We start from the raw sequence: 72,089 nt of genomic DNA, 5'->3' as shown, positions 1-72,089 counted from the left end.
ACATTACCCATGATTCCTTATGACTACATTACCCACGATTCCTTGTCACTACATTTCCCATGATTCCTTATCACTACTTAACGTATGATTCCTTATGACTACATTACCCACGATTCCTTGTCACTACATTACCCATGATTCCTTGTCACTACATTACCCATGATTCCTTATGACTACATTACCCACGATTCCTTGTCACTACTTTACGTATGATTCCTTGTCACTACATTACCAGATAATCCTTGTCACTACATTACCAGGGAATCCTTGTCACTTTATTACCAGGGAATCCTTGTCACTTCATTACCAGGGAATCCTTGTCACTTCATTACCAGGTAATCCTTGTCACTTCATTACCAGGAAATCCTTGTCACTTCATTACCAGGGAATCCTTGTCACTTCATTACCAGGGAATCCTTGTCACTACATTACCAGGGAATCCTTGTCACTACATTACCAGGTAATCCTTGTCACTTCATTACCAGGGAATCCTTGTCACTTCATTACCAGGGAATCTTGTCACTTCATTACCAGGGAATCCTTGTCACTTCATTACCAGGAAATCCTTGTCACTTCATTACCAGGGAATCATTGTCACTTCATTACCAGGGAATCCTTGTCACTACATTACCAGGGAATCCTTGTCACTACATTACCAGGGAATCCTTGTCACTTCATTACCAGGTAATCCTTGTCACTTCATTACCAGGGAATCGTTGTCACTTCATTACCAGGGAATCGTTGTCACTTCATTACCCAGGGAATCATTGTCACTCCATTACCAGGGAATCTTGTCACTTCATTACCCAGGATTCCATGTCAGTACATCACCGGTACCCATGATTCATTGTCACTCCATTACCAGGTAATCCTTGTCACTTCATTACCAGGTAATCCTTGTCACTTCATTACCAGGGGATCCTTGTCAGTTCATTCATTGGGTAACATTGTCACTTCATTACCAGGGAATCATTGTCACTTCATTACCCATGATTCCTTGGCGCTATTTCCATAAGTAACTTGTAATTTCATTACCAGGAATCATCGTCACTTCATTACCAGGGAATCCTTGTCACTACATTACCAGGGAATCCTTGTCACTACATTACCAGGGAATCCTTGTCACTTCATTACCAGGAAATCCTTGTCACTTCATTACCAGGGAATCCTTGTCACTTCATTACCAGGGAATCCTTGTCACTACATTACCAGGTAATCCTTGTCACTTCATTACCAGGGTATCCTTGTCACTTCATTACCAGGTAATCCTTGTCACTTCATTACCAGGGAATCGTTGTCACTTCATTACCAGGGAATCGTTGTCACTTCATTACCCAGGGAATCATTGTCACTCCATTACCAGGGAATCTTGTCACTTCATTACCCAGGATTCCATGTCAGTACATCACCGGTACCCATGATTCATTGTCACTCCATTACCAGGTAATCCTTGTCACTTCATTACCAGGTAATCCTTGTCACTTCATTACCAGGGGATCCTTGTCAGTTCATTCATTGGGTAACATTGTCACTTCATTACCAGGGAATCATTGTCACTTCATTACCCATGATTCCTTGGCGCTATTTCCATAAGTAACTTGTAATTTCATTACCAGGAATCATCGTCACTTCATTACCCATGATTCCTTGTCACTACATTTTCAATAATTCCCTGTAATTACATTACCCATGATTCCCTGTAACTACATTACGCATGATTCCTTGTCACCACATTACCCACGATTTGTTGTCACTACATTACCCATGATTCCTTGTCAATACATTACCCATGATTCCTTGGCGCTATTTCCATAAGTAACTTGTAATTTCATTACCAGGAATCATCGTCACTTCATTACCCATGATTCCTTGTCACTACATTTTCAATAATTCCCTATAATTACATTACCCATGATTCCCTGTCACTACATTACCAATGATTCCTTGTCACCACATTACCCACGATTTGTTGTCATTACATTACCCATGATTCCCTGTCACTACATTACCCATGATTCCTTGTCGCTACATTACCCATAATTCCTTTTCACTACATTACCAATGATTTCTTGTCACTACATTACCCATGATTCCTTGTCACTACTTTACGTATGATTCCTGATGACTACATTACCCACGATTCCTTGTCACTACATTACCCATGATTCCTTATCACTACTTTACGTATGATTCCTTATGACTACATTACCCACGATTCCTTGTCACTACATTACCCATGATTCCTTGTCACTACATTACCCATGATTCCTTATGACTACATTACCCACGATTCCTTGTCACTACTTTACGTATGATTCCTTGTCACTACATTACCAGATAATCCTTGTCACTACATTACCAGGGAATCCTTGTCACTTCATTACCAGGGAATCCTTGTCACTTCATTACCAGGGAATCCTTGTCACTTCATTACCAGGTAATCCTTGTCACTTCATTACCAGGAAATCCTTGTCACCTCATTACCAGGGAATCCTTGTCACTTCATTACCAGGGAATCCTTGTCACTACATTACCAGGGAATCCTTGTCACTACATTACCAGGTAATCCTTGTCACTTCATTACCAGGGAATCCTTGTCACTTCATTACCAGGGAATCTTGTCACTTCATTACCAGGGAATCCTTGTCACTTCATTACCAGGAAATCCTTGTCACTTCATTACCAGGGAATCCTTGTCACTTCATTACCAGGGAATCCTTGTCACTACATTACCAGGGAATCCTTGTCACTACATTACCAGGGGATCCTTGTCACTTCATTACCAGGGGATCCTTGTCACTTCATTACCAGGGTAACATTGTCACTTCATTACCAGGGAATCATTGTCACTTCATTACCCATGATTCCTTGTCGCTATTTCCATAAGTAACTTGTAATTTCATTACCAGGGAATCATTGTCACTTCATTACCCATGATTCCTTGTCAATACATTACCCATGATTCCTTGGCGCTATTTCCATAAGTAACTTGTAATTTCATTACCAGGAATCATCGTCACTTCATTACCCATGATTCCTTGTCACTACATTTTCAATAATTCCCTGTAATTACATTACCCATGATTCCCTGTAACTACATTACGCATGATTCCTTGTCACCACATTATCCACGATTTGTTGTCACTACATTACCCATGATTCCTTGTCAATACATTACCCATGATTCCTTGGCGCTATTTCCATAAGTAACTTGTAATTTCATTACCAGGAATCATCGTCACTTCATTACCCATGATTCCTTGTCACTTCCATTTTCAATAATTCCCTATAATTACATTACCCATGATTCCCTGTCACTACATTACCAATGATTCCTTGTCACCACATTACCCACGATTTGTTGTCACTACATTACCCATGATTCCCTGTCACTACATTACCCATGATTCCTTGTCGCTACATTACCCATAATTCCTTTTCACTACATTACCAATGATTCCTTGTCACTACATGACCCATGATTCCTTATCACTACTTTACGTATGATTCCTTATGACTACATTACCCACGATTCCTTGTCACTACATTACCCATGATTCCTTATGACTACATTACCCACGATTCCTTGTCACTACTTTACGTATGATTCCTTGTCACTACATTACCAGATAATCCTTGTCACTACATTACCAGGGAATCCTTGTCACTTCATTACCAGGGAATCCTTGTCACTTCATTACCAGGGAATCCTTGTCACTTCATTACCAGGTAATCCTTGTCACTTCATTACCAGGAAATCCTTGTCACCTCATTACCAGGGAATCCTTGTCACTTCATTACCAGGGAATCCTTGTCACTACATTACCAGGGAATCCTTGTCACTACATTACCAGGTAATCCTTGTCACTTCATTACCAGGGAATCCTTGTCACTTCATTACCAGGGAATCCTTGTCACTTCATTACCAGGGAATCCTTGTCACTTCATTACCAGGAAATCCTTGTCACTTCATTACCAGGGAATCCTTGTCACTTCATTACCAGGGAATCCTTGTCACTACATTACCAGGGAATCCTTGTCACTACATTACCAGGGGATCCTTGTCACTTCATTACCAGGGGATCCTTGTCACTTCATTACCAGGGTAACATTGTCACTTCATTACCAGGGAATCATTGTCACTTCATTACCCATGATTCCTTGTCGCTATTTCCATAAGTAACTGGTAATTTCATTACCAGGGAATCATTGTCACTTCATTACCCATGATTCCTTGTCAATACATTACCCATGATTCCTTGGCGCTATTTCCATAAGTAACTTGTAATTTCATTACCAGGAATCATCGTCACTTCATTACCCATGATTCCTTGTCACTACATTTTCAATAATTCCCTGTAATTACATTACCCATGATTCCCTGTAACTACATTACCCATGATTCCTTGTCACCACATTACCCACGATTTGTTGTCACTACATTACCCATGATTCCTTGTCAATACATTACCCATGATTCCTTGGCGCTATTTCCATAAGTAACTTGTAATTTCATTACCAGGAATCATTGTCACTTCATTACCCATGATTCCTTGTCACTACATTTTCAATAATTCCCTATAATTACATTACCCATGATTCCCTGTCACTACATTACCAATGATTCCTTGTCACCACATTACCCACGATTTGTTGTCACTACATTACCCATGATTCCCTGTCACTACATTACCCATGATTCCTTGTCGCTACATTACCCATAATTCCTTTTCACTACATTACCAATGATTCCTTGTCACTACATTACCCATGATTCCTTGTCACTACTTTACGTATGATTCCTTATGACTACATTACCCACGATTCCTTGTCACTACATTACCCATGATTCCTTGTCACTACATTACCCATGATTCCTTATGACTACATTACCCACGATTCCTTGTCACTACTTTACGTATGATTCCTTGTCACTACATTACCCATAATTCCTTGTCGCTACATAACCCATGATTCCTTGCCACTACATTACCCATAATTCCTTGTCACTACATTACCCATGATTCCTTATGACTACATTACCCATGATTCCAATTGTCACTACATTACCCATGATTCTTTGTCACTACTTTACGTATGATTCCTTGTCACTACATTACCCATGATTCTTTGTCATTACATTACCCATGATTCCTTGTCACTACATTACCCATGATTCTTTGTCATTACATTACCCATGATTCCAGTTGTCACTGAATTACCCATGATTCATTGTAATTACATTACCCATGATTCCTTGTCATTACATTACCCATGATTCCTTGTAACTACATTACCCATGATTCCCTGTTACTATATTACCCATGATTCTTTGTCACTATACATTACCCATAATTCCTTGTCAATACATAACCCATGATTCCTTGTCACTACATTTTCAATAATTCCCTGTAATTACATTACCCATGATTCCCTGTAACTACATTACCCATGATTCCTTGTCACCACATTACCCACGATTTGTTGTCACTTCATTACCCACGATTCCTTGTCAATACATTACCCATGATTCCTTGGCGCTATTTCCATAAGTAACTTGTAATTTCATTGCCAGGAATCATTGTCACTTCATTACCCATGATTCCTTGTCACTACATTTTCAATAATTCCCTATAATTACATTACCCATGATTCCCTGTCACTACATTACCTATGATTCCTTGTCACCACATTACCCACGATTTGTTGTCACTACATTACCCATGATTCCCTGTCACTACATTACCCATGATTCCTTGTCGCTACATTACCCATAATTCCTTTTCACTACATAACCAATGATTCCTTGTCACTACATTACCCATGATTCCTTGTCACTACTTTACGTATGATTCCTTATGACTACATTACCCACGGTTCCTTGTCACTACATTACCCATGATTCCTTGTCACTACATTACCCATGATTCCTTATGACTACATTACCCACGATTCCTTGTCACTACTTTACGTATGATTCCTTGTCACTACATTACCCATAATTCCTTGTCGCTACATAACCCATGATTCCTTGCCACTACATTACCCATAATTCCTTGTCACTACATTACCCATGATTCCTTATGACTACATTACCCATGATTCCAATTGTCACTACATTACCCATGATTCTTTGTCACTACTTTACGTATGATTCCTTGTCACTACATTACCCATGATTCTTTGTCATTACATTACCCATGATTCCTTGTCACTACATTACCCATGATTCTTTGTCATTACATTACCCATGATTCCAGTTGTCATTTAATTACCCATGATTCCTTGTAATTACATTACCCATGATTCCTTGTCATTACATTACCCATGATTACTTGTAGCTACATTACCCATGATTCCCTGTTACTATATTACCCATGATTCTTTGTCACTATACATTACCCATGATTCCTTGTCACTACATAACCCATGATTCCTTGTCACTACATTACCCATGATTCTTTGTCACTACATTACCCATGAATCCTTGTCGCTATATTACCCATGATTCTTTGTCATTACATTAACCATGATTCCAGTTGTCACTGAATTACCCATGATTCCTTGTCATTACATTACCCATGATTCCTTGTAACTATATTACCCATGATTACTTGTCGCTACATTACCCATGATTCATTGTCACTACATTACCCATGATTCCTTGTCACTACATTACCCATGATTCCTTGTCACTACATTACCCATGATTCCTTGTCACATTATCCCAGATTCCTTATCACTACATTACCCATGATTCCTTATCACTACATTACCTATGATTCCTTGTCACATTACCCATGATCCTTTTCATTATATATTTCCCATGATACACGTTACACAATAATGCTCCCGATTATATTTCATTATTATTCATAGTTCTGTTTTCGCTACAAATTATTCCTCTTCCATTACTGCCAATCAGAGGTAATCTTATACGCCTTTATCATGCCTTTAATAGTTATACACTGAAGACTCATATATACTTGATGACACAAGCTCACACGGATTAATCTATTTACCTTGTGAAACCACCTCCATCATCAAAGGCTCAGTATCATTTAAACATAGTGGATGCGGTTGCTGTGATCGGTTCGTGTTTCATATACTTCACTGTAAATACAATTTGCATTCAAAGGAATGGAATAAATTCCATCATTGTATATTTTATCAGATTTAGAAAAAATACAGTTTATTCAGGACAAAACCATTGAGTGGCCTACATTAAAAACCTTTGAAGTATTCCTGTTAACGACAGTAATTAAACTCAGGCATGGGATATAAAAACATTACTGGCTACCTAATGTTACATTGTCTAATGCCATTTACATTTTTATCGTTTTTCAAACGTAGAATGAGATGGAATTAGTTTTCTGAATGATGGGGTTTGATTGGTTCTTTCATTCAGATGTAAGACTGAAAAGAAGTTGTAAAATTTTAATCATAATATATTGAGTTTTGTCGATTAAACAGAACACCTACGTTTACGTTGTTTTATATGTAGGTGATGGTTGGTTGTTGTTTTATATAGGTGATGGTTGTACGTTGTTTTATATGTAGGTGATGGTTGTATGTTGTTTTATATGGAGGTGATGGTTGTATATTGTTTTATATGTAGGTGATGGTTGCGTGTTATTTTATATGTAGGTGATGGTTGTATGTTGTTTTATATGTAGGTGATGGTTGTATGTTGTTTTATATGTAGGTGATGGTTGTATGTTGTTTTATATGTAGGTGATGGTTGCGTGTTATTTAATATGTAGGTGATGGTTGTATGTTGTTTTATATATAGGTGATGGTTGTACGTTGTTTTATATGTAGGTGATGGTTGTTTGTTGTTTTATATGTAGGTGATGGTTGTATGTTGTTTTATACATGTATGTAGGTGATGGTTGTACGTTGTTTTATATATAGGTGATGGTTGTACGTTATTTTATATGTAGATGATGGTTGTACGTTGTTTTATATGTAGGGGATGGTTGTTTGTTGTTTTATACATGTATGTAGGTGATGGTTGTAAGTTGTTTTATATGTAGGTGATGGTTGTTTGTTGTTTTATATGTAGGTGATGGTTGTATGTTGTTTTATATGTAGGTGATGGTTGTATGTTGTTTTATATGTAGGTGATGGTTGTACGTTGTTTTATATATAGGTGATGGTTGTACGTTGTTTTATATGTAGGTGATAGTTGTATGTTGTTTTATATGTAGGTGATGGTTGTACGTTGTTTTATATGTAGGTGATGGTTGTTTGTTGTTTTATATGTAGGTGATGGTTGTACGTTGTTTTATATATAGGTGATGGTTGTACGTTATTTTATATGTAGGTGATGGTTGTATGTTGTTTTATATGTAGGTGATGGTTGTATATTGTTTTATATATAGGTGATGGTTGTATGTTGTTTTATATGTAGGTGATGGTTGTACGTTGTTTTATATATAGGTGATGGTTGTATGTTGTTTTATATGTAGGTGATGGTTGTATGTTGTTTTATATATAGGTGATGGTTGTACGTTGTTTTATATATAGGTGATGGTTGTACGTTGTTTTATATGTAGGTGATAGTTGTATGTTGTTTTATATATAGGTGATGGTTGTATGTTGTTTTATATGTAGGTGATGGTTGTATGTTGTTTTATATGCAGGTGTTGCTTGTATGTTGTTTACATGTAGGTGATGGTTGTACGCTATTTTATATGTAGGTGATAGTTGTATGTTGTTTTATATGTAGGTGATGGTTGTATGTTGTTTTATATGTAGGTGATGGTTGTATGTTGTTTTATATGTAGGTGAAGGTTGCGTGTTATTTTATATGTAGGTGATGGTTGTATGTTGTTTTATATATAGGTGATGGTTGTTTGTTGTTTTATATGTAGGTGATGGTTGTATGTTGTTTTATACATGTATGTAGGTGATGGTTGTATGTTGTTTTATATGTAGGTGATGGTTGTATGTTTTTTTATATGTAGGTGATGATTGTACGTTGTTTTATATATAGGTGATGGTTGTATGTTGTTTTATATGTAGGTGATGGTTGTACGTTGTTTTATATGTAGGTGATGGTTGTATGTTGTTTTATATATAGGTGATGGTTGTATGTTGTTTTATATGTAGGTGATGGTTGTATGTTGTTTTATATGTAGGTGATGGTTGTATGTTGTTTTATATGTAGGTGATGGTTGCGTGTTATTTTATATGTAGGTGATGGTTGTATGTTGTTTTATATGTAGGTGATGGTTGTATGTTGTTTTATATGTAGGTGATGGTTGTATGTTGTTTTATATGTAGGTGATGGTTGCGTGTTATTTTATATGTAGGTGATGGTTGTATGTTGTTTTATACATATATGTAGGTGATGATTGTACGTTGTTTTATATATAGGTGATGGTTGTATATTGTTTTATATATAGGTGATGGTTGTATATTGTTTGATATATAGGTGATAGTTGTATGTTGTTTTATATGTAGGTGATGGTTGTACGTTGTTTTATATGTAGGTGATGGTTGTACGTTGTTTTATATGTAGGTGATGGTTGTATGTTGTTTTATATGTAGGTGATGGTTGTACGTTGTTTTATATGTAGGTGATGGTTGTATGTTGTTTTATATGTAGGTGATGGTTGTATGTTGTTTTATATGTAGGTGATGGTTGTACGTTGTTTTATATATAGGTGATGGTTGTATGTTGTTTTATATGTAGGTGATGGTTGTATGTTGTTTTATATATAGGTGATGGTTGTACGTTGTTTTATATATAGGTGATGGTTGTACGTTGTTTTATATGTAGGTGATAGTTGTATGTTGTTTTATATATAGGTGATGGTTGTATGTTGTTTTATATGTAGGTGATGGTTGTATGTTGTTTTATATGCAGGTGTTGCTTGTATGTTGTTTACATGTAGGTGATGGTTGTACGCTATTTTATATGTAGGTGATAGTTGTATGTTGTTTTATATGTAGGTGATGGTTGTATGTTGTTTTATATGTAGGTGATGGTTGTATGTTGTTTTATATGTAGGTGAAGGTTGCGTGTTATTTTATATGTAGGTGATGGTTGTATGTTGTTTTATATATAGGTGATGGTTGTTTGTTGTTTTATATGTAGGTGATGGTTGTATGTTGTTTTATACATGTATGTAGGTGATGGTTGTATGTTGTTTTATATGTAGGTGATGGTTGTATGTTTTTTTATATGTAGGTGATGATTGTACGTTGTTTTATATATAGGTGATGGTTGTATGTTGTTTTATATGTAGGTGATGGTTGTACGTTGTTTTATATGTAGGTGATGGTTGTATGTTGTTTTATATATAGGTGATGGTTGTATGTTGTTTTATATGTAGGTGATGGTTGTATGTTGTTTTATATGTAGGTGATGGTTGTATGTTGTTTTATATGTAGGTGATGGTTGCGTGTTATTTTATATGTAGGTGATGGTTGTATGTTGTTTTATATGTAGGTGATGGTTGTATGTTGTTTTATATGTAGGTGATGGTTGTATGTTGTTTTATATGTAGGTGATGGTTGCGTGTTATTTTATATGTAGGTGATGGTTGTATGTTGTTTTATACATATATGTAGGTGATGATTGTACGTTGTTTTATATATAGGTGATGGTTGTATATTGTTTTATATATAGGTGATGGTTGTATATTGTTTGATATATAGGTGATAGTTGTATGTTGTTTTATATGTAGGTGATGGTTGTACGTTGTTTTATATGTAGGTGATGGTTGTACGTTGTTTTATATGTAGGTGATGGTTGTATGTTGTTTTATATGTAGGTGATGGTTGTACGTTGTTTTATATGTAGGTGATGGTTGTATGTTGTTTTATATGTAGGTGATGGTTGTATGTTGTTTTATATGTAGGTGATGGTTGTACGTTGTTTTATATGTAGGTGATGGTTGTATGTTGTTTTATATATAGGTGATGGTTGTATGTTGTTTTATATATAGGTGATGGTTGTATGTTGTTTTATATATAGGTGATGGTTGTATGTTGTTTTATATGTAGGTGATGGTTGTATGTTGTTTTATATGCAGGTGTTGCTTGTATGTTGTTTACATGTAGGTGATGGTTGTACGCTATTTACATGTAGGTGATAGTTGTATGTTGTTTTATATGTAGGTGATGGTTGTATGTTGTTTTATATGTAGGTGATGGTTGTATGTTGTTTTATATGTAGGTGATGGTTGTATGTTGTTTTATATGTAGGTGAAGGTTGCGTGTTATTTTATATGTAGGTGATGGTTGTATGTTGTTTTATATATAGGTGATGGTTGTTTGTTGTTTTATATGTAGGGGATGGTTGTATGTTGTTTTATACATGTATGTAGGTGATGGTTGTATGTTGTTTTATATGTAGGTGATGGTTGTATGTTTTTTTATATGCAGGTGATGATTGTACGTTGTTTTATATATAGGTGATGGTTGTATGATGTTTTATATGTAGGTGATGGTTGCGTGTTATTTTATATGTAGGTGATGGTTGTATGTTGTTTATATCTAGGTGATGGTTGTATGTTGTTTTATATGTAGGTGATGGTTGTATGTTGTTTTATGTGTAGGTGATGGTTGTATGTTGTTTTATATGTAGGTGATGGTTGTACGTTGTTTTATATGTAGGTGATGGTTGTATGTTGTTTTATATATAGGTGATGGTTGTATGTTGTTTTATATGTAGGTGATGGTTGTATGTTGTTTTATATGCAGGTGTTGCTTGTATGTTGTTTACATGTAGGTGATGGTTGTACGTTATTTTATATGTAGGTGATAGTTGTTTGTTTTTTATATGTAGGTGATGGTTGTATATTGTTTTATATGTAGGTGATGGTTGTATGTTGTTTTATATGTAGGTGATGGTTGTATGTTGTTTTATATGTAGGTGATTGTTGTATGTTGTTTTATATGTAGGTGATGGTTGTATGTTGTTTTATATATAGGTGATGGTTGTATGTTGTTTTATATGTAGGTGATGGTTGTATGTTGTTTTATATGCAGGTGTTGCTTGTATGTTGTTTACATGTAGGTGATGGTTGTACGCTATTTTATATGTAGGTGATAGTTGTATGTTGTTTTATATGTAGGTGATGGTTGTATGTTGTTTTATATGTAGGTGATGGTTGTATGTTGTTTTATATGTAGGTGAAGGTTGCGTGTTATTTTATATGTAGGTGATGGTTGTATGTTGTTTTATATATAGGTGATGGTTGTTTGTTGTTTTATATGTAGGGGATGGTTGTATGTTGTTTTATACATGTATGTAGGTGATGGTTGTATGTTGTTTTATATGTAGGTGATGGTTGTATGTTTTTTTATATGCAGGTGATGATTGTACGTTGTTTTATATATAGGTGATGGTTGTATGTTGTTTTATATGTAGGTGATGGTTGTACGTTGTTTTATATGTAGGTGATGGTTGTATGTTGTTTTATATATAGGTGATGGTTGTATGTTGTTTTATATGTAGGTGATGGTTGTATGTTGTTTTATATGCAGGTGTTGCTTGTATGTTGTTTACATGTAGGTGATGGTTGTACGTTATTTTATATGTAGGTGATAGTTGTTTGTTTTTTATATGTAGGTGATGGTTGTATATTGTTTTATATGTAGGTGATGGTTGCGTGTTAATTTATATGTAGGTGATGGTTGTATGTTGTTTTATATGTAGGTGATGGTTGTACGTTGTTTTATATGTAGGTGATGGTTGTACGTTGTTTTATATGTAGGTGATGGTTGTATGTTGTTTTATATGTAGGTGATGGTTGTACGTTGTTTTATATGTAGGTGATGGTTGTATGTTGTTTTATATGTAGGTGATGGTTGTATGTTGTTTTATATGTAGGTGATGGTTGTATGTTGTTTTATATGTAGGTGATGGTTGTATGTTGTTTTATATGTAGGTGATGGTTGTATGTTGTTTTATATGTAGGTGATGGTTGTACGTTGTTTTATATGTAGGTGATGGTTGTATGTTGTTTTATATATAGGTGATGGTTGTATGTTGTTTTATATGTAGGTGATGGTTGTATGTTGTTTTATATGCAGGTGTTGCTTCTATGTTGTTTACATGTAGGTGATGGTTGTACGTTATTTTATATGTAGGTGATAGTTGTTTGTTGTTTTATATGTAGGTGATGGTTGTACGTTGTTTTATATGTAGGTGATGGCTGTATGTTGTTTTATATGTAGGTGATGGTTGTATGTTGTTTTATATGTAGGTGATGGTTGTACGTTGTTTACATGTAGGTGATGGTTGTACGTTATTTTATATGTAGGTGATAGTTGTATGTTGTTTTATATGTATATGATGGTTGTACGTTGTTTTATATATAGGTGATGGTTGTGTGTTGTTTTATATGTATATGATGGTTGTACGTTGTTTTATATGTAGGTGATGGTTGTATGTTGTTTTATATGTATATGATGGTTGTACGTTGTTTTATATGTAGGTGATGGTTGTATGTTGTTTTATATGTAGGTGATGTTTGGATGTTGGTTTATTTGTAAGTGGTGGTTGTATGTTGTTTGATATGTAGATGATGGTGTGTGTTGTTTTATATGTAGGTGATGGTGTTATGTTGTTTTATATGTTGGTGATGGTTGTACGTTGTTTTATATGTAGGTGTTGATTGTATATTGTTTTATATGTAGGTGATGGTTGTACGTTGTTTTATATGTAGGTGTTGATTGTATATTGTTTTATATATAGGTAATGGTTGTATGTTGTTTAATATTTTGGTGATGGTTTACGTTGTTTTATATGTAGGTGATGGTTGTATGTTGTTTTATATTGTAGATGATGGTTGTATGTTGTTTTATATGTAGGTGATGGTTGTATGTTGTTTTATATGTAGGTGATAGTTGTATGTTGTTTTATATATAGGTGATGGTTGTATGTTGTTTTATATGTAAGTGATAGTTGTATGTTGTTTTATATGTAGGTGATGGTTGTATGTTGTTTTATATGTAAGTGATAGTTGTATATTGTTTTATATATAGGTGATGGTTGTATGTTGTTTTATATGTAGGTGATGGTTGTATGTTGTTTTATGTGTAGGTGATGGTTGTATGTTGTTTTATATGTAGGTGATGGTTGTACGTTGTTTTATATGTAGGTGATGGTTGTATGTTGTTTTATATGTAGGTGATGGTTGTATGTTGTTTTATATGTATATGATGGTTGTACGTTGTTTTATATGTAGGTGATGGTTGTACGTTGTTTTATATGTAGGTGATGGTTGTATGTTGTTTGATATGTAGGTGATGGTTGTATGTTGTTTTATATATAAGTGATGGTTGTATGTTGTTTGATATGTAGGTGATGGTTGTATGTTGTTTTATATGTAGGTGATAGTTGTATGTTGTTTTATATGTTGGTGATGGCTGTATGTTGTTTTATATGTAGATGATGGTTGTACGTTGTTTTATATGTAGGTGATGGTTGTACGTTGTTTTATATGTAGGTGATGGTTGTACGTTGTTTTATATGTAGGTGATGGTTGTACGTTGTTTTATATGTAGGTGATGGTTGTACGTTGTTTTATATGTAGGTGATTGCTGTATGTTGTTTTATATGTAGATGATGGTTTACGTTGTTTTATATGTAGGTGATTGTTGTATGTTGTTTTATATATAGGTGATGGTTGTATGTTGTTTTATATGTAGGTGATGGTTGTACGTTGTTTTATATGTACGTGATGGTTGTATGTTGTTTTATATATAGGTGATGGTTGTACGTTGTTTTATATGTAGGTGATTGTTGTATGTTGTTTTATATGTAGGGGATGGTTGTACGTTGTTTTATATGTATATGATGGTTGTACGTTGTTTTATATGTAGGTGATGGTTGTACGTTGTTTTATATGTACGTGATGGTTGTATGTTGTTTTATATATAGGTGATGGTTGTATGTTGTTTTATATGTAGGTGATGATTGTACGTTGTTTTATATATAGGTGATGGTTGTACGTTGTTTTATATGTAGGTGATGGTTGTATGTTGTTTTATATATAGGTGATGGTTGTATGTTGTTTTATATGTAGGTGATGGTTGTATGTTGTTTTATATGCAGGTGTTGCTTGTATGTTGTTTACATGTAGGTGATGGTTGTACGTTATTTTATATGTAGGTGATAGTTGTATGTTGTTTTATGTGTAGGTGATGGTTGTATGTTGTTTTATATGTAGATGATGGTTTACGTTGTTTTATATGTAGGCGATGGTGTTATGTTGTTTTATATGTAGGTCATGGTTGTATGTTGTTTTATATGTACGTGATGGTTGTATGTTGATTTATATGTATATGATGGTTGTACGTTGTTTTATATATAGGTGATGGTTGTATGTTGTTTTATATGTAGGTGAAGGTTGTATGTTGTTTTATATGTAGATGATGGCTGTATGTTGTTTTATATGTAGATGATGGTTTACGTTGTTTTATATGAAAGTGATGGCTTATGTTGTTTATATGTAAGTGATGGTTGTATGTTGTTTTATATGTAGGTGATGGTTGTACGTTGTTTTATATGTAGGTGATGGTTGTATGTTGTTTTATATGTAGGTGATGGTTGTATGTTGTTTTATATGTAGGTGATGGTTGTATGTTGTTTTATATATAAGTGATGGTTGTATGTTGTTTGATATGTAGGTGATGGTTGTATGTTGTTTTATATGTAGGTGATAGTTGTATGTTGTTTTATATGTTGGTGATGGCTGTATGTTGTTTTATATGTAGATGATGGTTGTACGTTGTTTTATATGTAGGTGATGGTTGTACGTTGTTTTATATGTAGGTGATGGTTGTACGTTGTTTTATATGTAGGTGATGGTTGTACGTTGTTTTATATGTAGGTGATGGTTGTACGTTGTTTATATGTAGGTGATTGCTGTATGTTGTTTTATATGTAGATGATGGTTGTACGTTGTTTTATATGTAGGTGATGGTTGTATGTTGTTTTATATGTAGGTGATGGTTGTATGATGTTTTATATGTAGATGATGGTTGTACGTTGTTTTATATGTAGGTGATGGTTGTACGTTGTTTTATATGTAGGTGATGGTTGTACGTTGTTTTATATGTAGGTGATGGTTGTACGTTGTTTTATATGTAGGTGATGGTTGTACGTTGTTTTATATGTAGGTGATTGCTGTATGTTGTTTTATATGTAGATGATGGTTGTACGTTGTTTTATATGTAGGTGATGGTTGTATGTTGTTTTATATGTAGGTGATGGTTGTATGATGTTTTATATATAGGTGATGGTTGTATGTTGTTTTATATATAGGTGATGGTTGTATGTTGTTTTATATATAGGTGATGGTTGTATGTTGTTTTATATGTAGGTGATGGTTGTATGTTGTTTTATATGTAGGTGATGGTTGTATGTTGTTTTCTCTGTCGGTGCTGGTTGTCTGTTGGTTTTCTCTGTCGGTGCTGGTGGTCTGTTGTTTTCTCTGTCGGTGCTGGTTTGTCTGTTGGTTTTCTCTGTCGGTGCTGGTTGTCTGTTGTTTTCTCTGTCGGTCTGGTTGTCTGTTGTTTCTCTGTCGGTGCTGGTTGTCTGCTGTTTGCTCTCTCGGTGCTGGTTGTCTGTTGTTTTCTTGTCGGTGCTGGTTGTGTGTTGTTTTATGTGTCGGTGCTGGGTTGTACGCTCTTTTCTCTGTCGGTGCTGGTTGTCTGTTGTTTTCATGTGTACGGTGCTGGTTGTATGTTGTTTTATGTGTAGGTGATGGTTGTATGTTGTTTATATGTAGGTGATGGTTGTATGTTGTTTTATATGCAGTTGATGGTTGTGTTTTATATGTAGGTGATGGTTGTGTTTTATATTGTAGGTGATGGTTGTTTGTAGTTTTTTATGTAGGTGATGGTTGTATGTTGTTTTATATGTAGGTGATGGTTGTATGTTGTTTTATATGCAGTTGATGGTTGTATGTTGTTTTATATGTAAGTGTGGTTGTATGTTGTTTTATATGTAGGTGATGGTTGTACGTTGTTTTATATGTAGGTGATGGTTGTACGTTGTTTTATATGTAGGTGATGGTTGTATGTTGTTTTATATGTAGGTGATGGTTGTACGTTGTTTTATATGTACGTGATGGTTGTATGTTGTTTATATGTAGGTGATGGTTGTATGTTGTTTTATATGTAGGTGATGGTTGTACGTTGTTTTATATGTACGTGATGGTTGTATGTTGTTTTATATATAGGTGATGGTTGTACGTTGTTTTATATGTAGGTGATTGTTGTATGTTGTTTTATATGTAGGGGATGGTTGTACGTTGTTTTATATGTATATGATGGTTGTACGTTGTTTTATATGTAGGTGATGGTTGTACGTTGTTTTATATGTACGTGATGGTTGTATGTTGTTTTATATATAGGTGATGGTTGTATGTTGTTTGATATGTAGGTGATGATTGTACGTTGTTTTATATATAGGTGATGGTTGTACGTTGTTTTATATGTAGGTGATGGTTGTATGTTGTTTTATATATAGGTGATGGTTGTATGTTGTTTTATATGTAGGTGATGGTTGTATGTTGTTTTATATGCAGGTGTTGCTTGTATGTTGTTTATATGTAGGTGATGGTTGTACGTTATTTTATATGTAGGTGATAGTTGTATGTTGTTTTATGTGTAGGTGATGGTTGTATGTTGTTTTATATGTAGATGATGGTTTACGTTGTTTTATATGTAGGCGATGGTGTTATGTTGTTTTATATGTAGGTGATGGTTGTATGTTGTTTTATATGTACGTGATGGTTGTATGTTGATTTATATGTATATGATGGTTGTACGTTGTTTTATATATAGGTGATGGTTGTATGTTGTTTTATATGTAGGTGAAGGTTGTATGTTGTTTTATATGTAGATGATGGCTGTATGTTGTTTTATATGTAGATGATGGTTTACGTTGTTTTATATGAAAGTGATGGCTTATGTTGTTTATATGTAAGTGATGGTTGTATGTTGTTTTATATGTAGGTGATGGTTGTACGTTGTTTTATATGTAGGTGAAGGTTGTATGTTGTTTTATATGTAAGTGATGGTTGTATGTTGTTTTATATGTAGATGATGGTGTGTGTTGTTTTATATTGTAGGTGATGGTTGTACGTTGTTTATATGTAGGTGATGGTTGTGTGTTGTTTTATATGTAGGTGATGGTTGTACGTTGTTTTATATGTAGGTGATGGTTGTATGTTGTTTTATATGTAGGTGATAGTTGTATGTTGTTTTATATGTAGGTGATGGTTGTACGTTGTTTTATATGTAGGTGATGGTTGTACGTTGTTTTATATGTAGGTGATTGTTGTATGTTGTTTTATATTGTAGATGATGGTTGTACGTTGTTTATATGTAGGTGATTGTTGTATGTTGTTTTATATGTAGGTGATGGTTGTATGTTGTTTTATATGTAGATGATGGTTTACGTTGTTTTATATGTAGGTGATGGTTGTATGTTGTTTTATATGTAAGTGATGGTTGTATGTTGTTTGATATGTAGGTGATGGTTGTATGTTGTTTTATATGTAGGTGATGGTTGTATGTTGTTTTATATGTAGGTGATGGTTGTACGTGTGTTTATATGTAGGTGATGGTTGTATGTTGTTTTATATGTAAGTGATGGTTGTATGTTGTTTGATATGTAGGTGATGGTTGTATGTTGTTTTATATGTAGGTGATGGTTGTATGTTGTTTTATATGTAGGTGATGGTTGTACGTTGTTTTATATGTAGGTGATGGTTGTATGTTGTTTTATATGTAAGTGACGGTTGTGTGTTGTTTTATATGTACGTGATGGTTGTATGTTGTTTTATATGTAGATGATGGTTGTATGTTGTTTTATATGTAGGTGATGGTTGTATGTTGTTTTATATATAGGTGATGGTTGTATGTTGTTTTATATGTAGGTGATGGTTGTACGTTGTTTTATATGTAGGTGATGGTTGTATGTTGTTTTATATGTAAGTGACGGTTGTGTGTTGTTTTATATGTACGTGATGGTTGTACGTTGTTTTATATGTAGATGATGGTTGTATGTTGTTTTATATGTAGGTGATGGTTGTATGTTGTTTTATATATAGGTGATGGTTGTATGTTTTTTTATATGTAGATGATGGTTGTACGTTGTTTTATATGTAGGTGATTGTTGTATGTTGTTTTATATGTAGGTGATGGTTGTACGTTGTTTGATATATAGGTGATGGTTGTATGTTGTTTTATATGTAGGTGATAGTTGTATGTTGTTTTATATGTAGGTGATGGTTGTATGTTGTTTTATATGTAGGTGATTGTTGTATGTTGTTTTATATGTAAGTGTGGTTGTATGTTGTTTTATATGTAGGTGATGGTTGTACGTTGTTTTATATGTAGGTGATGGTTGTACGTTGTTTTATATGTAGGTGATGGTTGTATGTTGTTTTATATGTAAGTGATGGTTGTATGTTGTTTGATATGTAGGTGATGGTTGTATGTTGTTTTATATGTAGGTGATAGTTGTATGTTGTTTTATATGTAGGTGATGGTTGTATGTTGTTTTATATGTAGATGATGGTTGTATGTTGTTTTATATGTATATGATGGTTGTATGTTGTTTTATATGTATATGATGGTTGTATGTTGTTTTATATGTAAGTGATGGTTGTATGTTGTTTTATATGTAGATGATGGTTGTACGTTGTTTTATATGTAGTTGATTGTTGTATGTTGTTTTATATGTAGGTGATGGTTGTACGTTGTTTTATATGTAGGTGATGGTTGTACGTTGTTTTATATGTAGGTGATGGTTGTATGTTGTTTTATATGTAGGTGATGGTTGTACGTTGTTTTATATGTAGGTGATGGTTGTATGTTGTTTTATATGTAGGTGATGGTTGTACGTTGTTTTATATGTAGGTGATTGTTGTATGTTGTTTTATATGTAAGTGTGGTTGTATGTTGTTTTATATGTAGGTGATGGTTGTATGTTGTTTTATATGTAGGTGATAGTTGTATGTTGTTTTATATGTTGGTGATGGCTGTATGTTGTTTTATATGTAGATGATGGTTGTACGTTGTTTTATATGTAGGTGATGGTTGTACGTTGTTTTATATGTAGGTGATGGTTGTACGTTGTTTTATATGTAGGTGATGGTTGTATGTTGTTTTATATGTAGGTGATGGTTGTATGTTGTTTTATATGTAGGTGATGGTTGTATGTTGTTTTATATGTAGGTGATGGTTGTATGTTGTTTTATATGTAGGTGATGGTTGTACGTTGTTTTATATGTAGGTGATTGTTGTATTTTGTTTGATATGTAGGTGATGGTTGTATGCTGTTATATATGTAGATGATGGTTGTATGTTGTTATATATGTAGGTGATGGTTGTATGTTGTTTTATATGTAGGTGATGGTTGTACGTTGTTTTATATGTAGATGATGGTTGTATGTTGTTTTATATGTAAGTGACGGTTGTGTGTTGTTTTATATGTAGGTGATGGTTGTACGTTTTTTTATATGTAGATGATGGTTGTATGTTGTTTTATATGTAGGTGATGGTTGTACGTTGTTTTATATATAGGTGATGGTTGTATGTTGTTTTATATGTAGATGATGGTTGTACGTTGTTTTATATGTAGGTGATTGTTGTATGTTGTTTTATATGTAGGTGATGGTTGTACGTTGTTTGATATATAGGTGATGGTTGTATGTTGTTTTATATGTAGGTGATAGTTGTATGTTGTTTTATATGTAGGTGATGGTTGTATGTTGTTTTATATGTAGGTGATTGTTGTATGTTGTTTTATATGTAAGTGTGGTTGTATGTTGTTTTATATGTAGGTGATGGTTGTACGTTGTTTTATATGTAGGTGATGGTTGTATGTTGTTTTATATGTAAGTGATGGTTGTATGTTGTTTGATATGTAGGTGATGGTTGTATGTTGTTTTATATGTAGGTGATAGTTGTATGTTGTTTTATATGTTGGTGATGGCTGTATGTTGTTTTATATGTAGATGATGGTTGTACGTTGTTTTATATGTAGGTGATGGTTGTATGTTGTTTTATATGTAGGTGATGGTGTATGTTGTTTTATATGTAGATGCTGGTTGTATGTTGTTTTATATTAGGTGATGGTTGTATGTTGTTTTATATGTAGGTGATGGTTGTATGTTGTTTTATATGTAGGTGATGGTTGTATGTTGTTTTATATGTAGGTGATGGTTGTACGTTGTTTTTTATATGTAGGTGATGGTTGTACGTTGTTTATATGTAGGTGATGGTTGTATGTTGTTTTATATGTAGGTGATGGTTGTATGTTGTTTTATATGTAGGTGATGGTTGTATGTTGTTTTATATGTAGGTGATGGTTGTATGTTGTTTTATATGTAGGTGATGGTTGTACGTTGTTTTTTATGTAGGTGATGGTTGTATTTTGTTTGATATGTAGGTGATGGTTGTACGTTGTTTTATATATAGGTGATGGTTGTATGTTATTTTATATGTATGTAGGTGATGGTTTACGTTGTTTTATATATAGGTGATGGTTGTACGTTGTTTTATATGTAGGTGATGGTTGTACGTTGTTTTATATGTAGGTGATGGTTGTACGTTGTTTTATATGTAGGTGATGGTTGTATGTTGTTTTATATGTAGGTGATGGTTGTATGTTGTTTTATATGTAGGTGATGGTTGTATGTTGTTTTATATGTAGGTGATGGTTGTATGTTGTTTTATATGTAGGTGATGGTTGTACGTTGTTTTTTATGTAGGTGATTGTTGTATTTTGTTTGATATGTAGGTGATGGTTGTATGCTGTTATATATGTAGATGATGGTTGTATGTTGTTATATATGTAGGTGATGGTTGTATGTTGTTTTATATGTAGGTGATGGTTGTACGTTGTTTTATATGTAGGTAATGGTTGTATGTTGTTTAATATTTTGGTGATGGTTGTATGTTGTTTTATATATAGGTGATGGTTGTATGTTGTTTTATATGTAGGTGATGGTTGTATGTTGTTTTATATGTAGGTGATGGTTGTATGTTGTTTTATATGTAGGTGTTGGTTGTATGTTGTTTTATATGTAGGTGATGGTTGTGTGTTGTTTTATATGTAGGTGATGGTTGTATGATGTTTTATATGTAGGTGATGGTGTTATGTTGTTTTATATGTAGATGATGGCTGTATGTTGTTTTATATGTAGGTGATGGTTGTACGTTGTTTTATATGTAGGTGATGTTTTTTTTTTTTTTATATGTAAGTGATGGCTGTATGTTGTTTTATATGTAGGTGATGGTTGTATGTTGTTTTATATGTAGGTGATGGTTGTATGTTGTTTTATATGTAGGTGATGGTTGTACGTTGTTTTATATGTAGGTAATGGTTGTATGTTGTTTAATATTTTGGTGATGGTTGTATGTTGTTTTATATATAGGTGATGGTTGTATGTTGTTTGATATGTAGGTGATGGTTGTATGTTGTTTTATATGTAGGTGTTGGTTGTATGTTGTTTTATATGTAGGTGATGGTTGTACGTTGTTTTATATGTAGGTAATGGTTGTATGTTGTTTAATATTTTGGTGATGGTTGTATGTTGTTTTATATATAGGTGATGGTTGTATGTTGTTTTATATGTAGGTGATGGTTGTATGTTGTTTTATATGTAGGTGTTGGTTGTATGTTGTTTTATATGTAGGTGATGGTTGTATGTTGTTTTATATGTAGGTGATGGTTGTATGTTGTTTTATATGTAGGTGATGGTTGTACGTTGTTTTATATGTAGGTGATGGTTGTACGTTGTTTTATATGTAGGTGATGGTTGTATGTTGTTTTATATGTAGGTGATGGTTGGACGTTGTTTTATATGTAGGTGATGGTTTACGTTGTTTTATATGTAGGTGATGGTTGTTTGTTTTTTTATATGTAGGTTATGGTTGTATGTTGTTTTATATGTAGGTGCTGTTTGTATGTTGTTTGATATGTAGGCGTTTATTTGAACATTTATTGAATATTTTCACCTGTGAACAACAATTAGTAACACTCTGTGATGTATTCGCTGTTCAGAGTAATACAACAATGGATATACGTGATGTAGTTAGACAATTTTTCCGTTTTAGACTGTACGTTTAAATGGATGTGATCGTCTCATCCGTAGGTAAAATGAACCTGTTATAGAAAGCCTTTCTTTAGATCAATTGTCCCATCAGCAATGGTCTACTTGCTGGGCTGCTGATGTGAATAGTGCCACATTACAATACTCGCTGACTGCGGCATGGCGTTTTCCAACAGTAGTTCCAGTATTCCGAGGATGGTTTGAGACAATCAATTCAATACTTAGTATTGTATTTAGCAGAATAAAACATTATACGTTTCAAACATTTCGGCATTGTCAGGCTAACAATATAACCCAGCCAATCAAATTAACATCCCATTAATATTTTATCATATATTTTTACGGTGTGGAACCAGGCGTGACGGCTCGAAAAAAAGTACGATTATATTGTATATATCGCGTGTTGGTGATCGATATGGAACTAAAAGAAGAAATGAAGCGTGGCTTGCCAGCGGTTGTCACTTTTTGTCACGTTTTCTGGTGACGTGACGGACATGCTGAGTCAAAGTACAGGTGTTTTTAGTTATCGTCAACACTGCCGGGTGTCAACTCGTAGGAAGATCATGTGACCAGGAGAAATAGGAGTATTGCATTGTTTTAATATAAATTTGACATAAGTAGCTATGATAGCGAAGCGGATCTGAGTGTAATTTGATGACAACGACATTTTAATGGTATGAATAATATATTGTCTAACCATGCCATATTTGTCGCCTAACAACACGGTGCGTGCGTATAATCAGTGATCTTCATAATAAGGTATCCCAGGGGACAGGGAAGTCTCGCGCAACCCCAGGGATAGGTGACTTCGCCGCACAGAATCGGCGTTAAAGGGTTATTGAGTTGAGAACAAACTCCAGCAATTAGAGCCGGAGAGACAGTGCCGGTTCTCCAGGAAAAAGGGACATTATTCCCGGAGATTTGTGTTGTCTGTTCTGAAAGAATTAGAGATATCATCTCCGGAAGTTTGTGTTGAGAGAACACTGTCTGTTTTCAAGGTATAACAGGCATTATCCATGGACATTTATGTTGAGGAGACACAACTTGCTTTCCAGGAATTAGAGTAATTATCCTCGAGTATTTGTGTTGAAGAGACAGTGCTTGTTTTCCTGGAATTAGATTCATTATCCCCGTAAATTTGTGTTGACAAGACATTGTCTGAAATTCTAGTGGAATAATCCCGGATTTTTTGTCAACAAGGGATTGCCGGTCCCTCTGAGTTAAAAGACAGTATTCTCAGTATCTCTTTTTACGAGAGATCGCTTGCTGGGGATCAGCAGCCTTACTCCCGTGACTGTGCCCGTCACCCCAGGGATCAGCGACCCACCTCCCGGATATGAGTTGATGGGGATTTTCTGTTGTTTCCGTTCTAAGCATCCTTGTTTTTATCCTGCTGATGACGTTGTGTAAAGGTAAGTAAAACACTTGTTTATTTTAATTGTACGTTTTGTTTACTAATGATAAAGGTCTCAGACAAATAAACAACAATAAACTCACTCGGGAACGCACGCGGAAAAGTAAACAAAAAAGCTTTGTCTCATTTATGTATTTATTTATTTATTTATTTATTTATTTATTTATTTATCTATCTATATGTTATAATGGGTAATCTATTGTTATGCTAGTCTAACAAAACAAAAAAACGTCTCGAGTTACCTTAGTCAAATTGATACTTTTTACAGAAAAACTACATCTGTAATAGGAATGCGTAAGAAAAATCCAGAAATATCAGACTTACGAAAAAGCACCGATTGAATTCAACCAGATTTCATTATAAATGTATGAAACATTCTCATGGACATGCAAAACCACGCACGCACGATAACATCATAAAATACGCCTTATTGTACCATGTATATCTGGGATGAACCTGTTTGAGCCATGACATGGTTCTACTTTCGTCCGGCGGACACGCATTCCGTCTTTTCAATTGTCAGCTGTTAATCTTTCCTAAACGACATTTTTTTACGGATTTTTAATGGAAAAAGAAATTTTTTAAATGATTTTTAATATCTCGTTTGAAATAAACGACCTGGACCCAAGCCACTTTTATTATCGTATGAGTGTCACGCATAGCAGCTTTAAAAATTGTCATTTTAGACACATTGAGAAAAATGTTTTACTGTAGAGTTGTTAAATTTCACAGGGCTAATATTTCGCTAAAGTGTAAGTCAGTCCTAGTTCATGGATATTGAAATTCGCAAACAAAAAATTTGCAGTAAACACTTCTGTAAATATTAACTGGGTATTTATTTTCGCGCTGTATTAAATGACTACGAATATAGCGAAATTAAATCCCCACGAATATTACCAACTTTTCAGTAATAGTCCGTTTTTTTAGGAGGGATTATTAATGTTATTCATGACTTCTAGTAAAGGTCAAATCATTGTGCATTAAATGTTAAGATTTTCAACTCCCCCCTCCTCCGATTTACATCCTGTTCCATAGTACACGTCATTTGGTAGAGTTGCATGTTGATATGATGAAATTATTAGATTACAATACGCATATGATAATATGGACAGTGGGCTAGAGATTCGTGCCAAGGCCATATGTAATGTAACATCTACATGTAGCTGTCAGAATCCCCATGCTTGGTATCAGGGTCAGAGGAAACTCGGATTAGTACCAGACATCTAGCTGTCAGAATGTCCAAGTCTGGTGTCAGCGCCAGAGGAAACTCCGACTAGTATCAGACATCTAGCTGTCAGAATGTCTAAGTCTGATGTCAGGGCCAGAGGAAACTCGGGCTAATACCTGACATCTAGCTATCAGAATGTCTAAGTCTGATGTCAGGGCCTGAGGAAACCCGGACTAGTACCAGACATCTAGCTGTCAGAATGTCCAAGTCCGGTGTCAGGGCCAGAGGAAACCCGGACTAGTACCAGACATCTAGCAGTCAGAATGTCTAAGTCCGGTGTCAGGGCCTGAGGAAACCCGGACTAGTACCAGACATCTTGCTGTAAGAATGTCCAAGTCCGGTGTCAGGGCCAGAGGAAACTCGGGCTAATACCAGACATCTTGCTGTAAGAATGTCTAAGTCCGGTGTCAGGGCCAGAGGAAACTTGGGCTAGATGTATATCTATAGACCGCTGGTTGGAATGTTGTGCCAAGGCCATCTGCTCTATAAAGCAACGTTTTGTGTCCATGAGCGATACTTAAAATAGTGAAGCAGCCGGTAAAAAAAAAAAAAAAAAAATATTAAGATATTATCAGATGCTTTAGAGCTTTTCTATTTTCATTTCTGTATGAATTATTCAACATTATGCCTTATTTACTGTTCGGTAATATTGTACTAAACTATAAAACTCTGATATAAAATATTTGCTTTTTTTTTGTTTTATTACATTGGTACTTTTTTATTTTCATTTATGTATGAATTATTCAACAAAGTTCCTTATTTACTGTTCATTAGTATCGTACTAAACTATAAAACACTAATATAAGATATATTTTTGTTATATTACATTGGTATCTGTATGAATACCATATGAATGCGTCAATATGTTACCCGTGACAGAATTCCGATATACGTATATATAATCTATACATGGTTCACATATATCGTCAGATATGTGACAGCACACTTTCATTAAGGTTTTCCATCGGCGTTTCGACTGGTTGAATATTTGAAATTCGAAGACAAGGTTTGTTCTTTATCTTATTATAACGTTTTATTGAGAGAATATATTTGTGGGACGATAGTTGATGTAAGCATTGAACTGCTTTCAGTTGGAAGTTATGGGCTGATGAATGCCAACTGGACACATGCAAAGGACCTGTTGCAGCTATATAATGATTTTGGCCCACAGAGCGTTTTCATTAAAAATGATTGATTCATCAAATATGATCAATTCCTCATAACTTTTCGACATTTGGAAACCATTTTCTCATTTGGCCAACAGGTGGCGCTTCAGTCAATATCATATACCAGATGGCAGCATGACCTGTCAATAACAGCTAAAAAAATGTATAAATTCAGACAAAATGTTAACAACTATACTCTCTTTTTGAAGCCTGATCTTGTGCACTTACAAACACGTAACAACTATATAAAAAGTGTATTTCATTTTTATGTGAGAACAATTCAAAATATAAAGACAGCTCTTTTTGCGAATTAGACCTATACTAAAATCCATTTATTCAACAATGTTCGTATTTGAGTGCAGACAACTTTTTACTTTTAAAAACATCTTTACCAATCATATAAACAAATGCCAAAATTTTGTATAGCTACACCACTGGCCATTGAGCCATTTTTCAATTCAAAGATGCATTACCCCTATTTTTTTGAGTATATCAAAGTACTGGAAGTACTGAGAGTCAATACGGGATTTTTCTCATGCTACAGTTATGAGTGAAAATGTCTACTTTTATTGCATATAAAGTGTCTCTTGAATGATGTTTTGTTGATTTATGAATTATTTTATCATGTACGCGTTCTTAACATCAGATATCAGGTGTCTATGATATATCTCCGTTCACTTTTAAGTACAAATGCAAACAATGTACACATTGCACACCACATTATACCTCTCTTCTCTTTACAAACACCATGAACACCATACCCATTTTACTAAAAAGCAGTATGATAAAAAGATAGCGTCAGTACAGGTTACATTTCATGTTGGTGGTGCTCAGAATTATGATTTTTGAAGGAAAAACATATGATTTGAACTGTAGCAAAGATGGCGAGTTGAGTAGTGATATGTATTCCCTTTTCCTCGTCCAAAGCCAAGTAGCCGAATGATGTGGGATATAGAGACACCTTTGTGTATATATACATATATATTATATATAAACAGTTCTCATAGTACAATTACGACAGGTAATTCAAAACTAGACCTTTGGATTAACAACACATAGTGCATATAAATTTATATCCATAAGTAATAACGACAATATGGTCAAATATATGTACTGGATCCGCAGAAACAAATCTTTGTTGTTTTTGAATTTTTCTTTGATCTGTTATGTGTTTTGTGTGTTCTTTGTTAATTGAAGGTTTCCCATCAAATTCTGTCTATAGCATGTATTCTTTAAAACTGGATTTCCTTAGATTGGTCGAAGAATGCTTATACATTCCAAGGTAGTAGAGGACACTTGCGGTGTGTGCACACATGCCTACCGTCCTCTGACCAGAAGGACATGTGCAGTAGTATGCCTGTATCGGATTTGGTGCATCATGATATAAAATCCAGATGTTATATTTGGTTTGTGATCTATGACGTGACCTTAGCAGACAGCGTAATAGGTCATCGGAGTGCTGGTATACCATGACCTCATAGTCTCCGTCATCACTGAGATGCTCGGTTATATAACCGTTTGTCAACTTCAGCTGGTATGTTCCATACGCCAATGTTTCCAAGTAATCCTCAGAGAGTTTTAGAAAGGTAACATCAGTCGCCTCAAGCTTTTGCCAGTAAGATTGGGCACGTTTGGATAACTCCGGTTCATTCTTCACCCTTTGTGCAAGCTCTTTAACCTGAATTGATAACCCTTTCATTTGTTCAGCCATTGCCCTGTCTTTCAGCACCTGTTCAGAAGAAGGTTCATATATAGAACCACGGAGGAAGTTCAGGGAAGCGGTTACAACCTTTACGAGTGTTGCAATGATGTCAATGTAGTGATTAGATGAGATCTCTGTCTAAAAGATTTCAAATTTCTTAAATCTTGCGTGATAGCTCTCAACAACCCATCTCGTTTTTGTGATGCATCTATCAGTGTTGGCTTCAAGAGAATCATGCTGTCTCTTTCCTGGCTGGAGAAAGGATGGCATATCATGTCCATATCCCACTTCAGAGATGTCTTTTAGAACATCCCTCAATCCACGATCTACGATGATATGGCCCTCTGGCTGCAGGAGAGGATTCAGGCTTTCAATTCCGTCAAGGATTTTCTTGGTTATTGTGGCGTCATTTTCACTCCCAAAAAATGACCCAACCTTGTCCAAGACGTATCCATCTGGGAAAACTACACTGATAAATTTAATATAGTTTCTTTTTTTCTGCCCGAAGTAACTTTTTCTTTGAAACTCGTGATCGCCACTCTTTCCAATAAAGATGTACGTTCCGTCTAAAACAACTGTGACATTATCACTAAAGAAAGTCTTGGTGAATGCAGTGTTATGGTTGATGGCGTTTTATCTAGAAATATGTTCAGATCCCAGATACAAGGGAACAACTGTCGCCTCGAGAGATTGAGCAACATTGTGGAATATTCTACTGACAAGAGGAGACAATCTTCTGTTGACAAACACTGGGAAGATATTAGATGTGCACATCGGCTATGAAGCTCTTGCAGATGCTCCATGTTCTACCCAGTCCAAGCCAGACAGTCTTGGTCATCCATATTTTTTCAGATTGAAAGAAAAGGATGTCTTTCCACTACCAAGTTGGTACGATAATCTCAGAAGATCATGGATCACCTCTTCATGTTTATCTGGAAGATAGAGTGACAACTTTTCCCTTCCAGCAGCAGTAATTGGAAAATTAGGATCCAAGTCTTTCCCAATAAAGTGGTCTGCGCATGATCTCGCAGACTTAGAGACCCATATCCTGTGAAACAAGATCAATTGGAACCTAGCCTTTTCAGGAATTGTGGCAGTTTGTTCAGTATACGAAAGGCAAAGGCAACATTTCCTGTGAGAGGATGGAGTGAAAAAGAGGTCATCAACCGCAGGACAGATTGAGACACTTTCTTCCTCAACAGGATTGCAGTTGCTCTTCTTAGACTCATGTATTTGAGTCATCTACCATGGGCTCTGACCTTGGACGCTTCCTTAAATATAACACTTTAGGCACATCTTTGCCTCCCCAACATCAGTTGTTGCAATACCATCAGCTTCCAACAGGGGTTTCATCCATTCTTGTACATATCAAGAATATCTTTTATCGTCAACTGCATATTTGTATTTCAATGAGGTTTTGCAGTTTAAACCAATGCATTTAGCTTCCATTGCGAATAAGGTATTGTGATAAGGCAGTAGTGATACTGTTCTACTACATAAAGTACAATCCATTACCCTTTATAGTATTACAACCAATTCGGTATTCGTCAATGGTTTGACATCACCCTATCAGTTTTTCCCCGTGTAAGTGTTTGTTATTGTTTAAATTTAAATTTCTTTTTTTGTAAAATGTATAATTCCCTTATTGCACATTCTGTTAAAGGATTGGACGAAAAATGGCCACACAAATATATGATATAAAACATATTTTCGTCTCAATGTTTTAAGGAACATTAATCAAGATCCAATAACCGATCTTCTGTTTCATTCGTACAGTAGAAACACAGAGATTGCTTGTCAAAACGCAAGGAACAAAATTAGAATTTAAATACACTTTGAGTATCCCGACAATAGAGGTGTTGAAACATATGTGTTATGAAAGGCAGTGAAATTGTTTTTCTTTTGACGATGATTGCAACTAATTATTGAAATTTTCACCAGTATGTGTCAGAATAAAAGACAAATATGCATATGGAATGCCTACATATTTTATACAACACTAAGAACTCTTGTACTATATAAAGTAAACATATAAATAAATAACTAGTGAAAACTCTCACTGGAAAGTCATTTACTTTGTTCATGCTATCATATTTTGTCACAATGACACGACAAAAAAGTTTGAAACACGTAGAAAAAAAATGTACTTGGGGTTTAATACATGTACTTGAATTATTTTTAGTCATTCCACAGATTTAACGAAGAAAAGTTTCAAAGAAAACATAAATTATGCAAAAGAAAATCATAATTTTGTCATATATTTTCTTCAAAACTAGTTCATTTTGGCTGAAGAAAGTCATGCTTTCGGAACAAATAATCTCTCATTAAGGCACTAGTATCTTTTGAATTTTTTGTCCGGGTTTTGTTGATTTTTGGGGGTAGGGGAGATAAACATGATATTTCTCTTACTTGCCAGGGACCTACTATCTTGATATTTTTGTAATGTTTCACAAGGATATCAAAGATGTTTTTAAAACACTTTCACTGTCTGCATTCGGGGTTTTAGATACATCTGTTGATATTTTTCTGAATTACTGAAATCAAAATGACGAAAAAAGTATCCCTGTCTGCCACCTTTTTCATGTATATAGTGAATTCTGCAAAATAAAATCATAAGTCGGGCGTATGATACTCAAAGCTAGTTCATTCAGGTTTATTATAGTCCATCTTTGGTAAAAAATATGTTCTCACTTAGGTGTTAGCGGTCATTGAATATTTTCCCCGGTTTTTGTGATTTTTGGGGGTAGGGGAGATAAACATGATATTTCTCTTACTTGCCAGGGCCCTACTATCATGATATTTTTGTATTGTTTCACGACGATATCAAAGATGTTTTTAAAACACTTTCACTGTCTGCATTCGGGGTTTTAGATACATCTGTTGATATTTTTCTGAATTACTGAAATCAAAATGACGAAAAAAGTATCCCTGTCTGCCACCTTTTTCATGTATATTGTGAATTCTGCAAAATAAATTCATAAGTCGGGCGTATGATACTCAAAGCTAGTTCATTCAGGTTTATTATAGTCCATCTTTGGTAAAAAATATGTTCTCACTTAGGTGTTAGCGGTCATTGAATATTTTCCCCGGTTTTTGTGATTTTTGGGGGTAGGGGAGATAAACATGATATTTCTCTTACTTGCCAGGGCCCTACTATCATGATATTTTTGTATTGTTTCACGACGATATCAAAGATGTTTTTAAAACACTTTCACTGTCTGCATTCGGGGTTTTAGATACATCTGTTGATATTTTTCTGAATTACTGAAATCAAAATGACGAAAAAAGTATCCCTGTCTGCCACCTTTTTCATGTATATTGTGAATTCTGCAAAATAAATTCATAAGTCGGGCGTATGATACTCAAAGCTAGTTCATTCAGGTTTATTATAGTCCATCTTTGGTAAAAAATATGTTCTCACTTAGGTGTTAGCGGTCATTGAATATTTTCCCCGGTTTTTGTGATTTTTGGGGGTAGGGGAGATAAACATGATATTTTTCTTACTTGCCAGGGCCCTACTATCTTGATATTTTTGTATTGTTTCACGACGATATCAAAGATGTTTTTAAAACACTTTCACTGTCTGCACTCGGGGTTTTAGATACATCTGTTGATATTTTTCTGAATTACTGAAATCAAAATGACGAAAAAAGTATCCCTGTCTGCCACCCATTTTCATGTATTATGCAAATTCTGCAAAATAAATTCACAAGTCGGGCATACAATATTAAAAAATAGTTAATTTTGGTCGAGTGTGTTTATGGTAAGGCAGAATTTTTTTTTTTCATTTAGATACTAGCGGCATTTAAAATCTCTTGGTAAAATTTTCAATCGAAATCAGTAAAAGGTGGCGCTGTAATCGCACCAAAAATAAAAATTAAAAATAATAGGCCATTCCATGTGTATTTTGACATCTTTTATCAAAATAAAATGTTTTACAAAGAATTCCTTCGTGGGCCATCCTGCAACAGGTCCAATGAAAAGCGCTAGCGTTTCATGTTGAGTTTGCCTTTGTCCAGTTGGCATTCATCAGCCCATAATTTCCAACTGAAAGCAGTTCAATGATTATATTTACATTTGACAACGATTTTTAATTACTATATCCAGGAATTTTGCTCCTACGATGAATGAACACATTATTATCGTCAAAGACGGAACAGCCTTTTCAACAGCCATCTTTCGTTATCGCCGACGTGGCAAATATGACGTCACTATAATAATGACATCATAATAAACATTTGGAAGTTATGGTCTCGTAACCTGCAATGTGCTTTGTAAAGTTATGTAGTGGGGCTGCAGTGTTAATGTAGATATAAATGTATTACAAAAATTAGAAATATTTAGAACATGTTAATCTCGTTGCTTTTACTATAATAGTTTTATCATTTGTTTATTTATGCAGCCTTATATATTTTATTTATTATTACAATGATCATGTTTACGTTATTTACATTGATTGATTATGTAAATTTGCAACTGATTACTTGGTAGATGACTAGATTAAAAACGTATAAAATTGTTTGGAAAATTGCAACTGGTGTCACGGTTAGTTTGACGTCATTAAATTATGTCGATGACGTCATAGTCAAAAGCTTTGAAAAGCTTATAACCGTTTATTGACAATGTATTCAGAGAGACGTTTGGATGAAGAGTTTGAACATTTTGAAATTATATCCAGAGCTATTAATCAATAAAAGATTGACCAGTAAGAAAATTGATATACCTTCCGCTTTCTAGGCACGTACTATGAGGACAATCAAATTTCTATGGCGGTCAAAGTGTTTTTGTTAAAACATTTAATAATGAAGGTTAAGTTGATTTAAGCATTGAACTGCTTTCAGTTGGAAGTTATTGACTGTAGAATGCCAACTGGACAAAGGCAAATTCATACTAGGGCTTCATGTTGAATTTGCCTTCATCCAGTTGGCATTCATCAGCCCATAACTTCCAACTGAAAGTAGTTAAATGCTTATATCTATATTTGACAACGATTTGTAAAGACTATATCAAAGAATTTTGCTCCTTCGATGACTGCACAAATTATTATTGTCAACGACGGAACAGCCTTTTTCAGCAGCCATCTTTCGTTATCGTTACTTTTTCATTTTCATTTCTGTCTGAATTATTCAACATTGTTCCTTATTTACTGTTCAGTAATATTGTCCTAAAGTATAAAACACTAATATAAAATATATTTTTGTTTTATTACATTGGTACATGTGTTTATTTCAATTTTCATTTCTGTATGAATTATTCAACATTGTTCCTTTTTACAGTTAGGTAATATTGTCCTAAAGTATAAAACACTAATATAAAATATATTTTTTGTTTTATTACATTGGTACATGTGTTTATTTCAATTTTCATTTCTGTATGAATTATTCAACATTGTTCCTTTTTTACAGTTAGGTAATATTGTACAAAAGTATAAAACACTAATAGAAAATATATTTTTTGTTATATTACATTGGTATCTTTATGAATATCATATGTACGCGCCAATATGTTACCCGTGACAGAATTCCGATATACGTATATATAATCTATACATGCTTCACATATATCGTCAGATATGTGACAGCCCGCTTTCATTAAGGTTTTCCATCGGCGTTTCGACTGATTGAATATTTGAAATTCGAAGACAAGGTTTGTTCATTATCTTATTATAACGTCTTATTGAGAGGATACATTTGTGGGACGATAGTTTATTTAAGCATTGAACTGCTTTCAGTTGGAAGTTATGGGCTGATGAATGCCAACTGGACACATGCAAATTTAATGAAAAGCGCTAGCGCTTCATGTTGAGTATGCCTTTGTCCAGTTGGCATTCATCAGCCCATAACTTCCAACTGAAAGCAGTTCAATGCTTATATTTACATTTGACAACGATTTTTAATGACTATATCCAGGAATTTTGCTCCTACGATGAATGAACACATTATTATCGTCAAAGACGGAACAGCCTTTTCAACAGCCATCTTTCGTTATCGCCGACGTGGCAATTATGACGTCACTATAATAATGACGTCATAATAAACATTTGGAAGTTATGGTCTCGTAACCTGCAATGAACTTTGTAAAGTTATGTAGTGGGGCTGCAGTGTTAATGTAGAAATAAATGTATTACAAAAATTAGAAATATTTAGAACATGTTAATCTCGTTGCTTTTACTATAATAGTTTTATCATTTGTTTATTTATGCAGCCTTATATATTTTATTTATTATTACAATGATCATGTTTACGTTATTTACATTGATTGATTATGTAAATTTGCAACTGATTACCTGGTAGATGACTAGATTAAAAACGTATAAAATTGTTTGGAAAATTGCAACTGGTGTCACGGTTAGTTTGACGTCATTAAATTATGTCGATGACGTCATAGTCAAAAGCTTTGAAAAGCTTATAACCGTTTATTGACAATGTATTCAGAGAGACGTTTGGATGAAGAGTTTGAACATTTTGAAATTATATCCAGAGCTATTAATCAATAAAAGATTGACCAGTAAAGAAAATTGATATACCTTCCGCTTTCTAGGCACGTACTATGAGGACAATCAAATTTCTATGGCGGTCAAAGTGTTTTTGTTAAAACATTTAATAATGAAGGTTAAGTTGATTTAAGCATTGAACTGCTTTCAGTTGGAAGTTATTGACTGAAGAATGCCAACTGGACAAAGGCAAATTCATACTAGGGCTTCATGTTGAATTTGCCTTCATCCAGTTGGCATTCATCAGCCCATAACTTCCAACTGAAAGTAGTTAAATGCTTATATCTATATTTGACAACGATTTGTAAAGACTATATCAAAGAATTTCGCTCCTTCGATGACTGCACAAATTATTATTGTCAACGACGGAACAGCCTTTTTCAGCAGCCATCTTTCGTTATCGTTACTTTTTTATTTTCATTTAAGCAATGAACGGCTTTCAGTTGGCATTCATATTGACTATGAATGCCAACTGAAAGCCGTTCAATTCCTATATTTACCATCTGCGATTTTTTATTTTTTCATGCGATTTTTGTTTTGAAATTTTCAAATTCAAATTTCCCGCGCTTACCAGTAGCAGAGATCACTTCCTGTTGGCAGTTCATAGGCTGGTGAACTCGCAACTGAATTGGTTGGGTTATATAGTGGCAGTGCCATACAATGGTAAATATTTCTGTATGAATTATTCAAAGTTCCTTATTTACTGTTCAGTAATATTGTCCTAAAGTATAAAACACTAATATAAAATATATTTTTGTTTTATTACATTGTTACATGTGTTTATTTCAATTTTCATTTCTGTATGAATTATTCAACATTGTTTCTTTTTTACAGTTAGGTAATATTGTACAAAAGTATAAAACACTAATAGAAATATATTTTTTGTTATATTACATTGGTATCTTTATGAATATCATATGAATGCGTCAATATGTTACCCGTGACAGAATTCCGATATACGTATATATAATCTATACATGCTTCACATATATCGTCAGATATGTGACAGCCCGCTTTCATTAAGGTTTTCCATCGGCGTTTCGACTGATTGAATATTTGAAATTCGAAGACAAGGTTTGTTAATTATCTTATTATAACGTCTTATTGAGAGGATACATTTGTGGGACGATAGTTTATTTAAGCATTGAACTGCTTTCAGTTGGAAGTTATGGGCTGATGAATGTCAACTGGAGAAAGGCAAATTTAATGAAAAGCGCTAGCGCTTCATGTTGAGTTTGCCTTTGTCAGGTTGGCATTCATCAGCCCATAACTTCCAACTGAAAGCAGTTCAATGCTTATATTTACATTTGACAACGATTTTTAAAGACTATATCCATGAATTTTGCTCCTACGATGAATGAACAAATTATTATCGTGAAAGACAGAACAGCCTTTTCAACAGCCATCTTTCGTTATCGCCGACGTGACAATTATGACGTCACTATAATAATAATGACGTCGTAATAAAGATTTGGAAGTTATGGACACGTTACCTTCAAGTGAGCTTGGTAAAGTTATATAGTGGGCTGCAGTGTTAATGTAGATATACATGTATATACAAATATTAGAAATATTTAGAACATGTTAATCTCGTTGCTATTTCTATAACAGTTTTATCATTTGTTTATTTATCTGGGAGCCTGAAGTTGGTTCCGAGTTCCGAGTTCCGTTTAAGTAAAACGGAACTCGGAACCAGTTCCGAGTTCCGGTTAAGTAAACGGAACTCGGAACTCGGAACTCGGAACCAACTTCAGGCTCCCTATTTATCTAGCCTTATATATTTTATTTATTATAAAAATCATCATGTTTACATTATTTACATTGATAACTAATTACTGATTACTAAAGTAGATGACTAGATAAAGAACGTATAAAAATTGTTTGGAAAATTGCAACTGGTGTCACGGGTAGTCAAAAAGCTTTGAAAAGCTAATAGCCGTTTATTGACAATGTATTCAGAGAGACGTTTGGATGAAGAGTTTGAACATTTTGAAATAATATCCAGAGCTATTAATCAATAAAAGATTGACCAGTAAAGAAAATTGATATACCTTCCGCCTTCTAGGCACGTGCTATGAGGACAATCAAATTTCTATGGCGGTCGAAGTGTTTTATTGAAAAAAAATATAATAAAGGTTTATTTTGCATTTAAATTTTACTGAAATGGTATTTCAACGCAAATTCAAAGTCATACGTTCATATGAAACTAACTGGAAAAGGTCTTTAGAGATATACCGCAAATTTGGTTGGATTTGATTTTATGATGTTAAACGTCCTTTCAACAAATATTACATGTTATCTAAGGACAAGCGTTCACTGTATTCCTGTGTTCGAGCTGCAAGTGTGTGGTGGATGTGTGTTTGTGCTTGTGTTGCTATATCCTAGTGGTAGCGTAGAACTGATGCCGACTTTATAGTGCTACCTCACTGAAGCATACTGTCGAAGGCACCGAGCAGGACACCCCGCCCGGTCAAACTCCTAAATTATGAGCGTTAAGCAGAAGTAACAACTACCATTTAAACGTCAGGTATAGCTCGATCATAGGAGAGAACCATAAAACAACTTAAGGCCAAAATTAAGATAGTTTCAAGCGAGATATAAGGAAGAAGAAAGTTGTTTCGAAAGGAGAGCAAGCTATAAGATGCCAACAGTCGCCTCTAACGATGATGCTTTAAATGCAGGAAGTACAATTCGTTCGCCGTACCCGAAGAGAGGATAAACCACAGAGCGATTGGAAGAGCTTTTAATGTACATTGATAGAAGTCTGCATGAAGCTTAATCGACTTCTTTAGAAGTTTTGTAATTTACTGTTGTCGACTTCTCTTCAAAAAGAAATCATCGCTTCATTGTGAAGCATTTTTGAGGTGAAAAACCATACTATCCTCTGAGAGGAGGTCAAAATTATCACGTCAAATTTGAAATGATATAATATGCATTTGACATCTTCCATTTTTTATGTGTTATGGTGTTTTATATAAAAGTAACTGTGTGCTTAGTGCCAAATTTATTTGTTAAATCATTTATAAAAATGGCAGATTTTGGCATCTACAACAAATATTAAGCATTCAAATATAGGAAAATAATTAGGTATTACCTGTGCTTGGCCTCCATACAGGTACATTCTACAGCTTCACGTAATACTTCTAATTCACATGGAAAATATGGACAAATTCTTGCCATTTTGAATGAGATACCATCAACCACCAGACTTTACTGTAATATTCTCTGAATTCGAAAGACAAATCCTATTTTATAAATTAGTTTGTTCCTTGATGATTACAAATGATATTTTAGGAATTGGCATGACTTTGGCAAGGGTGTTTGTGCGTATGGAGGCATATATAGGTCGAGTAATTAACCAAGTATTTGTAAAAACTCAAATTTTGTTGAAAGTGTTGCATTTTTCATCACTAATCCTTCAATGTCGCCTTTGTTCTTGTGATGTGTTATTTAATGCGTTTTCAGAGATTATTTCACTACTGTCCGATATGGCTGATTGGCCCAGACAACAGTCTAGCTTCAGTGGTATTCTTCGAAAAATATCGCGTGAATTCATAACAGACAAGGCAGCCATTTTGTTTTCCTGTCTAACGATGTTACAGGCGCGAATTTGTCCATTGTCTTAACACGTCCGGTCTTCATATATTCCATTGTACTTGTCAAACACGATATTATTACAGCGCCGAGTGAAATAAACAATTTAGATTTGGATTTTTTAAATAAACTTGTAAATTTCAAACGCAATCAATTTGGCTAAAGGAGATTTTACAATTGACGAGATTGCTTTTCCCGAACTCAATAAACCTAACGACACGGTTTGTTCAATAAGGAACTTTTCTTCAATTTAGTTTACTGAATATGAAGGATTCTTGCGGGGCGTACTTTTTTTATTTTATCTACTTTTGATACATGATCAGCTTATTAATGCAAAGACAAAGCACAAGGTGATCAATCTAAAATTAGTCACTGATGATACTTGTCATCCAAACTACTTTTGTCGCCATTTTTATGACTTGTCTTCTTTAAACTAAAGAGTTCAATACTGTAAATGTATTGCATTTGGCGTACTAAAATTTTTGCGGATATCTAGATTTTAACAGATTAGCACATTAATGAATTGGCCCGCCAACATTCTTTGACATAACAATAATAAATAGAAAATGCAGTTAGTACACTCAAAATTTAGCGGAAAGCTTCAAGTACGAAAAGCGCGAGAATAAGATAACCGCTAAAATAATGAAGTTTACTGTATTTGTTTTGAGAAGTTCTGAAAACGTCAGCTTGAAACTTCTTGTTAGGTTTGTATGTTTTTTGATGCGAGGCAATCTGCAATATTTTAATGTTCGATGAATGTCTCTGAAGAAATTGTTGTGAATTTTATGTAAATCTTGTTGTACACGTGAAACGTCAAGTATCTGGCTTAACATTTCCTGTTAAGTATCTAGAATTGTTTAGTGTGATTTTGTGAAAGATTAAGTTAGGTTTGGTACTCGTAACTTTAAGTATGACTGGTAATATTTGATACATGTACGCGAGATCTTTTGTTTCACGCGAGGGAGTTAAGTACTATTTATATTGTTTGGTATTTTATATTTTATAATTTTGGCGCAAACAGAGCTCGAGGTATGGACCAGATTGTGTTGTTGCAGATGTGATAAGTTGATATTGTTTTATAATCTTTAACTTTAGCAGGACAAAAAGTACAGTGCATGCTATTGTGTGTCGTGTGAGCTCTAATAAACTTTTCTATACGAGTGTTGATGACTGGTGATTTTTTTACAATGGTGATTTTTTCTTTGTAAGATGGAAGCATTGACTGTTGAAATTATGTAATATTGGTGAGCTTATATAAGTTTGATATTCTGTATGATATAGTGAATTTTGATACATGATTAGTGTGTGTGTAAATGAGTGATTAAGTGATGACATAGTGAGCCTTGGTATATGACAGTTTTTTCGTGTCTTAGTAAGCTTTGATACATGCATTTATATGAGTAATGGAATTGTGAGCTAAATTATGTCTGAGAATTTCATTGTGACATGGTGAGCTTCGATAGTGAAATTCTCTTTGTGACATCGTGAGCTTTGATATGCGAGATTTTCCAAGCCCTGCTGAGCTTTTGATATATAAGAATGTATACATGTGATCTGGTGAGCTTTGATATGTAGGGGCTTTCTTTGTGTCTGTTAATAGTCCGAACTTTTTCTATGTAACAACAGTAGTTAACTTTGATGTATGAGAAATCGAGAATGTTTGCTCAATATACACAAGTACATACATTTTTAATGGTTACTACTCACGTCTTTCATCCATTACAAGTAGTCATATGACAAATCACTTTTACAAAACAGAGCGTTGATGAAAACCCTGTTGATGAAGTATGGTAGGTGTGGTGTCAGCCTAATGGTGACACTAGTTATTTACAGGATCAATGGCGAGGGACGCTCGCTATTCATACTCGATCGAACAAATGGATTAAAACACTAGTGTTGATGCGCTATTATCAAAACATCTGAAAGGTAAACATCTCGTACAATAGCCCTCTATTGACGCAAACCCTTCGTCTGTGGGGCTGGATTCAGCACGGGGCATTTCTGTGGACAATACGTGGACGACAGAACAATGATATGTAAATACTACACAAATGACCAACCGCTTCGTTAATTTGAGGCCAATTGACATTGGTGTTTGAAATGAACATCGTCATCAACGCAGGTCTGTACTCGTGATAGGCACTGAAACAAACAGGCTAGGATCCATACAGAGCCTAATGTTAAGCAAGACAAAATCTCGAAAGGCTATCAAGGAAATGGAAGGATTTTACAAAAGGCACCTAGGTCGATAGGATATTAGCATATTAATAGAGGCTGTACTGTATCTAACTCTAAATTCGGATCCAAAGGTGTCAATGTCCAATGAGTCGTTTGTACAGTTTTTTGCTATCAGATTTAAGCATATACCGCGTGATAAATGTAAAACTGCACCATAAAGTTGTTCCGTCCCAATAAGACTCGTAATGGACGTTTTGGAACCATTATGACAATACTGCTATCAAACATTATCAGAAATCACAACCAATGCATATAAAGGCGTTTACCAAATATTGATAGTTGTAGTTTTATAGATACGACCCGAACGAAATACCCCAATATTAAGAATTCTTGTATTGATTAATAATACGTAGTAGATTGACAGTTGAAATGCATGAAATGTTTTTACGAAAATGTAAATGAATGCGATCGCTGGAGTGTCAACAACAACAACAACAAGCAAACAAAACAAACAAATAAAACACAAACATAAAAAGACCAGGAGAATATAATTAGAACATAAAGTCACAGTTAGTATGCGAGAGGTAAAGACCAGTTAAAATCCATTCCTCTCATAAAAAAAACATTTCGGCCGAATTCGCCATGTCTCGTTTTTCCGAACTTTCACGGAATTTACCGAGATATTACGATTGAAAATTATCATTTACACATAGTTCGAATTGTTACAGTGTGGAGGAATATACCATAATTAATAGGAGGAAATATTCACTGAACTGTAAATATATGGAACAGACATCCATTTAATGTCACAAATCCAAAGAGAGAGAGATACTTTGAGCATAAAATCGATGAACACTTGAAAATCAGGCAGTCTATGTTGCTTTCTGGAAACTGAACATTGTGATTTTAAAAGTAGAGTATTAATGATTTATCATATGTTTGTCAATACTATAATGGACACCTTTGTGCACATTTATATTAAAAAACATCAATATGCATTTGACGTCATGCCAACATGTCACACCAGCATTTTGTCATTGTGACGCTTGACAATACGTTTCAAATAACACAGAGGATGGTTTTAAATCAATCGTTCTATTGTGTGTAATTCTTTAAACCCTATTCAGACAATTCTTTTGACTAACGATTCACATGTATACTATAGTTCAATGAATCAGTAATGTGTTTTTAATGCTATGATGGATGATTGTTGGGGTTTTCAACACATGCAGAACATTTTTATACATCTGTCAAAATGGCCGATTCATCATATGAATCATACCATTGGTAAAAGTTATTTCTATATGTCTGCTTTTATAAATATATTTAAGAGATACTGAAAATTTACCCAATTGTATTAAGTAGAACATGTATTGATATACACCAATATATCAGGAACTCAGCAGAGAAAAACATGTCGTATTGCACCATTTTAAATTGTAATATGTTTTTGCAATGAAAATGCTTTATTATAATATAAATATCCTTCATATCACTATAAATGATATTTTATCTTTAATACCGGATGTGTTATGTACATAATTTACAATGAATGCTCTACCAAGACAGTATAGTAGTTCATTATGTGTGTTATCATCCATGTAAATTATGTGTGCAAGCCATATAATTTTCCTGACGCCTGTTTTATCTGGAAACATTTTACAACTTTATACCCAATTTCATAGATATCGTTTAAGATTTATTTTGTCTGTAATTTTTTTAAATTTATTTATGTATGATTTTTTTTATAATTTTTTGTTGTTTTTTGTTGTTGTTTTTTTCTGTTATTTTTTTATTTTTGTTTTGTTTTAAAATGATGATATTGTGATATCGCCAATGCGAACGTTTAATGATAGTTGTCGCCCTATCAAGGACATCACAGACTGAACTTAGAATAGTTTTATCATAAAGAAAAACTACGATATACTTTTAGAATGTAAATATAACCAACAGGTGTTTAAACAGTTTGTCAACAAAACCTGTGACGTCAGTAACTTCTTCAGGTGAAGAGGGGTTATCCTGACATCTCAGTCACACGCCATTGTCTGTGACATCGTTAATAATTTATCATTGACTCGTTGACATTCTAGACGTATGATGTCAATACATTACTGTTTATCTTAAATTTATAGGATCGAGATAATTTCTGACGGTAAATTGTAGTTACGTTGTTTGTTTATTTATTCAACTGACCAATCAAAACGCACGTAACATCTAAGATAATTTAGAAATATACAAATAGCCCTTCACAGTATGGCATCATACTATGTGTTCCATTAATACTTGTTTATTATAAATAAATGTCCGACCAAGCTATAACTTTACGTAGCTTAATCAATATTTCTTAATTTCACGCTGATCTGCCAACCAAGGCTGTTGTTTAGATCGAATAGCTGTAGGTTCGATGAGCAGTATGCGATGTATATAATAAATAGCCATATATTGCTATAGAAAAAAACCTTGTCCTTTCATGTCGACCAGAAACACAGACGCCAATAAAAAGCAATATATGGTAATCAGAGATCGAGTTCTTTTCAAGCTTCATACCGTCAAAAGTAACTAATTATTAAATTCCAAGAACAAAATGTATCTCTGTGCAATTGGTTTGATTTGGCGAAGAAAATCGATGTCTAATGATTTTTATATGTTTGTATCTATATTTTGCTGTAACACGCACACATAACAATCTCACGCTTTATATATGTGGTGGGTAATGTTCCACTTCCTAGACAATTCATTCTGGAATATTGATTGAATCTATAAAGCTATTGAGAACTGATACAAAGGCTTCATTCATGAACCTTTGGAATCATGGATTGTTTGCTTGTTTTTGTGTTGTTTTTTCTTTCGAAAAATTTACATATTTATATTTCGATATAAACAAATATAAAATATTATTCAATTTTGATTCAATCATATTGTATATGGTACATTCCCTTAGAATTGCTGGAAGATCTTATCACCAAACTAAACAAAATATTGTCATCGAGGTTAAAAAACATTCCGATGAATTCAACCATTGTACAAAATATTTCTTATTTGGCCCAGACGTTCTTTCGCGAAATATACCTCGATGTAGTTCACGATTCAGAGAGACTTTATTAGAAACAAATCCGCTTGTGATAAGATAATGACCCTTGTGATTGGAGTATGGTATGGTTGTGTTCAAACTCAAATTATCCCTTAGAAGATCCCGTTAATCGTATCTTTAGAGCTCTACAAAAATAGGCTGACTTCATTTTTCGAGTAAACAAAAGCATCTTGTTCGGACAATACTAAGGTTAGCGGTAACAGGTCTTTTTGTTTTGTTTTTGAAAATGACTTGAAGAAGTATCAAGAATATCCTTGTGAAGTTACGGAATCCACTACAAATGAGGCAAATCCGTGACTTTATCATGACTAGGTTGGGTGGCACAATGGTGACGTACTTGCATTTCACCAAGGCGGTCGGGGTTCGATTCCCCGATCGGACGTGAACAGGTATGGGGTCACCTGCCCGACCACGTGGGTTTTCCCCGGGTACTCTGGTTTCCTCCCACATTAAGACTCCTCGCGCGCTTCCATCCGGGCCAGCACGAGTGATTAATATAAGTTGGTATAACTTGTAACGCAACTGTTGTAAAATAAATTAAGTTTAATTCTAAAAGTTATGTATCGAAAAAAAAATAGTACCATCTCCCCCGGCTCTAGTACTATATTTTCCCTCGACAACACTATCATACCGTAACGGCCTCAGGAGAAGACAATGATATGTAAGTAGTTTGGGGGGTGAACGGTATTATTTCAAGTGTTTGGTGTCCCCTCAGTACATTATCAACTATATGCCTTATAAACATGTCATAGGTATTAATCAATATGAATATTGCTCTCAATATTGGCATACCCTTTGTTATAACGAGGACTTATTGTAGAGCGCCATCGATATGCTTTTGAATCTACAGTGAAAGCAAATCCTTCATTATAACGCCAAGCAATCTCAAAAGAAAGGATTTATATTAAAATTATAGTTAATTTTATCAGATACCCCTTACACTTTAGATTACTACTATCATGTCAAACCAATGTAATGCATATTTGAATTTCACGATAACATCATTTTTATCCAATCCAAAACCAACGTCAACATGTACTCTCTTGAAATTAAGAAATGCTATTATGCCAATCGACATTAACGCAATTTATCTATATATAGCCTCTTTAATTACGAGGTTAAATTGACTTGCCTTAATGAAGAATACATAGAAGCTATAACCATTAATCAATTGTTTTCCCGACTGGTCTTAAATTTCGGATGACAGGAAGTAACGTTTTCAGAGAGACGGACAGTGATATTTTCAGGGAGACATGGAACGATTGTTTCACAGATCCAAATATTAAGCAGCATCATCAACACTGGTATCGACAGGTTTACAGAGAGTTGTTAGGAGTAATTTGCGCAAGAATGGGGAAATTTTTGAATTGCAATTCAGATTTATAAACACATTATGATAATACCTATTTTATCGCAGTTGACAGAAATGCCAAGTTGGTTTTATAGAAGAATACAATCTTATTTCGGATCGATATCAAATTATCGACGGCAGGCTTAACGGAAATTGGATCGCAAAAAAGGCATAATTACTTCTGAAATGTAATTGTAGAATAGTAATTAAATAATGCCTGCCCAACCTCTTTGGTACAGTTGCACTGAATGAACCGGATCTAACGATAAAAATATATTAATCAGTGCTAGAAACAATTAACAATATGAAAATATATATATCACCACTAGATATAAAGAAGTGTTTGCTGAACATCTATTTATAGCTGAATGCAATTATAGATGTCTTTGTAGTTCTTGATAAGACGCTTAACAGGGCAATTGGAGAGTGTTACATAGGCATGCACTATGGTATGTCACGCTATTTCGTTGTCACTACCCTACTTCTCAATTTGAGTAAGTGGCATTATCTGGATTTTATCTAGATTTGTATGGCGGATGTTGTCGACCAAGCAGAAGACGCCTACCCCTCTTTAACACCTGGTTCTGTGGTTTTCTAATAGTTGCCTTTATACATATTAAGTTATAATTATAGTTTAGTTGATTCACTATTCACTTCATATTTTTCGTGATACAAGTGGTTTACCGGTAAAGTTCATAGAGCAGGCTGGCCTGTCTAAACTTTGACGCCCAATGTGCACAAACAACATTTATAGTGCTATGCTACATTGGTTAACTGAACACTATACCCAGTACATTTGCATAATCAACATGAAAAACGCCTCCGGGGCTAAATTCACTTGAAAGGCCCGATAGTGATCGATTCGCTCACGAATATAAATGCTAATTAAGCGTAACTACGGCTTTCAGAATGTATTCGTATATTTGTTTGATAATCAATGGCATTAAATGTCATTATTTACATAACCACATTTAGTTGATTTTTTTCTTCAAATTATAAAATACGATTATAATACATAATTGCATATTCATTTGTAGATACAGTTTAATCATTCTAATAATGCAATATTGTTTTTAGAAGAGATTATAGCATATACAAATTTAATATTTTAAGTGTAGTATTATAAATACAAAGATGAGGATAACAAGAGGATGAACAGTTTTTTTCTTTCTTTTTTTTTTATTTGGGAGACATATTTATACATGTATAATAATATAATTTCAGGGTAATTGTATTTATTTATTATTCTCTTATAGACATATGAAAATTACTGAGAAGTATACAAACATTTCTCGACTCAAATATCTATACCTGGTATATCATATAGATATACATTATTTTGAATACTTATCTTAATACTTATGAAAAGAAATTTTACATTAATTGCTCCGTGTGTAATGTTTATCGTTTCAACATATTTATTAAACAAAACCCATAATACGAATAGAGCAATTAAAATCAATGTATTGATATTTATTGATTTAGTTATATCCACACATGAGATCAATTCATCGTTAAACATAATATATACAAAGATCCTTTATTTAGTATAATTAGTGTCGAGTTGTAAGTTTCTTTACAATCTGACGTGTCAGACATGAGCAATGCTTGTTGATATCCCTTGTGGTTCCTTTGTCACCATCCAAATTCTCACTATGAGAATGTGGCTTAGATCGGATTTGACTTAGATTTGTATGACAGGTTTCTATCAAAGTTATTAAATTATTTATGCAAAATTGTACTGAATAAAATCTTTATGTATAATATTACTGTTTTGATTGCGTGGTGATACTCTATGTGCATATTGAATACATACATTTTTTTCTTCAAAAACACATGCATATAGACATAAGATTAAATGCATTAATAAAAAAAGAAACGGAAAAAAAATAATAAAAAATAAACGGCAACACAACCAAACTGGGCAAGTTTTACACAATTCTGGAGACGAATATATCTATGATTTCTCCAAGATTTCAGAAATCTATCTACATTTTATAAAGTATCTGAAATATATTGAAAACGTCCATAAAATGTTTCCATACGTTTCTGATTATTATGTTTTTAGGACAGAGCAATTTACACCGGTATTCTTTATTGACAAACATAAATTCCAGTGACATGTGCAAGATTTTAAAGTAAACATTGTATATTAATGTACAAATTTTCACCGAATAATCAGCTGAGAGTAAAATAATGATTTGAATAACTTGCCTATAAATCTGCATAGAAATAAAGCGTTCACTTAATGAATGTAACATTGAGTTACAGAAAGAAACGCAATACAAATGAATATCTTCAGTCATGTTGAGAGTAAAGGAAATTGTCGAGGCAACATATCCAATTTCTCCATAAAGAATAAATTGTTATTCTGTGTATATCAGATACGAACCTAACGGGAAGTAGGTATGAAAATCAATTTCACTTATAAAAACACCTTGCCCGTTATAAAGATTACAACAATGTCTTACATAACATACACGGTCAATCATTTAGTTCAGAATATACATATGCACATTCTTATGAAATCCAATATTGAAAACTATGAGATTTTATTGAAATGCCAGGCTATTTCTACCTTCCAATCTATATTTTGACATTTCGTTCGATCTGTGTTGATTCTCCTCAGTCCTCTGGACATCAACACTCGAGGCCCTTAGCATTATTGACGATGCCTAGACACAGTTAATTAATCTTTGTACAATGATTCCATATAATTAACCTCAGAATGACACCTGTATGATATTATTGACCTCCCTAGCTTTCTTAAAGCCTTCACGTAAATAAATATAACAAATTGTCGGCCAACTGTGATGAAATAAATAATACATAGTAAGTAAGTAATGGATAATGTATCTGGGCATGTTCAATTGGATATTTAGGAATTCTGTCAGATTTCTGGAACCTGTCTGTTCTAAACAAAATATGTTAGATGAATTGAAAAAATATATTAAGATATAGCAATGTTTGTGTACGTTATATCTGATTTTTTGTACATAAACAACACAAACTATTACGTGATATAGCAATACCGAAAATGTCTGTTAAAATCTACAGTTTCGTCACCCATCGCTTTAAAAGAGTGTGCTGAAATCGAGAATCAAAATAGTTCAAGACAATAATTAAATGAAGGCAGGTACCGTGTTAATCACCTAATATGATACATTTAATGGAATCAGGGAAATGAGCAGACATAAACTCTAACATAAAGGTATTCATAGAATTTGGGTAACCCGTTCTGTCGGGTAATACAGGTGTTACTGTTGAACAGGGATATCTTAAAATCTAAGTGTTCTAAACGCAAGTGAAATGGACATCCTAAAGAAAGGGCCACCAAAATGATTCTAAACATATGTTGAAATATTCAGACACGGAGGTGCACTCACGGTCTAATTTAATCAATTAATTGGAATTTCGAAATTGTCAATGATATGAAATACGTTTGAATGGTTAAACTGGTTAATATATTCATAACAATAACATATAAGAGGGGGAAACGGCAAATCTTGGTGAATAAAATTCCCGAAGTATTGTTACACAAACGACACACACATTTTATGCTTATTTTACAATCGACTTGAAATCAACTCATTATCAGATTGGCTTTCACTGTATACTTTTCGGGTTGTTTTTTTTTTGTCTAATTTTTAAACTTTTAAGAATGGAAACAGAAGTTATATGAAACATTCAAAGGATCATGTTTTGTTTTCCCAGCAAGTAAAATGAAAAACATTAAGTTTTTACTTTATATTCGTTTGTGTCTGATATTTGTAAATTAATTAACTAGCATTTGTTAATGAATCAATTTATTTAGTTAGCTAAAACAAGATCAATTAATTAACTGAAATTAATGAATGAAAGAATGAATTAACTGATTAATCGATTTATTTATTTGTTTACTTATCTATTTTTCAGATAGTGGTAATAGCAGTTTACTTGTTTATACAGTTTCAAGAAGCTTAATATGTAATAAGCAGGTGGAAACCCTTATCGTTATATTCTGCTATCCATTCAATACATAATAGGACATTTCTGTGATCGAGCTAGCGATGTTTTCCATAATCATACATATTGAATGAAGAATTTATAAAACTGTCGTCGCAAATTCACTGGTAATGTGTTCGTGAATGACGGGTTGCTATGTCACCAAGCTTGTGACGTCATTGTTCAAACAAGTCTGAACTGAAGCCCTCTTTAATATTATGGCATTCTGACAGGGAATTAGCTTTAATTTTTGATGAGTATTCTACCAAAGCTGTTGATAGTTCCATTTTCTCGTAATTTGATTACTCTATATGAAGTATGAATTTCCTATCCATGCTAATCATCAGCCATGTTCATTGGAGCGAGTCCATTACCCCATAATACTAATAAATGTCAGTCGATATCGAGAGTTGATGATAACATGATCAGGAATTGAATAGTCTATTTTAAATTGAGCCTGTTGTGTATTGCTACCAGAGCATGTACTAACGATAAATTAATGAACCTTTAGCAGTTTGGAAAATAATGACATGCTTGAAAACGTATGGAAACCTAGACCTTTTACCTTTTGTGTTACTTTATTATAAATATTCAAAGGGATATGTTTGTAAACATCATTAACATTTATCTGTCTGTCTGTGTTTGTCTCTGTCTGTCGCTGTTTGCTTCTGTCTATCTGTTTTTGTCTCTCTGTCTTTCTCTCTGTGCGTGTCTCTCTCACTCTGTCTCTGTCTGTCTCACTGTCTTTTTGAATACTGATGTATGTTTTCATTATTACACCTCTCTCTCTCTCTCTCTCTCTCTCTCTCTCTCGCTGTTTCTCTGTCTCTCTCTGTCTGTCTCTCTCTCTCTCTCTCTCTCTCTCTCTCTCTGGTCTCTCGCTGTTTCTCTGTCTCTCTGTCTCTCTGTCTCTCTGTCTCTCTCTCTCTCTCTCTCTCTCTCTCACTCTCTCTCTCTCTCTCTCTCTCTCTCTGAATACCCTTTTAATGTTATTCAAATCGATCCAGTTTTCAGTCATTGTCTGCGTGCATTCATTGATGAGTTATATGAGCTTCACGTCTACTCGCCGTCACCGGCGGATATATAGCGACCTTGCCTTTTACCCCCGTCATCATCGATACAACAAAATGACGAGCACTGAATAGGCAATAAAAAGGGGCATTATTTAAACAATTACAATTTGCTTAAAAGCTTATCAATCATTTTGTTCAAATAACTATTAATTTAAAACAAATTATTTTGTGTCATTCAGTCGATATACAATATATGTATCTCTTTCACTGTTTTCAATCATGAAAAGTTATTAAGTATTGTGATTGTGAAGCACTCTGCTTATAAAAGGAATACAAAACACATTAGCAATTAAACTTATCAAACCGAGAAAGAGGTTTTCAGAAATGGATACTGCGACATGTCATAACATATTTGCTAAAAAATCGAACAACTTAAACATAAAATTCTATTTTTACAATTCGCATAAAGCTTTTACTATATTATTAATTTTAACTGAAAACAGTTATTTACGGCACCCCAACCCTAACACTAACCCTAGCATGCAGTGGATGACTCTCTGAACAGCCCAGAAAAGGAGTTCTATAAAAGTGGCATTGAGGCCCTTAAACACCACTGGCTTAAGTGTATAGATACTGAAGAGGATTATGCTGCAAAAAATGCAATATGTCCGGGAAAATTCAAATCATTCAACATGAGGCTCACATCTTATCAATCAGCACTCGTATATATGTATCAGGAAGTGCGGAAAGTATTTTGATATATATCTGCAGTTAAGGTATACTTATGATTCGTTGCTTAGTTAACCACCCTGTACAAAGCCGCCATTTCCCTTATTGGCAGGACAAATGGACAGTACAGTATCATAAATAGATGTTATTTCGATGGGAACAGATTGCATGTTGTATTATTGACTCTAGCCATATCGATATCTACGTTATCACCGTCTGTCATAAGCCGGACATCAGTGTCGCCATGCGTTTAAAGCATTTGTACAGCGTGTGAAACTTTATACCTAATATTTTCCCGTTTTTTGTTGATTCAGATAAAATGTTCGGGTCATCCACTCACTCCAGGATAATCAATTAGTTTATTCAGCTCGTCAGTGGCGAGTTTAATCAATAGTAAAAGTCATTCACAGATTACTCTTTATGGATTGATTTGGCCAATCATTACATTCACACTGTAGTGATCCGCTCGGCGAACATCTAGCCGACCTCTAGGAGACATATTGAACTACTGCTATCCATCAGTTGTTGACTTAGCAGACCGATTGAAAGCCACTCACACAGGAATGCGTATATTGACGACAGGACAGGTGCAATATTAATTAGGATTGTTCGGAATGAATGTCGATTAGGACGGCTGATAGGTATGTTCGATAATATTCAATGGATAGAGCCGGTCATGAAACACGGCTGATAACACACGACACGGGCTAAATGTAAGCGTTTTAATGAACCTGATTAACAGATGTAACTAATACCTGAGGAAAACGGCTAATTTCCGTGAAAAGGTCGGTGTTCATTTCCGTCTAGTGGAATGATTGATTTCTCTTTTCCTATGGGGACTCACGTGCCTTTTCTGATCTAACCAAACGTAAATGTCCTTGATAGCACGTGCATTTTTATGTAACCGGAATTTTATAAATAATACATAGCACGCCACATTGATATTACACCATGATGTCATTAATAAAATATATACGGCGCTTGCAGAATTCTAACAACAGTATGGTCTACCAGAACTTCTGACCTTCATTTCTGTTTGGAAGCCGAAGGAACCGAAATATATCAGGAACATCCGTAATGTACTTATTTATTATTGCTCTTCACCACTGATATCTAGTATAACCCTATTACCCTGCATTGTCTCCAACCTTATTTGTGCTGGATTTTTCTGTCAATCCCTATAAGGTAAGACAGATTGCTAGCGTTGTCCTCTTGATCAGAGAGTGAATGACGTCACAGTATTAGAATGGTGTAATAATATGTTACGCCATATAACATGGGCAACGTCATTGGCCAAAATGCATGAATGACCTCAGGCAAAACAAAACATGAACAATGTCATGCGCCACAATGCATGAATGACCTCATACGCCACAATAGATGAGTAACGTCATAATCGACAATATGAAGCCCGAGGTCAATATTTTAGATTCCACCGGGTTGATATAACACATATTGACCGAATTAAATGTCCTTAAATTAGATATACAACTTGTTTGCAAAAAGATGGAATTGCTATATATTTATCTTGCTAACAGGACACTGGGGCATTAATTGTGACGTCACAATAACAATGACGTAATACACGCAATATTGACTCGGTGTTTCTAAAAATAGAAACACTAAGTCGATATAGAGAAAATATTACATTCTATTATATTATACTTAGACACTGAAAGTTTGATTCAAAATTATAATAAAACATCAAATGCTGATGGTAAACAACAAATATGTAAAACAATTAAGTGAACAGTAATAAATGCAAACTCTTCTTCAGCTTGTTTTGTTGTTTTGGGCGTTATATTTTTCACGCAGTCTGATATGGGTGAATTTTCGCCTTATCACACATGGCAGAAATACACTATATTGTACTAAGTAAACGATAACTAAAAATATTGACCTCCACGTGACCATGCTTTTGGCGAATGAGAATTGAGGAAAATATATACTTACCATATCTAATATATATATATAAATCTAAGACTTTTTCCACAAGGCCTTTCTCTCTTTATTGGCATCTTTAGGCAGGCCATACACACACATTATATAGGATATATTCACGTTAATGTATTGAAGTGTGGGCGGTTGGACTAAGGTATGGTATTGGTATCGGACTAACTGCTTCAGTTTAAATTTTGTATGTTTATATTGATTAACACACAATGAAACAGGAAACAGTTGATTACACAGCAATAAAAGATAAATGAAACAAGTCCTGCAAGAGATTTTAAGATAGAAATATTTGAATTATTTATTTGTTTATTAAACAAGAAACATTTCATTTCGATTCCATTTGATCTCTTGTCATTACAATAAAATGTTTATTTTTTCATTCACAATACGTAATACACAATTGATATTTTTAAACAATAATATGACAAACACAATACACACACTTAGGCCAAGTCTGATATCGATCATGCCTACTTGCATCATAAAGTTGATAGCAGCCAGTAGTAAAAAAAAAACATTTTAATTATTAAAGTTAATGACATTTCTCGTCACTGTCGTTTTTCGCTTACGGATATTCAATTAGCAGAGTAACACATCTATACGATTTTATGTGGCATAACTTGCTATGATCTTATGCCCGAAGAACGCTCGGTAGTTCTATTTCACACGAACGGTCCAAACTTATTAGAGAATATATTATAAAATGCACAATTTTTACATTATCATTCTACTAATTGAAAGGGATGCAAACAATCTTCTCAAAGTGAATAACACATTTACAAAGGACATTAGTAGTAGATATCTAATAATCAATAGATATGAGCAATGCAGTTGTTGTGATCTTTGAGAGGACTAAATGATTGAAGGGACCAAAGAATCGAATCCTAAAGAAAGTCATGATGGGGATAAAATAATCACGAATATTGAAGAGAGATAGATAAAAAAAGGATTATACATTGATTCATTTGTCAAATATGAAATATGTTGAGCAAATTGTTCAATGTAAAAATATGCTAGGGACTTTGTTCAATGTGAAAATATGCTGGTTACGTTGTTCAATGTGAAAATATGCTGAGTACTTTGTTCAGTGTGAAAATATGTTGGTTACATTGTTCAGGGTGACAATATGCTGGGTATTTTGTTCAATGTGAAAATACATTTTGTACATTGTTCAATGTGAAAATATGTGGGTTCATTGTTCAATGTGAAAATATGTTGGGTACATTATTCAATGTGAAAATATGTTGGGTACATTGTTCAATGTGGAAATACCTTGGATACATTGTTCAATGTGAACAGATGTTGGTTACATCGTCAATAAGAACATATGCTGTATACATTATTGAATATGAATATATGTTGGGTAAATTGTTGAACATGCAATATGTTGAGTAAATTTGCAACCGTCAAATATTCATATACAGTCAAATATTTATATACTTTAGATATTCATACACCGTCAAATATGCATATACAGTCAAATATTTATATACTTTTAGATATTCATTTACTGTCAAATATTTTTAACCGTCAAATGTTTATATACCGTCAGATATTAATATAATGTCAAATAGTAATATAATGTCAAATATTAATATACCGTCAGATATTAATATAATGTCAGATATTAATATAATGTCAAATATTAATATACCGTCAAATATTGATATACCGTCAAATATTGATATACCGTCAAATATTATTATACCGTCAAATATTAATATACCGTCAAATATTAATATAATGTCAAATATTAATATACCGTCAAATATTAATACAGCGATAGATATTCATTTACCGTCAATTATAAACCGTTAGATATCCTATAAACAATTCAATGTGATTTTCACGTGATATGTTTTTTATATATAAAGCATTGATATTTTGGCTAAATATTTTGCTGACATAACTGAATAACATGAGAGAGAAAGACAGAAAAAAGAGAACACAATGGCCTGATAATTGATTATTAGATCTGATAGATACATCATTAGATTGCAATCAATTTTACAAAACATCCATGTACCTAAAACGTGTTAGTTACACTTGTGTTCAGATTTAAATAGTAGTGTTTTCTAATGTATGATATTTGGATGGATGCAATAAAACCACGCTATTCATATAAAATTAAAGGTATGACATATCGACATATTTTCAAGTGTAAATTTACAAACTTTCCAATTTTCGTCCCGAAACCAAACCAACAGTCGATTTTCTAAAACAGGTTTAATTGGCAATAAATAATGACTGGTATTAATTAACTCTCCCTCTTTGTGGGATAGGCTGTACTGTTTGTATTATGTACACCTAGACGACTACTGGTTATTCGGGCATCATCAATTAAACAACAATCAACTTCGCCCACTTGGGAATTTATACCTGTAGATCCATATCACATTACTCATTACATGAAACAGTATATTGATGGTGGTGTTTCTATAACGTATAAAGTGCGCAACTTCCAATGCCGCACAACATGGATAATACCATTTATATATATATATATGTTAAAAAAAAAAAAAAAAAAAAAACAGATAGCCACAATTTTAATAAAAATTGTTCTGTATTCTAAAACCCTACTAATTAGCTCTTGGTAGCATTCCAAAGTCTAAAGTGAGCATGCGTTACCTTTCCTGGACTAAGTAAATTATAAACAATTTTATATCAGTCGGAGGACAAAAAACTTTATCGATATTTGTTATTATGTTTGGTATTTGCCAACATTTTAACACAATGCAAATATTTTGATATGAAAACTGTTTGCTTATTCGTTAGCCAATATGTGCTTAATAAAGACAACAAGTCTTTCGAAAAGTGTTGATTATAAACTTTGATTATATCTATATTTGCAAACAAACATATCATTAGAACTGTAAATAAGCATGAAGATCCAAACCTCTCCCAATAAATCAAACGGTAGGCTTACTGAACATACTATAGCAACACATTCCTGCTAAGTCGGCCATGTGCTTATCGTTGTCGCTATGGCAACAGAAGTGATGCATGTCCTGTTTTCGTTGCATTATTGAAAGAGAAAGAAAGAAATATATCAAGTGCTTTTTTGCATTATCATTTAAGGCAATAGTATTTATATATATATTTGTACTGTGACGACGGCCGATGTTCCATCGATATCAACAAATGGAGATAAGTGCTTATTTGAAATGTATCACCTGCGAACAACATCCTAAAAGTAATATTCGTTATGATGAATATTCTAAACTGAACAATCACTATACAATACAATATCATTGAGAGGCATAGGTGGGATTTGAAATTAGAAATTAAACATTTATTGGGCTTAATGAAATAAAGGCGGTATTGATATATTCTGTGTTAATAAGGCATGATTAGTACAAACAAACACGGGATTACCTACATAATAACTTCTAATATGTTTGTCAGAACTACATAACAGGATGGCTACCTATATAGATATATATATATATATAGAAAATATTTAAGTTGACGACATGCAAGTAAAATATATATAAAACTGATAATTGACAAAAGAAGACGTTACATTTTGCACTAGCGCTTTCACTCTATTAGATCTCCAGGTGCATAGTAACAGTACATAATGGTGTGACGTCACGAATTGTTATCTCTTGATGACGTCATAATATAATGGGGCATACTAGAGTGAAAGCGCTAGTGCAAAATGTAACGTCTTCTTTTGTCAATTATCAGTTTTATATATGTTTTACTTGCAAGTCGTCAACTTAAATATTTTCTATATATATACTTTATATTTATACTTATTAACAGTAACGTTGATGCTAACTACATTTGTAATGCCCCAATGCCAGCAAAAAAATAACGACAGATCCGTCAGGAAATTTCTTAAGAACTTTAACAAATATCAATGCATACATGAAGGCCCTACTTATGAAATTTGTGAAAATGCCATGAAGATAGCCATAACAAAATTAGAAATTAAAAATTGCTATCTGTCGGTCACTTTTCCCCCATCAGTTTATTCAGTTAGAGACCATCTTAGTTTAAACAGTATCTTATTTAATTCATACACAACAATATCAGTTCATCATTTGCAAAAGGATCTGGAAACAAGCTTAAAGCGTATATCAATCCATCTCATATATCTTAATCACTTCACAATTTACACAGGTAGTAATAAAAGTGAAAATGTATTAAAATATAAGATGAACATTCAAGGAAAGAAATGTCAGTTAAAGAGCATTTGTGAAACATATAGATAACGAAAACTAGTTGTAAGTTGTTTGAATGCTATACATTATTATATAACTATCACGTACATAGTTTTAACTTCACCTTTAAGAATAAAAAATGAAATGCTGCATCACAGCAATAATTATAAAACATCTAATAATTAATTATCCTAATCTTTGTTATAATTATGAACAACGAGATTCCACGTCTAGTGACTATTTTTAGGCTCTAGCTTCCGTTTTCGCGTTTTGGATTTTCATATGTATTTTTTTGGATATGGTAAATTATTATTAACCAACCCCGAACTCGTTTTATTTCGAAGGAACTTAGAGAGGATTTGACCTTTCTGAGAAATGTCCTAATCTAATTTTTACATAAATCAGTTTTCCCTCCTCATTAAATACCTATCTATGGAATATAATTGAAAAAAATAAAGAGACAAATATAAGTAATCAAATGAAATACAAAAATCATTTTGGGTTGATCTCTAATCAAATATTATGAGCATGGACTCTGTCTCTAAAACATACATATAGCTATCTAATTATAGCTTGAACCGAAATGAGAAAAAAGTTCTTCCATTCTCAAAAAACAAAAAACACAGATATCGGCATAACATACAATCGTGCAATAAAATTTTGTTAAGGGAGCAAGTTTATGAGGAGATCCACTTTTGTAGGGAACGGTTGCAGTTAGTACTTCATTTCATCAAAAAGTGAAATGTATTGCGAAGAACTGCCCGATTAAGGGACTGAAAATGGGTTTTAAAGAACAGAAAGTTGGAAACATATGAGTCGCCATGATTTGAATTTTAGTGATAAATCATGATCACAACGTTGCAATTTTTCAATGAACCGACCTACGCCTTGTCGTTTCGCAAGGGTTACTTATTTTTAGAGAGAATAAATCTACTCCAAATCTCGAATCCAGAAATGTATGTGTAAATATTATGATGGTCGAAGTACGTGATTTGAAGTGAATTATACTGCAAATCTAAAATCTAGCAGACAAGTTTATCCATTGATGTTCAATGTATTAACGTTATTTATATACATTTACTTCATTTATGTATTTCAGATGGGCAGTAACATTTTGAGCCATTTAAAGACGATTCTCGGGATACTCTCAGGTAGGCAACTATCATCTCAATTCACCAGTGTTCTTGATCTTAATCCTACATAATGTTACACATATTAACCTTAAACAACACAGTGTTCATTTCGGCTGTTGCTTGTTAACATGATCATGCTCGATTTATTACGAATAATACCGAAACAGTCATATGATTCGTCACCTAGCAAGGTCATTTACCTTCGTCCAAAAGAAAACAAATGTTTTTTTTTTCCCGAAGATATGCCGGAAAGGCCCGAAGATTTCCAATAGAGTTACAATCGGTAATTTCTTAATTATCTCAAAACTGTTCTGTTTTTATGTTTTGTTCTCATTTATTTGGATATAAACCAAGAATTGTTGCAATCACTTTTAATTTTAGTAATACTTATTTTTTTTACAACTTTTCTGATGTTATTTTTCATGTAAAGCATTTCAGATAGTGATTACCACGCCATGTGGGCAATATGAAGTGGGTCCAGCCGGCGGTCCTTGTGTTGGTAGGTATTAAGCACCTGACGTTTCTTTTGCATCATGCACACACATATATATATATATATCTAGAACCACATGGATTAAACGTTATGGGAATAATAGAATATCAACAGTCAACACTAAATTTGTGTTTTGAACTAAAATATTGTATCCTATTACTTATTTTCCGACTCGACCCGTTCCTTGATTTAGACATATGTAAAACATGAAATCATTATCTAAATCTTACAAACTGCTATCTGTCGGTCACTTTTTTCCCATCAGTATAACCAACAGAGACCATCTTAGTTTAAACAGTATTTTATTTAATGCATGCACATTGCATACAAAAATACAACAGGAGCAAGAAAAGAACATGTCTGCAGAAAATCACTTCATGTCGTATGAGGTGACATAATTTTATCAATCGCACATTTACTTTGCTATTTATAAATCCATACTTGTATTTCAAATTCTTCATTCTTCATTTGAGTCTTAGCTTGAAGTGCATTAGTTATGTATCCAGAATCAAATACGGACACACATCATTATCTCAAAGTTTGAGTATTCGAGAAACATGTTGTAACAATACAATTTTTATTATAATGTTACTCCAGAAGATTTTTACTTCGAGTTAAAAATAATCGTAACAGAGTACAATTTTATATTCTATTTTGTTCCAGATATGAGGTGGTGCCTGTATAAGGTCAATAACCAGCCCATGAACTGGGCGGATGCTAGACAAATCTGTATCCAGGAGGGCTACGACTTCCTGAAAATAACAGATGCTGGTGAACACTCCTATCTAACATCATATCTTGCATCATCTTTGAGCAGCGCCTATCTAAATCCATTCGAGTTGGTATTTTATACTTCATTCATGATATAACAAATTATCCTTAACTTTATTGCAATGTTATAGAATAAAGGAATTTCTGAGAGCACAGACATATTTGTACCACAGAGATACACACTCATAGCTCTTTTCAGGACCGGCTAGTCCTAAATGAGCCCGAATGTCGATGAACTGTTGGGAACGTAATAAGAGATTTGATGCTGATGATGTGCGTTGATCGATTACATCGATGTCCTTTGAGCTCACCTATCTTGTTTCTTTGCCTTTTCAAGAAGTTTCCGTTTCTGGAAATAATACTTTTACAGGAACCCATAAAAAACATAAAACAATTATTAACAGTATATGTCTTCTGTCTCAATATGATGAGACTTTGGTATATTTTCATATCTGCAAAGTTGCGCAGACCATATTTAGCATAGCGACACTTTCTCTTTTCAGTGGAATTGTTTATATCTGTAAAGTGTCACAGACCATATGTAGTATAGCTAAAGGGGCCGCGGTGGCCAAGTGGTTAAGGTGTCCCGACACTTTATCACTAGCCCTCCACCTCTGGATTGCGAGTTCGAAACGTGGGTCATTTGCCAGGTACTGCCCGTAGGCCGGTGGTTTTTCTGCGGGTACTCCGGCTTTCCTTCACCTTCAAAACCTGGCACGTCCTTAAATGACCGTGGCTGGTAATAGGACGTTAAACAAAACAAACCAAAGAATAGCTTAACTTTCTCTTTTCAGTTCCACTCTCTGGGTTGGAATGCAACAGGTTTCAGGTGATCTTCCGCGTTGGCATGACGACTGCTCCTCCCAGACTGCTGGGGGATATAGTCCTGCACCTTCCGTTCCCGGTAGCAACTGCTTTATGCTTGATCACCAATCCGCGTCATTTACATACGACGCATGTTCGAACTCTAAAATGTTCATATGCAAGGCTAAGACTTATGGTAAGTTATCAAGAAGGTTAATATACGGAATACTAAACAACAATAATTTTACAACCGTTTTCATTCATATTTAGTCAAGTTTATCATGACATAAAAATATACTTTGCATTAGAATATGTCAATCAAGTTTTCCATTTCTTATTTGTAGTAATTTTGAGACAATAATTCTTTTCTCTCTGGAACATAAAGAGTTTCTTGTTCCTGGAATATTTATGTACATTTGTATGTATATAAATGTAAACACAAACTCAGGTGATGAACATACAATATTGATAACCTGGTTTCAAGGTTTCTACAATGTATCAGACAAAACTCTCAACATCAGTTTGGTAGAAATCATGCTTTTTTCAATCATTGTTTTGTCGGCGATCGCAAATATAGTTTATGTCTGCTTTTGACAGATTTGAATACATGCTTCGAATCCGTAGCGACGATGTCTAATGCGCAGTTCGAAATGGGTTCATATGCAGGGATGGCCGCAGCAACATCTTGTGCCGAAAAATGCTCATTAAGTAATCATGTTGGATATCATTTCGACCCTGTAGGTAGCATTTGTCAAATTGCAACGGCTATGCTAGGCTCGCATTATAAAAAGGGTGCAGAAAGATATATGAAAGGTATGTATACCCTATAATTGAGTTATTGGCCCATTGTGAACAGAATCCCCTTTCCATTACCTCATTTCATTTAGCTAAATATTTTGCTAAACCATACAATATTTTGAGATGACGGAAAATGAAATACTAATAAAGCTTGGTGTTGAGACGATCCACTGTTAATTATAAATAGAGTTAATGCCCTTTACACGACTGCTTTCATTCCGTGTATATGTGGGAGTTGAGGGGTATTCTTTTGATGGCGCCACGTTATTTTATTTTGCTGATTATGTAATGGATATTTTAGATATAGTGTCCACTGCCGTCAAGGCTGTCAATGATCCCAACGCGGTGACAAATGAGCCTTGTTCATCAAGTGTACCTGTGGCCATCACAACCACCGCTGCACCCGAGGCCACCACATCAGCGGTCCCAGAGGCCACAACATCAGCCGTCCCTGAGGCCACCACATCAGCGGTCCCTGAGGCCACAACATCAGCCGTCCCTCAGGCTACCACATCAGCCGTCCCTCAGGCTACCACATCAGATGTTCTTGGATTATCTTCCTTTAGTGTGATGCCATCGAGCACAATTGAAACAAGCATGGCCGCCACGAATGAGGAAACCTCTTCAACAGAGACACCACAGCTTAGCAATACGCTAACGACTGTAGACTTATCAACTACCTCCCTCAGTACAGGTATGTACCTCAGAAACAGAGAAACAATATATTTAGAGTTAACGCCCTTGTTCTCCCAAGTGTTGTTTTATATCCCTCAAATATTTTGATGGCATACATATTACCCTTGACCGTTAAGACTAGGATTCGTTGCTATTACTTCAAATTGTTCAGGTACGTACGTCTTGTTAACAGCGAATAGGATGAATTAAAGGCTAATCCACGACTGGCATGCAATTTACATTTTCAAGGATTTCCCTTGAATAACAGTGTGTTTGTTATCAACAAGGAAACTGGTCCAAATGTAAAAAGTATTTAATTAGCCATGTCATCTAACACTGTGATTTCTCATTTCAGAATCTGTGACGAACCTATACACGGGCACGCCTTCGAGTTCTTGCTATCATTGTTTCTGCAACAGCAACTTGATGACGTCATTGTCGCCAGAGCAACTTCAATCTCAAATAGAAACACTGAAAAGGGAACTGACTGTGGAGAAAAAGGAATTGTCGTCATGGAAACGGAAACTGATTAGCATTCCAGATGAAAGAGTCTCGGCAAAGTCACTCGGTTACTTGGGCGCCGCGATGCTGGCGGTTGTGTTTGGAGCTGTTGTACTTATCGACCTTCCAAGGTTTATGAACGGATTGAAAATATTCTACCATTCTGTGTGTAACCACAAAAAAATTAGCACCATCGAATGATCCAACATGAATATCTAACATTTAATGAATAATTTGACCCTGGACGGGAGGCGATGGGACCGATACTGGTCCGTGCTCCCTTGCTTCGTACTTTGAGCATACAGCTTTCATCCGAATATTTGCTATAGGAATATCATAACATCGATATACCATTTCTTGCATATGATATTGTATAATTTCTTAAACATCAGATATGGAATTAGACCAATTTGAAAAACCGAAACCTCCTTGACATATTTCAACGCTTGATATATTTATACTTAACGCGTATTAGTTTAATGGTAAACTTAGTTTTAACGTAAACTCTTTACGAGGAATTTCTTTTAATTAACAAGAAACTAATCCTAAAATATAACACAGTAAAATATATAATATAATATTTCCTAATGATACAATTTCTAGACAGCCCTACTGTATTACTTTTTAAGTGGAAGTTCTAACTTTCAGCGGAGGCATTTCGGAGGCAATTATATCGGTTGCACATGTGAATAAAAGGTCCCTGAAGACATAATTTGAGTATGAGGGCGCCTGAAGACACAATTTGAGTATGAGGTCGCCTGAAGACACACTTTGAGTATGAAGGCATCTGAAGTCACAATTTGAGTATGAAGGCGCCTGAAGACACAATTTGAGTATGAAGGCGTCTGAAGACACAAAGCAAGACTATGTGACCAAACTGGGCGTCGGGATGCTGGAGGTTGCGTTCGGAGCTATTGAACGTATTGACCTTTCAAAGTTTCTGACGGTTGATGTTGTTCTACCGTTCTGTTTGTGACCATAAGAACATCTAAATACTACTTTGACCCATGGACTGTGTTGTCTTGATGAGTTTTCACACGGGGTACTGCCGATTCCACGATTGGCCGTAGGATGGAAAGGGTAATTGTCCCAAAGGGTTAAAGGCACACTACGGTTATTGGCCTTCTTTCTTTAGCAAGGTGTCGTCGATGGCTTAAACTTGAATAAAGCTTCCATGCCGAGACCGGCTTTATTTTCATCCTGGACCGCGAGCATCATCTCAGATCGTAGTTATATATAAACATGCAGAAGAACGTAACGTGCCGTAACGACGGAACGGATACAATCTGTGCCATTGTTTACCATGAGGCAAATGTAACGAAACGCACAATGTTTGAAAATTTGAAAAAAGATCGTGAGATGATGGGGGTTACACTTTATTTCAGTTCAAAATCCGGATTTTGCGTTCATTCCATTTTACGATGGCCTGTTAAGCCTCTCATCTGCAAAGTTATTGCCGTGATAATTAATATGATAATTTAATAACACGGCATTTACGGAATTTACAGCTTTTCATGTTTTTTTTTCATCCAGCCCCACGCGTTGTCACACGGACATGCACCCCATTTTGTTTACGGTGGCCTGAAACGGGACTGCCGTAAACGTAATACATGTATATTACAACAGATGATGACATCCGTTAAATTTATATCCTATTCCGGAAGTTGTTCCTGAGATCTTCAGGCTTTCGACAAGGAGAGCTCCTTGTAATATATGCATTCGTTCAATGTGAGCAGTGCAAATGAAACCTTAAATCGTTCATGCTTTAGCTGTCGTGTTTCATTTAATTAATTATATTTTGATATCATGTTAGCTGTTGGCTTAGTTCAATAGAAAATTGAAGCTAGCATAGACATAAGATCGGATGAAACCGATAACGATAACAGAGTAGGTTGATACGTGAAAACGCAAAAATGTGAAAATATTTATATTTGATTCATAACTGAATACTCTTTGTAATTATGATTAATAATGAATTTCATTTGTACTTGTAAATGTTTATATGTTTGTAAATACACCTATATACAGAGATAATTACATCAATATTTGAATATATTTGTTGATAAAAGATGCTTGTAGTTACATTTTATGTACATGTAGCGATTTACAAAGAAATACCAGATGTGTAGTTTGAGCGATATATTGTAATTATGTAATTACTGACAATTACAATAATTAGAACAAAAATGCAGAAAAAACACTTTGTAATTAGTGGTAAATTAAACAATAAATATTGTAATTAGTCAAACTTCATTTTTTCGAAGTAATTGAGGTCAGGAAATGCAACGAGATATTTCATGAGAAACATAAACATGGCAAGATGTGCCTGCATTTACCAAAAAATAAATAAATAAATAAATTATTAATTAATTGTTTGTAATTAGTAGTAAATAAATTGCATATGTGATTAAATGATGAACAGCAATATACTGTATGTGTACGGTTATCGGGATCGATCATCATTGATTGATTGATTTATTTATTGATATATATATAAATGTTTAATAATGTAAATATTTTAACACCGTTTTCTCTATTCTATATCACTTAAGAATACTTTAATTCAGAGGGAGAGGGTAGTTTTGTCGATGATATAGAAACTTAAATATAATTTGATATATGCAAATTGATTGATGCAATGGACATTACTTATTGTTAAATTTACATGTATGTACCTAGTATTTTTATAAACTACAGATATCTCACTGTTAAATTCACTTATCTTAAATAGTCCCTTTTCTATGGCTATATGTAATAGATTGCTTATTTTGCGCTTTTTTAATCAGCAAGTTATGAGGGAAGTATGGTAATCAGTGTCGATGGGGTATCGGTCAGCCACCCTACGGATAGTCCTAGATCCATATGTGTTATAATTGTCATTAAGTGATGACAAATATTAAAAGTATCTACAAATGAATGTATATATTTATTACATAATGCGTTTGATTTTCCTTAAATATACGCATATGGTATAGTATGTACTATTGCACTGCCACGTGCGAACTATTGAACACCTGTGACGCTTCGGAATTAGGTCACGTGCGAACTATTGAACACCTATGACCTTTCGGAAATAGCCTACCATTTCAAGCGTCTACGTCACTCAGATGTCAACACTGCCGGGCGACAGCCATGGTGACTTTTAGGCCTACAGAAAAGTCGAGATTTCCGTGATTCTAAGCATGTTTTAGTGATTATGTAATAAAACAAGTATATCATTGTTGTCTGTGCAATAGTCCAGAATATTTGACACGAGGTACTGGTAATCGACCGCTGTTGAACAGCGTTCTATATCCAGTACCTCGTGCCAATTATTCTGGACTATTGCACAGATGCCCATGATATATTTGTATAATATAAAATGGAATGGAGATTAACGACTGATGAAACACAATGTTTTTGTTTGTGTGTTAAGGTGCGGGAGTGAAAGGGAGGTAACCCTGGCTTGATTTTTATTTTTTATTTTTTTTTTAACCTTAATATCAGATAAGATGTATATAGGATTATCATGGATGTGCCTTATCCTACTTTTACAATTTAAGTCATCCAGACTATTTTAAGACTGCATGTTTAGCAAAAATTGATGTTGGGTTCGATGGTATGTATATTATTTTTACCTGAACAAATTGTAGTTGTTGACATGATGACACAGGGATTTGGTAGAGCACCAGTATCCGGCCACACGGTATGTATATGTGTTATAAATATCCAAATAACACGGATCGTGTGGTCAGGAATGTATGCCATATTGATAATATACCCAAGATATCGCAACACATAAACTTTTTTTCACTTTTTTTCACTTTTTTTTTTTATATTTACATCTGGTTATATGAAGGAATGAGAGTGTGTGATATTTGCATGATTGCGTTAGTGTTTATTTGTTTATAAATCCTGTATTTGTATTTTGCCATTCCCCCCGAATTACTGGGTTTTATCTTTAAAGAGACACGTTCTAAACGCCATAGTGATTGTTGAAATGTGCCATCGAACGAAAAGGATTCACGTTATTCCTGGAAATTTTCACTTATTTTATCATTTATATTTTTATTTCTGGGTGAAAAAATACCTGTTTTTAATTCATATGTATTACTACGCTTAAACTGTGATATTTCGAAGGGTTAGAATTTGAACTCTGTGTCGTTAGCATGGAAAATGATGACGATGAATGACGTCATTTTTCGGAGAGTTAGTTGAAATTGTGTTTTATTTGTCAATAGAAAGGAATCAGAAACAAGTGTCAATATACAAAATCTAGCTTAAAATTTTCGGTATAAGAAAACACCTTAGCGGTCCCGTATTTATGCTTCATAAACTTTTGAATTTTTGAAAAATTTGAATTTTGCATCCATTTACCGGAAGTGTACTTTTACATAACGATCGCTGAACAGGAAGCATTAGTCTGAAAAAATTAATTACGAACGCGCTATTGAGACACATAGTAATTACCCTAACGGCATTACAATATGGGATACAGTGTATAGAAAACGGAAGTGACGTCATGCAATAAAGTGTACGGAAAGAGAAACAGATACTGTTAAATATGATTTATATAGTAATGCATGTTATCTATGGATATTATGTTACAAGGATTGTGATCTCCATTACCTAGATTTTTTATGTTTCATTTACAATTTATTAATTATGAATTCCCTTCTTATTGATTTTTATACATATATGGAATGTAAATGAAAATATTTTTATATATGCTAAGGGTAAGTCGAGGACATGCTTAATTTAATACGAATACTGTTATTAGTATTCATTTAATTGAAGATATTATAATTCCAATAGCTGATACAGTGCTTCTCAATAACATTAAAACAACGGTCAAGGTAGAGAAATATATCTAATTAACAATAATAAATCAGTAAAGATATATAATAATAGATTCATCATTTATTCACTTTATCAAAAAATAAATAGAAAAATAAATAAATAAAGGTACAAATGTAAAACATTTCGAGGGCGATAATAGAGAAATCTATGTAACATTTGGTATTTTATACTAAATGTACGACAATCCAATCTTCTTTCAATTCGACCATACCCTCCCTTTGTCCGAGATGGTCCGGTAGCATCTGTTACACCAATGAAATTGATTATCACGTGTTGTCATGACGCTAGTCATTACGCGGGAAATGATTTTGAGAATAACTAGTTTGGCGGGAGATGGAGTGAAAAATGAATTAGGCTTATTTAAACAGACCTGAATTTAAGAACTCTATTATAATTTATTGATACATTCAGTGTGATAGAAGACATGGCGTTGTACGGACGCCTTAATTCATTTTTTCTCTCTACATTTTGTATTTTTGTTTCGTTTGAATTTGAATAAAGATTTTAATCAAATCACATCCTTGTTTTATTGTCGTATGAACGAACTGAACAACAGAACATTTTCAAGACAGTGATTTGAGCAAGTTTTGGACTTATCTGATGTATTCAATTAGACAGAACACCAAATTAACAACATCGACAACTTATAATTAGGAGCGAAAATGTTAAAAGAAAAATCTCAAACGTTGGAGTGACTTTACGCCTGCTATTGTTCATATCATGATAATCGATATAATTTTCTTGAGAAACAATTCATCCCGTGCGATACAAAAGTCCTCACGTACCAATTATACGCATGAATCCTGAGACCATCCGTTTGAGGTATACTCAAAATGGACGAATCTAGTAAATTTGATCAAAATCTGTTTTAAAATGAAGTCGTTTGAGGGGATTGTCTTCAAATAGTGATCTTGTTCTCGACTTCGGCACCCTGAAACATGAATTCTTTCGAGATATTCGCATACTTGACGACTACATGTATATTAACTGTGATAAAAATTTGTTTAAAAATGTCAGAGCGCCAACGCAGAGTATTATAAACACCGCTGGCATGATCAAGATTCCCAGTTTTCACTCAAAGTAAAATCTAATATGGTTTACTTTTCCTGTCTGCTTCTCGGTACAACGTGGTTCAACGCTCCCTACCCGTGTCGGAACGGGCCGGTCTGTGGTGTCGTGGTTGTGTTTGTTCTGGATGACAATTGTTTATTCTCGTTAACAGTACAGTGTAGAGAATATGACTTTTTAAACAATGGATAACAATAATGCATAGTAAAAAAAATATATATACATCAGTATTGTGAATTAAACATGCGACGGGCCTCCCAAATGTTGTTCAGTAAGGTAGTCACCAACTACTACAAGGATAAGCCCCACCTCCACTCACAGACTGTTCATGGTGCAATGAACCAACCAACCAAACAAACAAATAGATATTCTCAGTACAATCACATGCGATGACTAAGATCAGAAGAAACTGCAAAGCTCGAGAGTAACACCAGAACTGCCTTCATCCTCGGCGTTATTTTTTGTCATGCATACATGTAGATAATATTAGACAATACAAAAAGAAAAAGAAAGAAAAGTACACTCACCATTTAATCATTTTTTCAACTTCTTTGTTCAGACACGACAAGCTCGACAAAATGTCATGAAAGAGATAAGCTCTGCTATCGATGTCATGCTTCATTGAAGAAAACAGGCATAATATGTTTCTATCAATAATATATTCGGAGATGTCGTGATTGACGCTAAGACCTGCCTGGTTGACAAGATCTGTACATATGAGTTGGTTTGATATCTTTAATACCATTAGTTCCTTAAAAACAACATCTATTATTAACATTGTTTAAATCTTGTGGTTTAGGTCGAATGGTTTAACGAAAACTTACAATGTAATCTCGAGAAAATTAAATTATTTATCGCACTTTTTTTCAAACAGAAAGGCTTGTTACGTCTCATGTTTTTTTCACGCATTTTAAAGTGTAAATCATCCGCGAATTCACGTGCAGCCTTACAACATACATCTATTGTACCACCCACATCTCGGCATGTTCACTCATCCGTAAAATGTACTTTAACCTGTTTTGCTGACAACACAATTCTAATGTTTTATCGTTCATCAATAAGATTTTAAATATTAACAATATTTCCGACATGCCAACTACAGTTAAAGTGCATATGTATATAATCTATACATGTAGCTATATATAAATATATCTATTTATAGTAACAAACAAAAAATCGGGCCTCGAACTCACGACCTGTGGCACTTAATCGCCTAGCCAGAAATACCCGCAGCTTATGCCGCTGGACAACATCCCAATTCTAATTCTTATTTATTTCTCAGGCTTTGAATTAACATCGATGAGACTTTCTAGATATATGTATTTATCCTGCAACTGCCACCGCATTGTCGGAATACACCCACCGTATATATTTTTGCTGTATACGACTGACTTAAAGCGAAACAACGTTTAAAAGGCGAACATATTTCTGTCATTTTTGACACCGTTTCACTTCAAAATGACTATTTTTGATGATTACTTCTTTTATTGTTGCAATGATAAATAGAATACATGGTCAGTGTTTTAAAATATAAGCTGTATTTCTGGCTCGGGACAGAAACACAAAAATGGCTCGCGAGGCTCACCAGTTTTGTCTTTCTTTACCATCGACAAAATACAGCTTATATTTGAAGACACTGACCATGAATTCTTTATATATAGAGTGGTCAGATGGAGCGGTGGTAGCCGAGTAAAAACTTTGTACCAACAACCGAAGGGAGATAATCCTAATTTACGATGAAGTCTAGAAAATAGGATTATCTATCATTATTATCTTATGATGAGGAAATGAAGAAAATAAAATAACATTTTCTCTCGGTATCCGACTTTTGTACGACTCTAAAACGTTTTCTCATTAAATGCTGAGTACGAAACGCTATGCCTAATCTCGTAAGTTTATTTGGTTCCGAAGTCGAATAGAAAGGGGGAAATGATAGAACAATATTCACGATGGAGTAAGGGAGGTAACTGTTGTGATATTAAAATTCATATTGGGCAGAAAGTGCTTGAACGACGTTTTAACTTGGTACCATATAGCGGACCACGACGAGGTGTCGGGCTTATGATGAAAACTTCGTGGATTTCAAAACTTCAACTTACGAAAACATCGGTTAAAATAGTTTCATGACTTATAAAGTTTCATTTTTACAATAAATTGATAACTAATCTCGAGCATACACAGTGGAATCCGCTATTGAAGACTTAAGACATCAGAAATATTATATCATTATTAAGATATTACTCCATTTCATCAAACAATGGTGATCTATTGTGTTTTAGTTGTGTCCTCAGTGACCTATAAAGAGTAGGAGAATTGACGATTCATTCAGATTTTTCTCAATAACAAAATATATGTGAACAAATTTCACCTTTTTTTCTACCAATGAAAATAATCAAGCGTCAAATTATCTTTTCCTCTGTAGGTTTCTGTTGGAAATGTAGAGAGACATTAAACAGACAAGTACTTAGCCATACTTCGATTTCTTTTATCTTTTTTTTTTTTTTTTTCTTCTTCTTTTTTTATTTTTTTTTATTTTTGCCATATGCAGATACACGAAAATAATCCTTAACCGCATACTGTAAAGGTGGAATTTTACGAATTTTACGCGAGGGGGAATTTAGGCTTATAATAAAATAAAATAAATAAAAAATAAGCGGATTCCTTTTGATTGAGACAATTTCCCCTACGCGTGCTATTTTGATATCCATTTGCGTAATCTCGATCTGCAATCGAAGGTTACCCCCACGCTTATAGTTTACATATCGAAACCGCGAAATTAACCCCCACGAAAATAACCATCTTTACAGTATGTGATTCGTCATTATCACTGCTGATAGTCATATTGGACCTCCTTGTATAACACCAAGTTGTATGACCAAAATATAAGAAGCAATCTTATAAAACCTGCACTGATCTTCATAATCCCTAATAAGTTTACCACTTGCATCCATTAGTAAAACATATGCTTTTAAAAACCTTTTCCCACAGAAAAGCACAGCGCATTAACATTTAAAAGCAGCACCTATTTAGTTTAAACCATAATGCTAATTTTTCAAATCCTATTGAGGTCAACAAATAAGTTGGTGACAGTTATACATAACTAAAAGACATTAAAAATCTGAAGAAACCTGTTATCATACCAAAGCTAAAAACTTTGCATTCTTTATTTGACGCATTGCTTAATCATATTGTACTTAGATTTCCAAGTTTTATCAAAAACTTAAGGCCATTGGCATATCAGTATTACAGAGCAAAAATACAGTAGAGATATAATGCAGAATAATGTATAGAGAATGAATCCCTTATGACATACAATATACATTTATATCAGATAAAAAATATATTCAAGCAGTCCTTAACTTACTTGGTTCGAAAATATATTTCTACCACAATACCCTGTGTTATTCAACTCTCAGACCATCAGTTAATCATTACAGCTGTTGATTAACAATCTGTTTATACCACACGTGGTATAAACTCTATACGCATTTCGATTGGCTGACACGGTGAACTTTGACCCAAGCTGCAATTGTTATTGACGTCATCAATAATCTGATGACGTCACATCACCGGGTCCCGGACGTCACCGGTACACTTTATTTGCATACGCGAAATTATACTTGGCCACGTTTCCCTTTGATTCAAGCCGATATTATTGTGGTAGAAACAGGTCACACGACTCGAAATTGTTGGATATGGAATTTATTTCACACTCCTAAGTTATTTTTTAAAAGTTGCAAAAAACACTCGCTAAAGCTCGTGTCTTTTGTAACTTTTAAAAAATAACTTACTCGTGTGAAATAAACTCCATATCCAACAACCACTCGTTGTGTAACCTCTATTTAC

The 72,089-nt window shown here is 34.0% G+C and overlaps 1 protein-coding gene across 1 annotated transcript; it reads left to right on the top strand.

Annotated features, from left to right (window-relative positions):
* The first annotated feature begins 23,626 nt into the window (after positions 1 to 23,626).
* On the top strand, positions 23,627 to 64,346 carry LOC117335699 (mucin-17-like). The gene is made up of 8 exons (XM_033895866.1): positions 23,627 to 24,508; positions 58,261 to 58,312; positions 58,725 to 58,793; positions 59,451 to 59,625; positions 60,353 to 60,558; positions 60,960 to 61,175; positions 61,462 to 61,854; positions 62,191 to 64,346. Exons 2-8 carry the CDS (start codon positions 58,261 to 58,263, stop codon positions 62,535 to 62,537), a joined length of 1,458 nt encoding a protein of 485 aa, XP_033751757.1. The 5' UTR covers positions 23,627 to 24,508; the 3' UTR covers positions 62,538 to 64,346.
* Positions 64,347 to 72,089: the final 7,743 nt, after the last annotated feature.

Source organism: Pecten maximus, chromosome 10 (assembly GCF_902652985.1).
Source record: "Pecten maximus chromosome 10, xPecMax1.1, whole genome shotgun sequence".
Taxonomy (NCBI): Eukaryota; Metazoa; Mollusca; class Bivalvia; order Pectinida; family Pectinidae; genus Pecten; species Pecten maximus.
The sequence above is the reverse complement of the archived record's forward strand: the minus strand, read 5'-3'. Positions and strand labels throughout refer to the sequence as shown.

Excerpts from the sequence above, each read along its gene's own strand:
- LOC117335699 (XM_033895866.1), top strand. The coding sequence starts at position 58,261 with ATGGGCAGTAACATTTTGAGCCATTTAAAGACGATTCTCGGGATACTC. Across the intron at positions 58,794-59,450 it reads AGCCGGCGGTCCTTGTGTTG|ATATGAGGTGGTGCCTGTAT; the intron begins GTAGGTATTAAG and ends ATTTTGTTCCAG. Across the intron at positions 59,626-60,352 it reads GCCTATCTAAATCCATTCGA|TTCCACTCTCTGGGTTGGAA; the intron begins GTTGGTATTTTA and ends TTCTCTTTTCAG.